Genomic DNA, 60,948 nt, shown 5'->3' with positions numbered 1-60,948 from the left:
TCCATGCCCGTCCCTGGATCCGCCGGAGCAGCCTCCGGATCCACGGCCCGTCCCCGGGCCCCGCGCCCGTGATGAGGTACGCCAGCCTCGGTGGCGGCTCGGGCGGCCTCCGGTGCTGCCGCCGCCGCTGCTGCCACCCCGGCGCCGAGGACGACACGGGCGACGGCGAGAGCGCGCTGCGCCGAGCGCCGCGTAGAGGATGGGGAGCGAGAGGAGCGGGAGCAGGGGGCGCGGCGGTTGCTCGGGGGCGCGGGGGTTGCTCGGGCGGCGCGGCAGAGGAGGGGGGAGGGCGGCGCGGCGGATCCGGCCAGGCGGAGAGGATGAGCAGGAGGAGGAGGCCGGCATTGGTGGCGGGGAGGAGAGAGAGGAGAGAGGAGGGGGGGGGCAACCAGGGAAAAGAGAGGGAGAGGGACTACTTTTAACATCTTTAGCACATTTTAACACCCCTCCATGTGTTTATGAAAAGAGAGGTGTTAAATTTTAACACTTCATCTTTAACACTTGTGTTTGGCAGCCAAGGTGTTAAAAATGTGTTAAAAGAGGGTGTTAAACTTTAACACCCCCTTCCCAAACAGGCCCGTATTATTATTAACTAACATTGATCATTTATTCTTAACATATGATCAAGACTACAATGATAATCTATTAATATTTATTGCTACAGCAGGTATATAGGCAGAACATTTATTTAGCATATGGTCAAGACTACAATGATAATTTATTAATATTTATTGCTACAGAGGTATATAGGCAGAAGAAACTTTGAAGGGTCATTTATGAGCCAAGTGCTGCTCCAAGGTTTTTCAGCTGAGACCCAACATGAAAAAAATGGCAGCCTCATCGATAATGTAGTTGTAGCGCTCCTACACAGCTACTGCACTATAGTTTCAGATGTTTTACGATGTAAAGGAGACATTGGCCCATAATACTGAAATCAGGAGAAGAACATTTGCAAAGAATATATAACCTTAGAGTTTATTCAGATAAGTAAAAAATAAAGAAAAAGAGGAGCACAATATTTTACTATATAGCGCATTCCACGCAACATTCAACTCTCCAAACTGAAATTAGGGTTTGGGAATCAGTTGGCACAACGAATAGAACAACTCCAGGGACAATGGTAAATTTACCAGCAAGTTTAGGACTGCTAGACAAAGACAATGCACTAGAAAAATATTGTTGAATGGAACTAAAAGTAGTATTGATCGAATCGTTGTACTATCATAAGGTCTTTTTTTTTTCTTGCGTACAAGCACTAGTGAGTTGATAGAGAACTGCTGATATTGACAGCAGGAAGGTGAGCTGAAACATTACAATTTTCTTGTGCCAACCACAAACAGGTACTAATAAGAATGTCCTCAAAATGAAACAGGTGGAGAATCACATTTGAAGATAAAGTGAAGCTAGAGATCCGGGGGGCAAGATTATTTCTGCGCTGAGGCCACAGTAGCATCTGCAACTCAGATAGGACTAATCCATATATGTTAACTATGAATCACAAAGCGGTATCTCTACTGGTGCTTGCTGCTTGGAAGTTGAAACCAAGCATGGAACTACAAACTGCCTTTCAAAACTGGAACTAAACAATGTGATTCTCAAACTGCAATTTTTGCATCTTCAGAAACCATGCAAATCCACAGGACAAATTCCTAAAAACAAGTTGAACCTGTCTCTCATTTCCTAAGTGCATTCATCCTGTCCCTCAGGTAATACAGCTTAGCTCTCCTGACTTTCTTCCTGTCCAAGACCTTGATTTCTTTGATGTTTGGTGAGTAGCTGAATGAAAAAGAGAAGTTGCATCAAGAAAATAGTTGAAACAAAACAGTTGATAGCTATTTAGGAGAAAGGCAGGTACAAAGTCAACAACAAAACATAATGAAGGCAGGTTGCCCTCCAAACTATGAAATGTAACAAAGCTGGGTTGCCCTTCAAACTATGAAAAATGTAATTTAGTACAAGCACAAGAGGTTCAGTATTATATATGCTTGCAAAAGCAGCATGGGAATGTAATATTTGACGTTTACCTTCAGCTTATGCTTATTCTGAATAAAATTGAAGCAAACAAATCCGGTGTATAAATGAAGAAAAGGCATAGAATCTACACCCTCCAGTCACAAATAGCAATCAATTTGGATTATGTGCGTCAACACATTTAAACTATGGATGTCAATATCTCTTTGAATGTTTTCAAATGATCTTTTGAAAATAGTATGGCTCAATTTGTCTTCAAAAAGTAATTTAAAAAGTTATGACGCTACTATATTTGCATACATTTAATACTATTCATCAATGGTCAAACTAGGGTCCTAGTGACCTAAATGCTAGCTATTTGTTACCAGTGGGAGTATTACTTGTATCATTCTTCCAATGTATTTATTTCTGCAGCAACCACAGAGCAAAGAAAGATGATGCTATGAAGTCAGAACGATTGAGATTTGAACATAACAGGATCATTTGTTTGTGAAACTACAGACTCCATTTGTAATAGGATGCTCATAGGGCACAAGCAGTTATGTCAACCATTCATCAAGATGGCCAAAGGAATTAATATGTGCCTACTGCTTGGTACCAGACAATCATTCACTTAAGAGTTATTAACTGGATATGTACCATAGCATGGTTCATGACATAGTAGGGAAGGACCAGAATGAAGCTAGTTCCATTATTCTCGTCAGTGAATGAGAAAATATGAGGAACAGTAGGAAGTCAGCAAAAACCAGCATGACACCGAAACTGACTACCTGAGTACAGTTTTCCTAGTTTTGCAAACACCCAAACTATCATTCTCATGCAGGACTTACGCATCTTTCACTAGCCTTAAGTTATCCTGGTATGTAACAACATTGTAAGGTTATGCACAAAAAGAATAAGAACATGCTGTCTGCCACCTAACAGACAGGGTGAAATGGCCTACTAAAAATATGGCATTTAGTGTTTGTTGAATGATTGTCTGATTTGAATGTTAATTCTGGTAGCACAACGATATTACAGAATTAGTAAATACATCAACCTCAGTACTCAGCATGATAAGTTCCAAACTGAAGCAGCATAATATAACAAATGGAGAAAATAAAGAGGAGCGCATATGTTTGGTTTCACTTACAGCGGAAAGACAGACTCAACTCCAACACCAGCTACTAATCTACGCAGTCTGAAAGTTGTATGGATCCCAGCATTACGCCTTCCTATCACAATCCCTTTCAATGTAGACTCACGCCGTTTGTTCTCAGGAACTTGCTGTTTAATTCACAGGATCAGTATCACAAACATGTAGAGATAGACTGAAGCAGGAATGCACATTGCTATACCAATCTCATTTGAATGATACATCCAGGTTGGACATCAGGAATCTCCCTCTCGGAGCGGACCTTTTCAACTGCCTCTTTGTTCAAGATCTGCAAAGTCAAACGACATAAGATGCTTCATGTTTTTGTGATAACATTACTGTCACTGGATGTTAGATAGTTCCTGAAAGTAGCACCAAGCTTACATTCATAATGTGCCTGGCAGTCTTGTCGGGCCTCTTAAACTTGATGCGCATGGGGTGCTCAACCGCAGGAGAGCTGGAATCATCCTCGCTGGAAGCAACCTCAGCATTTCCCACCGTTGAGAGGCCCCTCATCATGAGAGCTCTCGCGTAGAAACCAGAGGCGGCAGGAACACCATCACGGAGAATGATCTGACTCTGCACAGAGAAATTGATCCCGTAGAAAGGATACGGGCAAATTAGAATAACACTTCGAGAGGGGAATCCCCACAGCGTGTATCTCTAATAAGAATCCTACCACGGTAAGACGACTGAATCCGTAAGGCTTTTGGTATTGGATGGCCGGGGATGACTGGGCAACCGACGGCTGTGTGGCTACAGGAGCAGCAAATTCCCGGAGCCTCGCAGCAGCTCCACGGCTTCCGGCTCGGCAGACATTCCGGAGCAAAGATTGCATCCTGAGGCCCGTGCCCTGCATAGAAATTGCACATTAGACTGATATCAAATCACGCAGTTAGATTCCATTGCTGGAGGAAAGGCAGGAATGCACGAGTATTAATGTGCAATTTCTACAAAGGGTACGTGCCGCCTACAAGACAAGCAGACAAACACACATGCCCAGGCTCAACTGCTCATGGCCCCATTGCCTTACCTCTGGGAGTCAGGGATGCGGGGACGAGGACGACCGCCGCGGCGACGTGAAGGGCAACCGGCAAGACGACGATGAGGACCTCTGGGAGCGGCACGGGGATGGGGAGGACGACCGGCGCGACGGCGGCGAGGACCTCGAGGAGCAGCACGGGGGCGGGGAGGACGTCCGGCACGGCGACGGTGAATCTGTTCCCGACTCCCAGCGGCGGCGGCGGGGGGAGAGGAGAGGCCGGGAGGGGAAATGGCCGAATGGCGATGTGCTGGTTCAGGGTTGGCCGGTTGGGCCATCATGGGCTGCCTCTTTGGATGGGCCAAACTGCAGAACATACACGTTCGGGGTCAACATCACCGTCAGCGGCCTTTTCGCCTCCCTGCTCAGGCCATGGACAGGCCACCTTAAGGAACTAGGCCTTGTTAGTTGCCCAACTTTAGAGATGCAAAATTACTGTTGTAGCACTTTAGCACACTGTAGCGTTTTGTTTGTATTTATGAATTATTGTCCAAATATTGACTAATTAGGCTCAAAAGATTCGTCTCACAAAGTACAACAAAACTGTACAATTAGTTTTTGATTTCATCTACATTTAGTACTCCATGCATGTACCGTAAGTTTGATGTGATGGAAAATCTTCTTTTTGCATAGTATCAAAGTTGAAAGTTTGGGTAACTAAACTGGCCCTAAAGACTTGCATCGCGTGAACATTGAATTCCGACGGTGATGCGGAACCACTTGGTAAACTGACATGATTCAAGTGCAGGTTGCTGTAGACTCACAAGATTCTGAGCTCAGGCCACTAAAGGTTGCCTGAGGCCAGTCACCTCCAGCGAAACCAATTTGAGAATTCGGCAACCTATTGAACCGACATGACACATTCCGTGACCCACGGGGTACAATTCGTTCCGTTAGCTCCCCAAGGGGTACAAAATTCCAGCATGAAAAAATATTTTTGTTGTGCTGATTTTTGAACTATTGGCTATGGTCAAAGATTCAGGGAGAGAGAAAAATGCAGGGATCATTTCGTTAGTGCTGAGTTTAGAAGCATTTCCATCTTCGATACCTTCACATATAGCGAAAAAAGACTCCAGGTTCACACCCTTACGTTGGCTGCGGCTTCCTTGATTTGCTCGATCGTGAACACCCCAAAGAAGCTGTCATCTATGACTCCGTTGATCACGGCGTAGGCGACATCATCCACGCTCACGGGGGGTGCAAGGACTAGGTCAGAAGCAGGCAGCGAGCTCAACGGTTTGGTGAAATTTTCAACCGAGGAAAGTAGCTTCTCTAATGGTTGTCCGACAGTGTCGAGCGGTATCTCAAAGCCGTTTACTTTCCTTTTACCGTAAATGAAGCCTGGCCTCAACACAACACCTGTAAAAGAAAAGTAGGTTTGATAGATGACAAGAATATATAAAATTTGGGAGAAAATCTCAGGATAAATGGTGTGAACTGTTAAGTGTTTCTAACCTGAGGCTGGGTATTTGGAGAGGACTTCAGACTCGGCCTCTCTCTTACCAGTGAAGTAACCCGAGCTCAGAAGAAAGGATGGAAGATTGTAATCATGAACAGAGATTAAAATAAACTTTGGGACTCCTGTAAGAGAACACATGAAGATACTTACTATATGCTCTTTTATTTATACAATCCAAAAAGGAAAGGATAAGGTAAAAATAATAATCCACCTCATGTCATTCCTTGAGAAGATTAAATCAACTCTAACCAAATGCTACAACTTAAAACTTTGATCTTAGAAGTTATAGATTACCATATTCCTACAGTTTAGATTCTGATGAAATTAAAGGTAGATGTGTTGGTTGCACTAAATAGACATAACTTTCAAAAAAGCAAGAAGGTTCGTTACCATCTTCCTTTAGGCTCCTATACTTTTTTAAAACGAAAGTTGGGTTCCTATCATTTCAGTGCCACCAAGAGTATTACAAATAGTTGTCAGTTGCAGGATTTATTGGGCTATCTGGGGGAAAAATGAGTCAAAATCTTATCCTTTCCAAATGCTTAGCCCCATAAAATAAAAACAAAGTGTCTTTCTATGCAGCTGTTTGAATAATCTTAGTTAACTCACATCAATCTCCTGAAAAAAATTGTCAATATAGAACGTACTTGCATACAAATTGGCATATCACCATCATAGTGCATTACATAATACTTACCATATTCTTTTGCAGCATTTACTGCTATAACATTTGCCTCGCCATTTATCCTTTTCATTTGTTCTTCATTGCCAAATCCTCCAAGGGTAGACACAACAGCAGTAGCCCCAACCAATACTTCATCCCATCTTGCATAGAAAACATCTCCTACATCACATTAAGATGCCTTAACTGAATGATAGAGTGCCACACAACATGTAAATCACAATATCTTGAAAGTCAGATATCGCCATGTGGGTCTGCCACATATTTACAGGAACAAGGTTGTAAGGAAATGCAGTCTCTGTTGCACTTTGTTAAACCATTTTTTTCACAAATAAAGATACTTGTATAAGCCAGTGAGCAAGGCCAAAATAAACAGTCTTATATAACTAGGTTTACATTATTTTGCAATAGCTTATATATGTCTCAGAACTCAGAAGCAACCGGACATCATTAAAAGATTGTACAAACTAAAAAATTTCTCATATCCATTTTATTTGAATGTCCAAAACAAGCACGATAGACTGAAGTCAGTACATAATGTATTTCTCACAGAACTGCTATTAATATACTTCCTCTGTCCCAAAAAACAAGTCATTCTAGGTTTGTCTTAAGTCAAACTTTCTCAACTTTGACCAAAATTATAGAGAGAAGTTTATGGCATCAAATAGGTATATTATAAAAATATATCTCATGATAAATCTAATGACATTTATTTAATACCATAAATATATGTAGTTTTTTTCTATAATCTTGGTCAAACTTAAAAAAGTTTGACTTAGGACAATCCTAAAACGACTTGTTTTTTGGGACGGAGGGAGTATATGATAATTTCATTACTTAATTATTATGATTCTCCATTCAATTGTGTCCTCAATCACTTGATAAAGGTATAATTTGGGAGACAAACTATCAATCAATTAAAATCAACAGTAACACCACACTAGACATAACAAGTTAGGGGAGTCAAGTAACATTAGGGATCCAACACTAGTAAACTTGTAACGGCATCTTAAGCTTACCTGCTAGCCAATTTACTTGATCAACCCAGGAGTCTGAGTAAGATGGTCTTCCTGACCTGCCCATCAACACATAATGAAGAAGAATGTGTAAATGTCACCAGATGCAGGTTAGGCACCCAGAAGCACTGTAAGGATAACCTTTCATGTTTCATTAGCAGGCAGAGATTAATGACCCAATTTGGTAAAATAAAGGGACCGATGAAGAAATCAATAGATGGGGAATCTAAACTTAAGAGTTACTGAATAGTGGATTGATTTCCATGTTGCTTCTACAGGGTATACAGCACAGAAATGTTGATAACATGCAGAGGAAAAAAGGTACCTGCTCAAGCTCACAACCTCAATGCCTTTAGAAACAGCAGCTTTGCAAATCGCAGAACCAACGAATCCACTTCCGCCCAACACCACAATCTGCAACCGTCGAGAAACAGTTCAGAACGGTGGGGGGAAATCAGCTTAATAACCTAACGAAGACTGAATGGTATGGAACTTCAGCTGCTCAAATCCATGCCTTCTCGGTCTTCACATCAGCGACAATATCGATCGGGTTGGAGGAGAAGTCCTCCCTGACGTCCGACGCGGCGAACCTACACTTGGTACGGAGCCTGCGCGATCAAGAGAAATCAAACCATGTCACCGCCAAACTTTGCAGAAAACGAGGAGAGCACGCGCCGGGTGAGAGAGGGAGAAGGGATGGGGGACAAGATAACCTAGAGAATGGGGCCGCGGCGGTGGGGGTGGGAGCTGTGCGGACCGACGCCGCCGCGGGCGCGCACCGGCGTGGGGAAAGCGGCGGGCTCGCCAGCGCCGGTGGCCGGACGAGCAGCGGCGAGGGGGCCATGGTCTCCGCCGCTCGATGGACCGGGGCTGCTGGAGGTGTGAGCGCGAGGGCGCAACGCGAGCAGGCGACGCCGGGAACGGCCGGCCGGTAGGTGGTGGCGCAGGGCGCGGCCGCGTGGGGCGGCGGGGAGCAGTGGGCTGGCTCGCGTTTCCGGTGGCTGTGGGGCTTGCAGGAGTTGGAGGTGAGGCGTCCCGCTGCCACGTCGCTCGCTTGTTTTCCTGTGGATTTTGCTCGGAAACGACGAAACAAAACGGGAAAGGCGTGACGAACTGTCCTGGTCCGATTGGACGGCTGGGATGTTTCGATGCTGTTTTTTTCTTTTTTGCAACGGACTCAGGGCTCCGGGTATACCGACAGGAGACTGACAGGCTGAGAAATGAAGATCACTCATATCTGAAGTGTGAATCTTCAGTTTCAGTATTGCAACTATTCAGCAAATTATGTACAGCACAATTGTTTCTCATGAGGTGCATGAAAAATCGATATTGTTTTCAGTACAAGAAAGAATTACAGGATATCTGCACAACGTAAATCTAATCAAACAAATCAATAGAAAGGAATCAACTTTATCTGAAATCTGGTCGTCAGATTTTGCCTGCCCATCAAATGATACTTCAATACAACAACTTGCTCTCCTTCAGGAAGTTCAATTCGCTTGAGAAAAAATGCAGCGAACCCCAAGCTTCCAAGAACAGCTTTTTGAACATGCCTTCTGTCACATCAACCTTTGGTACTGACTACCACAAGTCCACAACGAACTGAATCTGCAAGACTGCATAAAGAACCGAACTCCAACTTCACTAATCCTTTTCTTGGCTCTGAGAAGAATCTACCTGCCCCCATAGCGTCTCCGCGTAAATCTTCTCCTCTTCCTTCTCTTGTTGAGAACAATCAGACAGCTCGACCTCCTGCTCATCGTCTTCATCTGGCACATCTTCGTCAGTATCATCTGACAAGTCTACAACATCGTTACTCTGCAGAACACAAGCTTCAGCCGCAGCCTCTCGCATGGCCAACCGAGTCGCTGGCCTATCACTCCCCTTATATCGCGGCGGAGGCACAACAAACGGTAGGGTGATGCCCTCAATCCTGTGCTTACTTTCACTTGCTTGCTTTGACTTGCCTGGTGGTGGAGAAATGAGTATGATGCCGAGCTCATAGTTACAAACGTGCAGCCTTGGACCAGGAGGTGCTGCTCTGACTTCATTAGGATTTGCTCTGGAGGGAGGAGAAAGGACTTGCCCCCATGCTGCTGGACTGAAATTGTGAGACCCACAGTAAGTCCAGCCAAATGAATGTCCCCCAGGACGAGCCTCAAAGCGTCTTTGAGCAACCTGACATAGAGTAGTGTCACTGCCATAGCCCAAGTTTATGTAAGAACATTTAATTTAACTTTTTCAGGCAGTATCTATATTATGCAACAATGACTCAAGGTAAACAGCAGCAAGTTAGTCACGTAGGATGCTTCTATCCAAGTTGATGGTAGATAGCTTATCCCAAAAAGGATGAAAATCAAGAGAATTAGCCGTCAGTTGAAGACTTAAAGAAAAGCCATAACTGCGCCATTTCTCACCAACATCTTCACCTGACAACACATATACAATAATCAGCTGTCTCTAACATACTGTCAATGTCTTCAATCATGATAGTCTGAAACAACTGTCGTTGTGTATATCATCTCTTTGCCATTTTTAACCATCCAATATTTTTACAATAACTAAAGAACACCAAGAATGTTTAGTTCTATGATATTCCCTAAACTTATCATACCTTAACATGCATAGGATGCCCTATCCTGGCATATGGTTGAGGGATTGCATCATGAAATATGCCAGTAGATCTCAGTCTTTGCCATGTTTTCTGCAAAAAGGAAGCATGTGAGATTGGCACAAGAAATAAAATCATATGCCTTAGAGTTTCTATACAAGGGTAATCTCTAATTTTACAGTATTTTTAGCACTTGCTTCTGTAACTAGAAAAATATGACCTGTCTATTTCAATGTGCAGGCTTTCCAGATTGAATATATTGCAAATAAATCATGAGTTTTTATTGGTAAATTGCTCAAAAGAGAATTCACCTCAGGTAGAGAAAGCAAATTCCGGCACAACTGGATTCCGCAAGCCCCTTTTTTCACCCTGTCAATTGTTGGAAACAACAGACTGATTGATGGCTTCTTCAGCTCATGCTTTGCTGTCCAGCAACCCCACTAGAAAAATTAAGGAACCCTTAAGTAATCATGTCCATCAAGAAAATATAAATATTCCAGTAATTAGCTAGAATACAGTAAGCTACAGGTAGTAAGTCCAGTAAGTTAAGAATTACCTCTGGATCAGACTCTTGAGAGTCAAAATCCTGATGGGGTCGTTTACCAGCAGCAGAAGCAAAGCTTGCAATGAACTGTGGATTGATTGAAGTCCCAATGGATGAAGCACCTATTAAATAATTTATCTGAAGTAAGAAACCCTTAATACAATAACTAATTACAGTAATAGAACACCAACTGTTTTCTTACTGTAGATAAAATCAGTCTCGAGTGTTTCAGGCCACTTAATGTTTGACAATACCTGCATAAAAACAATGTAATTACAATTAGAAAAACTTGGTTAATATCAGTAAAGAATAAACAGGACAGGTAGTATCAACAAGTAATAAAAGCAACTAAATGGTCATGAGGCGACTTAGAAAGTGTAAACCAAGAAACCAAACTGATCAATCAAAAGGAAATAACTGTAAAGCTGATCTGATTCCCATGAGTTTACAGTTCCTTTTCTGTTTTAGGCCCTATTGCAATAAATTGCATTGCATGTCCACACAGAGCAGTGAGAAAAAAAAGGACTAGAGACGTAATATTTGTTGCTTGACACCTTGCACAAAAGTTAAATGCAAAAGGCAGTGCAAAGGTCTCCGAAATTGAGAATTGGAAAACTTGCTCACAAATAGTGACAAAAAAACGTTGAGTTATATCAACCAGCTTCATACCACTGTTAGCCTTTGAGTAAGTATAACCACTAGTTTCAACAAAAATATTAAATCATCTTAACAAACCTCAGTTCAGAAAATATATGCTTTTGCCAAGTGAAGAACATAATTTCATTATATGAATTTCAAACCTCTTCTAGCCGCCAAAGTCCAAGGCACCGCTTCAACGATGCTATTAGTGAGCACAGTGGTGGAAAATGCTCGTCGCGGATCAGCTCTGAAATTTGAGAAAATTCTGGACCCTGAATTTCATTGAAAGAGTTTAGGATATGCTTGGAGAAGTTTCGCAGTAGTATCACAAACTTATGAAAAGGGTCTATTAAAAACTTCCTGATGTACCTTTGATACATACAGAAGCAACTGCACTTTTGTATTAGTTACTCCAAATGCAGCCTCCAAGGCTTCTCTGGGGTAGATAAATCCAGAGAAATTGAAGAATCCTGAGTCACTGAGGGGAGCTACCCACTTAGCAACCTCTCTAGGCAAGAAACCAAGTTGGACAGAACCTGCTTGAGGACACTGGTCATTGTTAATTACAAGATATAAAGGTAGCAAATTGTTGTTTTGCACATGAGCAATGAAACAAAACACGCTTTTGGAAGTGGATCCACATTCAGAAAAATACACATTTTTTGCTATGCATACCTTCCTCAGAAAAATTATGCAGATCAGCAACAAGGACACTCACGGCATTAGCATCTGCAGGTATATTGGTGTTCCTCTTCAAAATCACTTCTGTAGTTCCATGCATATTCTCACGGCATTTTCCAAGAAATGCAGATAAGGCTCTCAGTTGAGAACCAGCATTTGATGGCATATGAAACCGATGGGATAGACCAACTACAGATGTTTGCACAGAGCCAACAAATGTTCTATTTGCAGATTTCGTGTGTAAAATATGTTTCGCCTGCAAAAAAGATCAATGGATAGTGGCTAGTTACAGGATAGGGCATCACAAATAGGATATTACTATTCTAACTGGAGCAATAGCTAGTTTTGAGTTTAGGTTAAGTTCAATTAGGCCAAAGCGTATCATTACAAACAGTATGTTGTTTAGTACAATGCATTCATATGTTTGGTATTCTTACTGAAAGGCTAAACTAGAAAAGAATGCTATAATATATTAGTAAAATTAAACTTACTGAAAGGAAATAATTAGACTCCAAATAAGGAGGACTCCATGCATGTATCCCTGGTACTGAAGCAATGAGGTAGCCACCAGCTCCTTCAAAATCATACTTAGCGATCTCATTTATCCAATATGCCTGGCTAGGGACTTCATTGACCATGGATGCTATGAATGAAACTAACTGAGCAGCAAAATCAGAACTTTGTTCCTCGGTTGCACTAAAAAGTGCTGTATAGTCCAGGGATGTCCTACGGGGAAAGTCTTGCCACCACACTGTATTTGTTATAAGATGCCACTGCATAAATTATAGTTAACCTTCAGCAAGACTGTGGCAACAGAAACTAACAAGAGAAAACACGTTTTTCGGCAGAACAGAAGGATGCACAGGGTTCAAGCGTTTGAAAGCAGCAAAAAACTGACCTGCCTTGGTACTAAGTTAGCTGAAGTAACAACAACACGCATGCTGTCTTCCCTTTGTAACACTATGAGCTTTGGATGGTGGCATGCAACTCCTTGCTTCTTCCTATCCATTCCAAATGCTATCTCTTCAGGGAATTGGGGGTAACTTCAAAAGAAATAGACAGCATTAGTGTTCATTGTTCCTACCATAGAACTCAGCAAATGCAAAACTATGACACAGTGGCTGAATGGCCTCTGCCTTATGGGTTCGCAAATTGAAAGCACAAGACATTTTCTCATACAGCAACTAAACAGTACCCAAGATTGCTACTTACACTAGTAGCAGGTTAGGGTGGCTTTCAAAAGGGGCTCCCATTCTATTTTCACTGCTCGCACTCCAGCATCGTTCCTTGTTGTGGCATGCTACTGTCACGGGCAGGTGCTGTGGAATCTTGCAATAGTCAAGAAACCTGAGAACTATACAAACATTAGCATTCCAATGAAGAATTCGATCACATGTGCCAATTCTAGAAGTAAGGGGGAAAAGGACAGCAGAGAGCAGGCGCACCAGGAAATATCTGAGGTGAACGTTGCGATAAATACTCGCACCAAATTCTCCACGGGATGAAGAAGTTGAGGCAGTGTAACTCCACTGTGTGGTTCATGACCCACAAGGCGATTCAAGAAGAATGTGCTCCCATCTGAATAGCAACCCTCGTTGTGATGCTGCTCTCCATTGCCACTGCTCCATCCTGTTTTCTCTGCATTGTCATTGCCGCATCCTTTACTCCCTTGACACAGCTCAGCTTCAACATCACAACCTTTTGCAACATCAGGATGGTGTTCCAACTTGTCCTGGTCAAGCTTGCAATCATCTTGCAGCAAGTTCTCCCCGGGAACGGGATTGGTTGGATTATCCGAGCATAATTCACCAGCGCCATCCTGCCTCAATTCTTTCACTCCAGCATCTGCGCCACCATTTCCCGAACAACTTGAATCCCTCAAGATAGAAAGGGGATCTTCACTCTCGGATATCGCCCTGAGCCGCTTCCGCAGCGACTCGGCCCTAAACGCAAGCCCCGCCTCGCAGGACCGCGCCCCCGCAGACGCACTACCCCCGCCCCCTCTGCACGAGACGAAGCTCTCCACCACGAGCCCGTACCTGGCGCCGCGCCACAGCACCGAGACATCGTCGCCGACGGCCAGCTCGGCGGGGGTCCCCGCGCGGAGAGGCCGGCCGTTGACGCTCGGAGCGCCGGAGCCAGAGAAGCGGTGTGTAAGGCGAAGAGCGCAGCCGGAGGTGCTGAGCAGGAGGTCGCGGGCGCGCCGGCGATGAGGGCGGGCGAGGAGGAGGCGGAGGCGGTAGCCCCGGCGGTGGGAGGGGGAGAGGGAATAGAGGCGGTCGGAGCGCAGGAGGAGCAGGGCGGGGGCGGGCCCCACGAGGCGGAGGTGGAAGTACCCCAGGCCGCCGGAGGTGTAGGGGTGGTCGGGCTGCGGCGGCGCCGCCGCCGCCATCGGAGGTGAGGCGTCAATGGATTACGGGCGGGAAGGAGGGGCCCGACAGCCGGGGACTAGTTGTACCTGATCCCGCCATTTATTTTGAAGGAGTGGGTGATATTTACTTCTCTCCCCCATAAAAACTATCGTATTCTGCAGCAGGGACGTGCTCGAGAAGAGGAGAGGGGATTTGATGGTAAAGAAGAAAAATAATGGAGAAGATTAGCGGTAAGGGAGGTACTGGATTGGAATAGTGTCCTCCTTGCTGGGGAAGGAGGCAGCTTTTCGATTTCATACATTTTGATCCAATATTTCAATTCTTCCTTCCCTTGGAAGATTGTCAGGTTCCGTGAACATTATCAAGTTGTACAAGGAGATTATACAGGTGGTTTGATTATAGTCACAGCTCATCAGGATTAATCACGGTGTGTAAACAAATAGCCATCTGCAACTGCAAAGTGAAAACTCCAAGGCCCTGTATTCTCTGATGAAGAAGTGAGCCTAGCCCAATTGGTTACGTGAAAGGTGTGCTAGGTTCAAGTTCCCTCTAGCTCGAATTTGGAATCCTCAACCTCCTAGGTTGATCCGATTTTTTTTTATTCTCTGACGAACCATTCCAATTTCTAGTTCCAGAATCAAGACAACACGCACCCTACATATAGATACATCCTTATACAGGTAATCCCCTCTAGCTGCAATTCACTTATGATAGCAGCAGCATCTCAATTATTTTGTAATTCACATTGCAATTCACACGTGAGCCACTCTATTTCTGCCCAGGTTAATCTACAAGACTAAAAGACATGTTTTCCCGTGGTGTTCTTCACTTTAGCAGGGTAATTACTCCAATTTAGGAGAGCATATCGATGCCATTATAATGATTTACTTGTGCCACACAGCATATCTGTCTCCAGAGGCCGCCAGCCTCCACTCCGGATCGCTTGGGCACCATGACCCATCCCCGATCTTCATGCACAACTTCTCGTTGATGATTGCAGAGTACAGGTCTGACCTTGCCTCCAATATGTTGACTGAGGAACGGCTATGTATGTCTTGACATTTTCTGATTTGCATCTGGATAAAAAGCATTTGAAACTTAGGACTTGCAGGATATTTGAGGTTCATCATTAGTTGTGTGGTTCCCCTTCTTCCTTTAGTGTTACCATTTTCCATATTTGCCATTCTTTGTAAAATCTGTACTCCTAATGAAATAGCAGAGATCCTGCTGGTTTTCTTTAAAGAAAAGGAAAAGAAAAGGGCAGCTACGTAAAGGAAGGGATACAGAGGTACAAGCAGCATACCAGTTTGGCAATTTCGTCATGGAGAGACTGTCCCTGGTCGTAGAAGTGATCATAGAACACCGTGGGGATGCCAGGGTGGGTGAGTATATAGGCATATCCCTAAAGATCATCAGGTTATACATGTGTCAACCAACAATTAGACTTATAGAAAAAATAAGCTAGTCTAAAACATATGATTTGGTGAGTGAATATGTTGATAAAAAAATCATTCAGGAGTGTTAAAAGCTGCTAGAGCCATTACAGAGGAAATTAAACTCTCTAAGATCATAAAGGTGATACTTCCATATACAAAATGTGATCAATACATATTATTAGATTCTGGTGAAACTAAGGCTGTGAAAACATAAAACTAAGAGTCCATAGTATACCTCCATAATATGATCAGATGGGAAAGGCCAATGACCCTGAAATTATCAGCATTTCTATTAGTACATCTGAACACTTCCAGGCACATGTTAACACAGCCAAGCTGGCCTTGACCAAAGAAGGATGACAGAATGAGTATTTACCTGAGTTGACCCAGTGTCATGATTTTCAATAAACGTAACTGATCTTGAAGGCCACCATCCCATCACACCAGGTGGCTTTCCTTCCGGATCTCGCAACCGCCACAACTCTCCTTTGACAGCTTCCTGATTGAAACAACATTAAATACTCAAATAAATCACTTAAGACAAATGTTAGCTCATGCAACAGGATTTCATTCCTGACCTGAAGAATACCCTTTGTTGTGAAATCAAATGCAGCACAAAGTCCTCCAGTGCTATCTATCCAATTAATGATCCTCTGCCTGTGGTTATCTGCCAGGAAAAAGAAACTTTTGAATATACTAAACAGGCAAACGTACACTATCAAAATAAGGCTAGGAAACATGCTTCAAATTTGAGGAAGCAGTTTTGACACTTCATTTGGATTCGTCCGTATTCATGTTCTGAAAGGCAATCGTATTAATTTCCTTGAATTTGCAATTGTAAATTAACCCCAACATGTCAGGCACAGCTTCTAGAGTTGGCGACCAGGAGTAAAGCAGTTGAAGACACAGCCATGACAACAGATAATAATATTAAAAGGGAAACATCTTCAATTGAAGAAAATGTTTTAGATTGCAGCAACAGGCTTATATCAACGCGGTCACTATTCATGCCTGCATGCTTAGGCCAGAGCTACATCACTAACTAAAGTAATCAGTAAGAATGTTATTATAAATCTCTTACCCTGATTGTAGTTCAATCGGTAATCAGGTGGGCTATATTCACAGCTATCCCAGTATTCTCCAACTGCAAAAAGAGGTTTTGATTCCTCAATGTATTCTTTCACAAACTTTGCTGCGTAACTGCACTAAACAAAAAAGGTCGACAAATCAGCATGTTAGCAATGCCAAGTATCAGGTTGGCAGTTAGTTTATTTTTTTTTCATAGTGGATACTAATCTAGCCAATCAACTATTTACCCTTTCGTGAAATCAAAGCGGAAATCTTGAAAACCAACAGATTTCCGGAGCCAGATCAGCCATTCAATAATATCTTTCCGTACAAATGTCTGTGTATGATCTATGTTGGGAACCCCATTAAAGTTATCCCCAGTGCTCTTGTTCCCCTGATAGAGAAGTTGCATCGAAGTCATGTACAGCTTGAGAGTAGAAAATATACATAAAAAAACAGTGCTATGTAAAAGGTCAAAACAAGAACAGGTCAACTAAATTACCTTCCCACCAGAACAAGATGTAACAGCATGTTCATCCCACGATATTGGGATGCCATCGTAGCGATTGTACATGCCATTGGATCCTTGAGTAGTCCCAATTCGATGGTTGATAACAACATCTGCCATAGCCCTTATATGATGTTCATTCATTTTATGAAGCAATGATTTCAGCTCTGGCAGAGAACCATAAGAAGAGTCAAGGCAGTACAGGTTCTGCGGTAGATAGCCTGCGAAAGAACATGTCAGACCTCAGACCTAAGCTCTCTGAAATATGCATCGTGTAAGAGAGGGTGTTGCCTAGCTTACCCTCTTGAGATAATGACTGAGTTGGTGGAGGAAGCCATGCTGATGTAAACCCCGATTCTGCCATATCAGTAACTTTATCCTCTAACTTACTCCACCAGTTATGCTTATTTGATTCCCAGTTAAAAGCCTAGCACATAGCCGGTGAGAATTATGTAAGAGAACCTAAGCTTGTTTGTTCAATCTACATTTTAGCTGTAACAGAGGGCATAGTCATGTTGCCAGAGTCATGCAGTAAGCACTCACATCTACATTCAACTACAATCATGTTCAAGGGAAAAAATTATTCAACTATAATCCCAGTAGGTGACCCATAAAAAGATAACCATAGCTTATGACAAGGCATAAATGAGAAGTTATGTATAGTAGAGTCATCTTTCATTCCCTGGCCAATTAGCATCTAACTACATTCGAGTGGCTTCTTTATGGGCTTGCACAACTGAATATAAATTTAGCAACATGAAGAGCAATCCAGTAGCACTTTGATCCTTAGAACGATAGCAAGAGACAGGCTTGGGACATATATTCTCACCTGGAATAAGATTTCCCTTCCATTCTTAATGATCCCACCTGCCAATAAAATTCACGAGACAGCAACAAAATTTGTGAAAAGCCCCGATCAAACGGCGAAAAACCACACGAAATGTAAGAGAAGCAATATGCCGAGCGCCGCAAACATAACCACGGGAATACGAAAACAGACAAGGGAAGGTGCAAGGTTCGGGAATGTACCATGGCGAGCCGCCTGTTCTTCGAATTTATCGTCCGAAACCTGCACAGTTTTATCATTTCAGCGCATCGTCAGAACTAGCAGAGTGATCAGTGCGTCAAGCCGTCGAGAAACGGCATTATACGATATGATAGGACACGGCAGGTGCCCGTGAACTCACCATCTGGCCCATCCAAACTCAGACCAAACTGAAGCAGCTGGCGCGGCGCACTCAGCTAGAGCCTCTAATGACCACTGCCACCGACGACGGACGCTGCAGACGCCTTCAGCAACATATGTAGCCGCGCGGGAGGCGTGGCGCAGACCCGCGTGCGGGGCACGCGCAACGAGGCGCCGCTCGGCGCGAGGCGGCCACTTGCGCGCGGGTGCCCCCGGAATCCGCAGCACCAAACCCCGACGGCCGCCGCGCCCGCCCAATTGGTGGGCGGGGGACCGCCCGCGCCGATCGGATAGGCTCGGCGGCGGGCGGTGGGCGGCTGGCTAGGTCTGAAGGCCGGCGAGAATCCGAGAACTACTCACGACTGCGGCTGCGATCTTTGAATTTGTTCTTGCCGTTGCTGATCTGCTGGGGAAGGAAGGTCGATTAGCTTTGCTTGCACCGCTAGGCTTCAATTTGGTTCTGCCGGTGCCATGGATGAAAGAGTGGAGTGGGAATCTGTGATTGGGGTGGTGGCGATTGCGGGTGCGGACTGCGGAAGGGAATTTTGGGGATTTTTTTAGTTTCTTCGGGGACGATTAGTCAAAAAGGGAAAAGGAAAAAGTCAAGGGATTGAGGAAGAAAGGAAGTGGATCGCAAGATGATGCCCATCATCTGGCCCATAGAAAGATTGGAAATGATGGGCCAAATCAACCAACCCTGTTTAGCCCATACGGGCACTTCAACAGCATCAGCAAGGCCCCGAATGTATATAAACTAGAAAGCGCTGGGCGGGCCCAATTTAGCCCATACTGCACGTGATGATGGATTAGTCCCCCTCTCCACACGGTTGTGTGGTCGCGCGGGCTCGCAGAACACACACCCCCACGCCTCCACCCCCCTCCCCCCCCCCCCACACACACACAGCTCCCTGCGTTAGATCGTTTAGACTTTTCTGCAAGTATAATCTTTACTGTACATTAAAATATAGTGTACTTCTATATACATAAATAAATTTATAGATTAAAACAATCTACATCTTGAAACGGAGGAAGTATTAAAAAATGTTACTTGTGGGCTCTTACTAATTCGCACTTCGAGAACAAAGTTTCTTATCCTTGTTTCGACCAGCGTGCAGATTATAGCCATAATTTTCATAGCTTTTATGAATGGAAAGTGAAAAATGTTTTAGCTTTTCTACGTTCATAGCGAAAACGATGCACCTAGATATTTTTTTCTAGCGCTAGCCATCACAAACCTGCACCCAGAAGCAGTAGCAACGTATACACTCGCAAGGGAAAAAGATAAAAAGAAAAGGATATATAATGCCAGCAAGTAAGCAACAGTGCGTCAGGCATAAGGTGATGGTGATCCAGACCAACCATGGCAGCACGCGTGCACGCATGTACACTTTACTTTGCACCTGTCCCCGCCCGGGAGCTCGATCACGCTGTCTGCCTGGCAATGCATGATGGGCAACGCTATCTGCAACAGCAGAAGCGTGCAAGGAAGAAGAGACTGGAGCAGGCATCATCATCTCACTACCGATCGATGGCACCTCGTCATGGGCCGCTCGAGTGGTCTCGACCAGCAGCAACGCCATCCATCCATCCACACGGGCCCGCCCGGTGCACGCACCGGCAGGCTGTAGCATACGCTTTTGGACCCCTCGCTCCGCCACTTGGGCAGCTTAGGTAGCTTCACCATCACCCTCCGTGCGACTCCATCCACCACCCACAGCAAAAGAGATAAAGGAGCGAGCGAGCAAAGGAATTGAGTTCCCTCCCTCCTCTCCAAAGACCGTCCATCCAGTGATCCATGCATGCACCACCATTCCACCACCGATTGTGGCATGCCAGCCAAAGGCGATCTCCGACCAATCGGTCCGCCAGACATCATTGGCTATCTTCCCTAATGCCTAGCCCTATTCCGTGCGTGGCTAGATTGAGACTGCAGATGGATAAAAAGATTCCGAAATGTAACCACTGCACCGAAATCTATCTGAAGCGAGAGATCATGGGTGAGATCAGGCAAAGGTGTGTGCCTAGTTCGTGCGATGTGTGAGCTAGTGCGGTGGTGACTGGTCAGGCACCATCGATCGATCGATCCATCGACCGGTGCGTCTCTCTCATCTTTCGCCAGCATAAGTATAGGGGGGCCGGCTGGCCATGCTATACGCATTGCATTGCTGCTATCCTTTCTTTAAGTGGGTCATGCATCACGCACAATGCAAGAGCTTGGAAAAGGAGATGCAACGAACGCGAGTATGCAACTAACGCAAGTGAACGTGTAGAGAACTCGGACCCGTCACTCACACCTGCATATTCGCATGCATGTCACTTTTAGCAGCAACTTTTGGCCCGGGCAAGATTTGTTTGTTCGTTTCAGTCAGAGTCAGAGCTCGGAGGGAGAAAAGCCACCAGCCACGCATCATCCATGGACCGTGGGGTGCTCCACCAGGTGCGTGAGTGAGTGCTCTTTTTTCCACTTTGGCTAGCAGCCCGGCCCGGGTTCTCATTTCGTAGGCTGAAGATCGCCGAGACCTAAACAACGATCACATCGATTGGAAACGCCCTAGCTCTTGTTTTCTTCTCTCCTTTCTTTATCTTTTTTAAGAGATGGATCGATCGAGTCGAATATGCCACCTACACTACATGGGCACATAATCAGGGCCTCCACTCTCGCTGGGCGGCATCGAGTGTAGCTTAGGCTGATTCGTGCTCGCGCACTACTAGTGTCGTCGTCCTGTCTGGATTCACAATATTCCTTGCATTTTCCGCGGTTCAGACGGCATCAAAAGGGCACATGCTTCATGAGTTCTTCGGATAATGCTAGCTACTGACCGAAGTGGGTGCTTAGGATGGCGACGCCGCACCACCGCTGCTTTTCGCGACGTTTCTCAAGCAACTGAGGAGTACTGACCATTTGAAAGCTCTTAGAAATTTCCACGGAAATGCATGTACTGCTCCAAAAAAGATGCGGGTGCTCAAGTGCTTTTACTTGTCCATTATTTCAACAAGTTGCGTATCGACAAAAGACCGAATGCCTAATAACAACATAAAATGTGAAATCAATCTGCACCCAGGGAGTTTCTCATCACAGAGCTTCGTCTCGCCGCATCTCCCTTTCCACCGGCCGTCTCGGGTCATCTGTCTCGGCTCGATCTAGCTAGAACCCTCCCCGGCCCCCGGCCAGGATCTTTATTCGTTCCACGCATGATGTGTTCCACTTCGATATCATTTTTCCAGGCCGGGGAGCAATCATACATCAAAGCGCGGCAAGAATGCCACCGGCCGGCCGGCCGACGTCGTCGTCGTCGTCCCCCAGCCACAGCCGCGACACGTACGATTCCATTTGGATAACTATTCGGCCCCATCCACACCCAACGATCCATCAGTTTCGTCGATGGATTCGTCTTCTCCGCTTTGCTTTCCTTCGCGTACGTAGCCGAAGCAGCGCTTCGTCGTTGTTCTCTCCCGCGTTCCATCTCTTCTTTTTCGCCTCTCGAGTCTCCATCAGCACAAGACCGATGGATCGATTGATGCCGGTGTCCAGCTAGCATCTACAGTATACATCATGCATATCCAAGCAATAATCGAAGGAAGCTAGACGAGACGAATCTATGGAAGTACGGTCAGATAGTAGCCGCCGAAGCTGGATAGAATAATTCTCTCTCTCGCTTGATTGAGTTCACATATGCCTAAACGTACCGGGAGTAAGGTCCTATTTGGTTCAAGTGACTAAAAGAATTAAACTGTGATAAGATTATCATGCTACCCCTGTAACCTCTCCACACCAGTTGCCCTTGTAACCCTGTTCATTCCACACATTTTCACCTGGCACGAACCTCTTGCTCCTGATTTGCTGCCTTTCATCACGTGATCAACACAAGCTGCCGTGAGAGTTTCTCTTGATGATCCTCTATTATTTTGTGCACCTACCCATCCGGCCATTCCCCACCACATGCCCCTCCCATTCCTCGTCTCCTTCGCCTCGTCACGGCCAAGAGGAGCGGCGGGGTGCAGCTCGGTCCGGAGGGGCGGCGGCCAGTCCCCGTGGCGGCGCGCTGCCCGTCCCGGAGGAGGTGGCGGTCAGGTTGGGGGAGCGCAGGGGCCGGCGGGGGTGGGAGGACTTGGGGGCGGCGGATCCGGCAGGGAAGGGCGCAGCCGACGATGGTTGGGCACGGCCAAGAAGAGCGGCGGGGCGCAACTCAGTCCGGAGGAGCGGCGGTCGGTCCCCGTGGCGGCGCGCTGCCCGTCCTGGAGGAGGTGGCGGCTAGGTTGGGGGAGCGCAGGGGCGGACGGGGATGGGAGGACTTGGGGGCGGTGGATCCGGCGGGGAAGGCGCGATCGGCGATGGTTGGGCGCGGCTGCCGGCGTAGAGGATGGATCGAGCGACACCGGGTTGGGGGAGGACGGGGTCTGGCGGCGGGGGTGGGAACAGTCGGGGGAGGGTGGGGTAGGGGGCATCCAGAGTTCATTTTAGAAGTTTTTAGGAGGGGTGGGAGGACTAAATTCTAAAAAATTTTAGTTACATTTTATTCAGTTTGTTTGACTATTTAGTCACCTTTTAGTCCATTTCATTTTAGGAGGTGCCGAGGTGGGAATAAAAAGGCCCTAAGCACGGGGCAACCGCGCAAGGGCTCTAGCTACGGACGTTTCTGTTCCTCGAGGTTGGGTCAGAATCGGAATCAGATCGTTGCATTGCCAGTGCCAGGAAAGCATATCGATGCATGGTGCCCAAGCAAAGCATAATTCCATGAAGACAAGGAGAAAAAAACATGGAACAATTGCCTCGAGAATTTTGCATCGACTTTGCAAGAAGCGCGCATCGATCGACACACCGATAGGAGTTGACTCACTTTTGTGGAAAATCCAGGCCTGTATCGATCGGCAGAAACCTAATTCCATCCTACGTGCAGATAGCTTTACTTCTTTTACGAAAAGGTAGGCGCAATGGAACTATGGAACAACCAACCTTTGGCATGGGAGCGGGACCACCGGAGAGCTAGCAGCAGGAGCTATGAAAGCAAAGAAAAGCACCAAAGCGAGGCAGTCACGAGGTTTTTATTCTTTCTCTTCCTTCCTTCCTTTCTTTTCTTTTTTGAGATATCCTTTCTTTCCTTTTTTCTTTTTTTAGAAGAAGAGAAGGGAGAGAAGCAGTCACGGATGCCCTGCCGGATGGGCACCGACCGTTGAGCGTCGATGCTGATTTGGACTGCGCTCTCCTTCTCTTTCCACGGTGGAGGGCCCACGACGGCACGCATCACAGATTTTATTCAACGGGCGGCCCATTTAACGGGCTGATCCCCGCGCCGTGTCGTGCGTGAGGCCCACGCTCCAGCACCCGAGTAGGTCGCCTTTTTCTCCTTTGCGGGGAAAAGCGCGCACAGGCCCGCTTTTCCAGGCGCTGCGAGCACTGCACTGCATCGCGGGATTCGGTCCGGGCCAGATAGGAAGTGCTTGCCACTAGCTAGCGCTTCCTGCTATTGGCTGGGGGACCAGCAAAGCCAAATGTGAAGACAAAAGGTGACATATAATTGCGCAACGCGCACGTCTATTTTTGACACTTTGTTTACTCCATCTTTTTAGGTTCCCAAACCCTAATCTAACAAAGCACTACTAGCCCCTGATCTTATTATTAACGTCCTAGTGGGGTTCTACTAGGCTTTAGCCTTTTGTGTACTTCGTGGTTTTTTATGACCACGGACCCGGAGATAAAAATTGTGTTGCGGCACTCCAATGATGTGCAACTTCAAGAGGGCTAAACCCTTTAGAGTCCACTAGGGATTTTCTTTACTCATAATATAGAAATTCTAGGGCCTGTTCGCTTCAGCTTATAAGCCGGTTGAAAAGCTGAAACGACTGATTTGTTGTGAGAGGAAAATATTGTTTGGTGGCTGATAAGCCAGCTGAATAAGATGAAGCGAACAGGCTACTAGTTTCCAGTCTCAGTTATTTACCCTTGCTTGTGAAGCATAACACCATCTTTTGTCAAATCAACATATTCGATTGTAGTATTCGAACTACAAAGGTTGCTAATCTTGCAGGTTTATATGGGTGGCGCAACACATGGTAGGTACTAGGTAGTACAGCACTCCGTATGCCATTGCAAGGCTACCTTATTGTGAATTCCCTTTTTATTCAATTGTGTACTCGTTCCTGGTTGCCTCTGAACAGATCTGTTGTAGATTTGCTCCCACTCTTTTTCTTCGAAAGACAGATTTGCTACTACCGAAACAAACCTTTTAATAATTAAAAAAAACCACATTGATGCCTCTGGAAATGGAACGGCTCGCTGCGTACTCTGCGAGCGGAATCTCATCGTGAGACGGGAGGGAATCGACGGTCACGTGTCGATCCCGTGCAGCTAAGAAAAGTGGCAGCAGACAGAAAGCGGCCAAAGCGCGCATATACAACTCGACCGTACGAAGTGCATGCCTCGCAAATCGCAATGCAAAAGTACCGATGCTAATGCACGCATGGAGAGATCCCATTAGCCTGAGATTGGACTAGTAATTAAGAAGAGTATACGCCATTAGACTATCTTATCGAATCCGGGCAAGTTTTTATATAGGTAATCCGGGTAAGTTGAGCTGAAGGCCAAAAGGACAAAAGGTGCCCCCGGATGGTTTACTACTCACCACGCACAAGCACAGAGTGACAGAGAGAAAGAGCCGCCGCGGTGACAAGCAACAGTACACGCGCTCTGCGTTAAAAAAGGACACCGGCAGTGCAGTGGCGCCATCAGCAGCACAAGGATACAAAAGCAACGCTGCGAGATCTACCGATGACTGCTACTCCTCCTGCTCCCTAGTCTACTATCGCTCGTAGTGCACGGAAACCGACCTGCAGATAGAAAAAAAAGGAAAAAGGTCGCCGGCGAGAACCGAGGTGTCGACGAGAGCCGAGAGGTGGTAGCTCTGCAGGCTGGCAGCTACTGCTACACACTCGTAGACGAAAGGGAAAAAGCTAGGCTAGGCGGGGTAGGGCATCGACGATTCGACGGACCGGTCCGTGTTCCGTCCGTCGTGCCGCGCGACGTCGGTGTCGAGCTCCTTTGACATGTCACGCTTCACAAGGCGGGCTCCGAGGCAGGCGAGGGCGCAGCGCAGAGATGAGAGATGGCAAGCAACGCGAGAAAGCAAACTGCGAGCCAAGAAGCAAAGGGAGAGGCAGAGCCCGGTGATTGATGGGCGCCGGCCCGGCTGGAGATCCGCGTTCTCGAAGTGCTCGACTCGCTTTTCCTTTATCCCTTTGTTCTCTCCATTTCCACCGCTTTTTTTATCTGTCCGCTACGCTACCCCGCCCCTACCGCCTGCCTCCTGTCAGCGGTCAGCATGAGTGATCAGATCGAGTGCGAGTACAACGTCCTCCCAAAAGACCAATGCTGTCAAGACAAAAGGCTAGACCAAGTCGTCATCAAAGCGGAGGTAATCGCTGCGTAAAAGTACTCGAAAGAAGCCTATCCTGCCTGCCATCGCACGCTAACCCAATTGCCGGAGCACTACCCCGCTGCGACTGCGCTGCATCTGCACGCAGCACGCACGAAAGGAATCCGCACTGCCAGGCCCGCGCCAAGCCGCCGCCTGGGGAGGCGCGTGCGTGCGTGGGTTCGTCTCGCGCGTTGGCTTGTCTCCTCGCCGATGCGCTTGTTCCTTCCCGATAGCTTCCTCCCATCTTTCCTCCGCATCGGGTGCAGGGAGATGGAGGAGGGTGTGACTTTGACCGGACGTGGGCACGAGATCGCGGGCTTCCGCTTCACTTTTGCGGTCTGCTGTGCTACTGTTTGGGGGTGATGATCAGATAACGAGGAACTGTAGATAGGACCGAGGAATGGCGTGCCAATGCCGTAACAACACGGCAAGCACGCTCCGTGAATGTGATCCCAGGCTCGCTCAGCCGCAAGCACTCACCTAACGGGTTAACATTCCCAGGCTCACAATGAACCCATGCGCGGTAAAAAGTAAAAAAACGGCGCACCATTTACGGGCTTGATGGCGTGCGTGGCGCACCGGACAGGTCAAAATTTGTACCGACAAGGATCTGTCCCGGGCGTACCCTCACGCCATTTATGCGCGGCGTGGGCGACACAGGTGGCCGCACGCTGGATCAGCCAGACGATACGGCCGATGCGATCCGCCGAGGAGAGGGCCCCCTTCCGCTCCTTCCGTACGTGGGCACGGCGCCGTTCGGCGCGGCACGACAAGTCAAGATCGCCGCCCAGCAGATGACGACTCCGATGCCTCTACCATTTCCGTCCTTTTTATTTTACCCAACAGTAGACGAGTACATGTAAAATTTGAGCCATAGTGAAAAAAGTACCAAAGTACTTGGCCCAGCAGCATCATGCCGTATGCATTGAACGGGATCTTGAGAGCAGGCACATTCACAGAAATGAGAACAATGTCTACGAAACTTGGCCTGTTTCCTCATTAACACAATCCAAACCTACCAAAAAATACGTAGCACGAAAACCCATATGAACAGTACGAAAAGTTAGCACTGTTGAGAAAAATTAGCAGTAGCAAGGTCAGATTAGCCTAATCTGCAACTTCTCGAGAATTTTCTACAGGATGCACCACCCGCCAAAAGATTCCTGCATCACAGGGTCACGTGACTCACGTGCCACGACATGCTGGAGACACCGACGCAGGGAACAGCGAGGTGGAACCGTCGGGACCCGTCCGCCGCGGACGCCGGCGGCGCTCTTCTCAGGACAGCAGAACGTGGAGCGAGGCGTTCTTGGTGGCGGCGCAGACGGGGCACACATCGGCGGCGGCCTCGCACGCGCGGCACAGGCACAGGTGCCGGCACGGGAGCAGCAGCACGCACGCGTCGCCACCGCCGCAGGACTTGCACGACGGCGACGCGGCCCTGGACACCGCGTCGTCGGCGACGAGGACGGACGGGGAGGTCTCGAAGCAGCAGGATTGCGCGTCCTCCGCCTCGGCGCCGTCGTCGACGCCTGGGCCGGCCAGGGCGCCGCAAGCGGGCTGCTGCAGGAGCTGGTCGAGCGTGGCGCGGAGGCCCGCAGCGACGGCCTCGTGGCTCCTGGCGACGCCTAGCCAGGCCTGGCCCTCGGCGGACAGCTGACGGAGGCGCTCCTCCAGCTCGGCGTTGCGGCAGCGGGCGTGCTCCAGCTCGGCCTCCGCCGCGCGGAGACGCCCCGCCGCGGCGCGCTCCACGGCGGCCACGACCGCGCGCGCGTGCCGGCGCCTCGCGTCGTGGAGACCGACCCGCATCCTCTCGGTCTGCAGCACAAACACGGTAGCGAGAATCAGACACCATGTCCACGACGAATCAAATGGCTTGACTCCCAAATCCCAATCACCAAATCGATTATGAAGAACGAGTCCGTACCTCGAGGCGGACAAGCGCGTCGATCTCGGCGCCCTGGTGGTAGAGCTGCGACAGGACGCCATTGGCCGCAGCACGGCCGCTGGTTGACGCCGCGCCGCACCCGACCGCTCTGCTCTGCACATCTCCGGCGAACGTCAGGCTCTGCGGCGCCGCTGCCAGGGGCAGGACCAAGCTCCCCTGCTGGCCTCCGCACTCCAAGAGCCCCGTCGCCACGCGGGCCCGCTTCCTCGGCTGCAGCGCGTCGTACTCGCCGCCGTCGCCGCCGTTGCAGGTGAGCTCGCTGCGCGCGGCACCGCCGAACACGGCGTCGCCGATCCCTGCGGCCGCCGCCGGAGCGCAGCCGGCGATGCCGAGCTCGTCCAGGAACACGCCGCCGGCGCCGGCGCCGACGGCCGCGCCCTCCAGCGCCCTGAAGGCGTACTGGCCGAGGTCGTGGTGGGGGAGGAAGGAGGCGTGGGAGAGGAGTTGCTGCGCCTGGACGGCCATCGCCACCGCCTTGCGGTGCTGGCGAGGGGAGGCCGGGAAGGGAGGGAGAGAGGGACGGAGTCACAGGTGGGTGGAGGCGGCGTTGGGCAGTGGAAAGGGAACGGGCGGGGAGGGGGAAGTTATATATACGGCGAGGTCGCGGTGTAGTACTCCACTGGTGTGGGTGTGGGGCGCGCGCCTGCAAGGGGACAAAAGCTGCCGGTTTTTTGTTTATCTTGACGAGGAGGTGTGGGGAGGAGGCAGGGCAAAGCCAGGCAGGCAAGCAAAGGGCGCAGGCGAACGTATTGGATGCCGATGCGACCTCTCTTTTCCCCCGCCTTTAATAATGGCGATCGTTTACGCTGGAACCGATACTTTCTTTATCGAGCCTCGCCTTTGTCTGAGCTACGCTTCTTTTCTTTTTCTGCCATGAATCAATGGATGAGTGTTTTCTCTCTCTCTCTCTCTCTGATTTTGTTGATTCGCCGAGTGGCGTGACGGTGATGTGAGACGTGGAGTAGAGTGCGGGGGCCTGGGCGGTGGCGGTACGCGTGGGCCAGCGTGCAAAGGGTGGCCTACCTGCCTGGGAGTTTGACGTGCTTTGTCTCTTTCCCTGTTTTTTTTCTTTTTTTCCTTTCTGTATCCCCTTGTCTTCAATACTATCGTTCTGTCATTTCCGTGGAGGAAATTGGTGCAAATCTTCCGCGAGGATTTGGGATAGGGCTGGAATATATAGAAATCAAATGTTTATTCGAACTTTTATGGGATTTTTAAACATCGAGCACAATATCTACGGTCACTCTCTTTTTCTCAATTTACTACCTTCAACTGTTCTTTTTCGGATCTCTACAGTAACCTAGTATTAAAAGTAGTAAATTATTGCCTAAACATTCATCACAAAGATAGTGTACTGCTTTTAATAGACTACTCGGACGTATCCACGGCAACATGGGCGTTGGACAACATGTATTTTTAGATGCCGTGCCTGCCCGTTCAAGTTTAACGCCACCAATGCACGGAAGGGAGGTGTGCAAATTAGGGGGTGCTTGGTTCGCTGGCTTGCCTAGCCTTGTCAGGTGAGGCGAGCGAATCCTTGCCCAGCCAGGCGAGCGGGATCCACTCTCCTGCATCAGCAAGCTAAAATCCTTGCCAGCGCAGGTCCCGATGCAACCTTGCTCGCTATCCAAACCGGCGGCTCATCTCCTTATTCTCGCTAGGCAACGCTGTACAGTGCTAAGCAAAGGATCCAAGCATCCTCTATGGTGCCTAGGTAGCCGGCGCAGGCGCCCGGCGCCCCCGCAACCTACCGTCGTAGCGCGCCATTGAATGGGCCGCGCCATCCGTGCCGGCCGGGCGACGAGGCCGGTTTGAATACGCTTCCCGAAACGCCAAGTGCGTGACCATGATGCCCTGCAGACCCGGATCTGCTTGCCCCGCAGCCCGCATTGCTGCTGGTACAACACCATCTGCGTGCCCTGCTCCTCCATTCATTTTTATAAGGTGCGACATTATTTAGATTACATTTTAATTGTTTATTTATCTTATATTATATTATTTATAATCACGATTACGAATCTAACCATTTCAAATTTATATTATAAAAATAAAAAAATGTTGGCTAAATTATTGGTTAAAAATGGTAAAATTTGAATTATGACTTTTGCCCTATAAAATAGTTTGGAAAGAGCAATTAAACCTAATCTACCGGTACGGAGCCAAACGGCAGTTGCAGCGCGAATCGCGTAGCAAACTTTTTAGGCTAGTCCCAGTGCAAGGTTTCATTGCACTGTTTCCAAGGATGCCACATCATCCTATGAGGTGTATTCTCATGAATGAAACGGGAAGTCCCAGTGCATAGTTTCATTTCACGATTTCATAGGATGCCCATGACATTTAATTGTGAGGCATGTGATTGGCTATGGTTAGATGGAATGAAACTCTATAGCCCCCAATGCAAGTTTCAATAGGTTTCATAGTCTTGGAAACAGTGTATACACAGTTTCATCCTGATGAAACTCCTTCCCTCTCTCACTTCATAATTACCATGCCATGTCATCACATATGCTGATGTGTCACCGTATTTAATGTGCATGAAACCTCTATGAAACTCCCACTGGGATTAGCCTTACTACCACCACTACTGTTACTCCATTTATTACCACTACCACTCCGCTACCTAGGCGGCGAGGCGACCACCGCCATTTTTTTTCCTTCGCGGCCGTAGCGTCGTCCGTCGTGACCATATACTATTGGGTTTCTCACGCATGTACGTACGCGCACAAAACACCAAGACGAGCAGTGGCGCCATTTACCAGCACCCCGCCGCCCGGCTGGCCGCTGGCCGCGCCCGTCGCCCTTGTCCTCGCGCCCTTGAAGGCGCGCACCGGCCGCTCGTCAGTCGCCCGGTACGTATACGCCCGCGGTCCATGCACCCTGCCACCGCCGGGCGCGCCGTGCAGGCGGTGGTGGAGCCGTGCCGGATGCGCGCGCCCTTCAATAGTGAAGTGAGCCCGGGTCACACCAGCGCCAGACTGAATTTCCGATCTCGCAACGGGAAGGGCGTGACTATCCTGACTAACAGGCAGTAATGGCCGGCGCCTACCGCCTCCGGCCGCGGTGCCGCCACCTCCGGCCGCTGCTGCGTCGGTCCCCCGCTGCCGGCCCGGCCCTACGCCGCCGCGCGCGCTCCAGGCCAGGCCAGAGGCCATCAGGGGGTCAGAGGAAGAGAGGGCTCGGGACCATCGACAAACATGGGTAAAACTGCTACAACAGGCATCGCATCCCCGCGAGTTAAGGCGCGTACCCACGTACTACTGCACGTCCATATCCCTGCGCCCATCAGCTGCTGTTCCTGTTCCTGTTCCTGGTGGCGGCATCTCAATTACCACGCACGAGACCACCTTTGTCATGTGCTCGTACCCTGTCGAGCGAGAGAGGGTCCCCCGGCCGGCCGGTCGCGATCTCGCCCATAATGCGATGCAGGGCGCGATCACGGTCCTAATAAGGGCGCTGTGCGGTGGGTACACTGGCGGGGCAACAGCTACATTGCCGGCGTCACCCGCCATCGGCCCACTGTACCACCGCCCCAATCGGTACACCGCACACAGTAACGCGCGCGGCGACGGATCCGTGGCACAGTGCGCCAGCGCCACCGATCATATGCGTGCATGCATGCGCGCGCGGCAGTGGCAGTGCAAGTGCCCCGACAACGGGTGCCGTCCCGCACGAATCAGACGCCGCGCGCCATCATCAGTGGCACTGGCACGGGCTGTGCGTGGGCGCTTGCGCGCCCCCATCGGCCATCGGATGCCGTAGGATGTGGCCTGTACTGGCTGACCTCCCCCATCCCGTGCACAGTCCGCTTGGGTCACATGGGTGCGGGCATGCATGCGAATGTGCAACGCACGGCGCGCCGATCCGACGCCTAGAGTCGGCTAAGGAGGGAAGGTGTAAGCTCTAGATTAGCTGTTTGGGTACAGTACCTTTTTTTGAAACATTGGGTACAGTACCTTGACACGGAACCTATTGATGATGGCCGTGGCCCTGCATCGTCCGTTCCGGGGCGCGCACAGCGCACGAACTGACGTACGTACGAGCTAGCCCCCTTGGTGCGCGACAGTGGCCACGACATGGACCGCGCCGTGGGATCAGAACGGAGCAGCTAGCTAGCCGGAGGGAGGAGGCTCTGCGGAGTGCGGACGCGATGGCAACGCTACGGTCCTGCGGCAACGGGCGGTGGGTGTGGACCAGAGCCTACACATGGTTTCCATGCACGGAGTGAGGCGTGCGTGAGCAGGGTAGCAGCCAGTAGCCACTAGCGGCCGCTCCGCCGGCCGCGCTCGCGCAGAGGCATGGCTCTGACCGGGGCCCCAGCGGGTACCCCTCCCTGTTCCGGCGGCCCCGTGGTGGTGGTAGGACCATGCGGCACTGCACGGCCGCGCATCGCGCGTCGCCGGCCGGTGGCCCGGCGTGCTGCGTGCCCTCGCTTTCCTGCGGTCCTGGCTGGCTGCGGCGTCGTCGCGGCCCCGCTCCTCGTCGTCGTCCCTCCCAAACGCACGGCCCGCGCGAATAAAGGCGCGTGCAGTCCACAGAATACCATGCCGCGGTGCTGCTGCTGCCGCCTGCTGGCGCCCGGCCCGCAGCGAGGCAGTTGTGACTGCTGGCGTTGGGGCGGAGCATCTCGACATCTCGTCCGCATGAGGGCCAGGGGGCATTGAAAAGGCTTTGGCTCGTGCCGACATGGTACGAAATTACGAACACTTTAGAAATAGAGTTTTATTATCTTGTGCATCTCAGTTTGTAACATATCTCACCAAGAATATATAATTGGTTGACATAGAGTTTGTAATAGATAAGTAGGTAGTTTCTATGAAGAATCTTAAAGATGTCAAACCAAACCCTGTAATCTATCTCAAGACTATTGGCCTATATATTAGCACGCAACCGTGGCAAGTTAAGATAGGCAACCACATTCTCTCATTTTATATGGTAATCAGAGCCCTTTTTTCACCAAAACACATCTAAACCCGATAGCCTCCTCCTCCTCTTCCGCTCCTTTGTCGCCGCTTGGCTCTCCTGTCTCGGAGAAGTTGACGCGTGACAATTTCATTCTCTGGAAAGCCCAACTCATGCCGGCAATCAGGGGTACACAGCTCACCGGCATCCTGGATGGATCCGTGTGTGCGCCGGCCATGACTATGGAGGTTACCAAGGAAGACAAGACGAAGAGCATCATCTCCAACCCTGCATACGGGAGATGGCTGCAGCAAGATCAGCACTTGCTCTCCTACGTCGTCAACTCTCTCTCCAAGGATGTCCTTGGACATGTTGCCACACTTACCACATCGGCGGAGGTGTGGAAGGCATTGGAGATCATGTACTCGGCACAATCTCGTGCATGAGTTACTAATCTCCTCATGCAGCTAGTGAGCACGAAGAAGGGCGGCATGACAGCGGCTGCCTACTTCTCCAAGATGAAGGGAATTGGTGATGAGCTCGCGGCTGCAGGCAAGGCGAGTGAAGATGACTAGAGGGTGTCTCACATCCTCACGAGGCTCGACTATGACTACAACCCGCTGGTGTCTTCGGTGATGGGGCGCACAGATCCCATCTCGCTAAGTGAGTTATACTCTCAGATCCTTGCCTATGATACAAGATTGGAGATGTTCCAGGAAAACTACAACTTCGGCTACCGGTCATCGGCCAACTCAGCATCTCGTGGGCGTGGTGGCTTCCGCGGCCGTGGTTCAAACCGTGGTCTTGGCAACAATGACAGCAACAATAGCAACACCGAGAGCTCCTTCAAACCCAAGAGCGAGAAGACCACCTGTCAGATATGCAAGAAGGTGGGTCATGATGCATCCAGGTGCTGGTATAGGTATGACGACGATGAATCCCACCAGCAGAATTCCAAGACCGCAGGTGCTGCATCAACTGGCTATGGCGTGGACACCAACTGGTATGATGATAGTGGTGCATCTGACTACATAACCAGCGGCCTTGAGAATCTGACGGTGCGTGACAAGTACCATGGACAAGACCAAGTGCACACCGCGAGCGGGGCAGGTATGAAAATCAGTAACATTGGACACACTACTTTACATACCCCAAGCAGAAACTTGCATCTAAAAGATGTTCTTCATGTTCCAAGTGCTAGCAAAAATTTAGTTTCTATCCATCGTTTAACATCTGATAACAACACCTTTTTTGAATTTCACCCTAATTTCTTTTTTATTAAGGATCAGGTCATGAAGAAAATCAATCATCGTGGTAGATGCAAAGGCGCCCTATATCCTCTAGGATCGCCCTCTCCTGGAGCTCGTACTCTCAAGCAAGTTTATGGCATAAATAAGCCATCTCTTCAAGGTGGCATAATAGATTAGGTCATTCTGCTTTTCCAATAGATGAGCGTGTGTTTGGAAATAATGATCTTTCCTGTTCTAGTGATCAAAATATCAAGTTTGTGTGTGATTCATGTCAACAAGGTAAGACTCATCAGCATCATATCCAAACTCACACAGTGTGTCGCATATGTCCTTGGATTTGATCTTTTCTAATGTGTGGGGTCCAACAACTTCATCTGTAGGCCGACATACTTATTATGTGAGTTTTATCGACGATTTTAGCTATACATGGCTGTATCTTTTAAAGAAAAAATCCAACATTTTTCAAGTCTTCCGCAATTTCCAAAGCCTTGTTGAACGCCAATTTAATAGGAAGATCCTAACTATGCAAAGTGATTGGGGAGGAGAGTACGAGAAGCTAAACTCCTTCCAATAGATTGGTATTGCCCATCATGTATCCTGCCCACACGCTCACCAACAAAACAGCTCAGCTGAAGGGAAGCATCGCCACATCGTAGAAGTAGGTCTTGCTCTCTTAGCCAATGCCTCCATGCCCCTTAAATTCTGGGATGAGGCTTTCCTAACTGCCACCTATCTCATAAATTGCCTACCAAGCAAGGTCATTGACTACAATACGCCCATAGAGCGTCTCTTCAAGAAACAACCCGATTACACCTCCATGCGTATCTTTGGCTGCGCATGCTGGCCAAACCTTAGACCCATGAATCAAAGGCCAAACCTTAGACCCATCAATCAAAGAAAACTTTCTTTCAGATCCATTCGATGTGCCTTCCTCGGTTACAGCCCTATGCACAAAGTATTCAAGTGCTCGGATATCTCCAGTGGACATGTGTACATCTCAAGGGATGTTGTATTTGATGAATCTATGTTTCCCTTTGCTAATCTTCATCCAAATGTTGGATCTCGGTTGAGACAGGAAATTCTTATACTTCCTACCCATTTGCAAAATCATGGGGATGTAAATAGTGTTGTTCTAGATGTTACTGATAATTGCCCTTGGGCTAGTAGTGTTTGTGATGTGCAGGACACTAATCAACAAGTCCCAGTTGTGTTGGAGCCAAGCAGAATTTTCACCTTTACGTTGCACAATGAAGAAATTCATCCAACAGATCCAAACATCACAGAAGATCCTGGCGCAGCAACCGGTGTTGATTTCCTCGGAGGATCCGGCTCCGATCCCGGAGCAGATACGCCGGCTGCTAGCTGCCCTAACTCCGCCCCTTCTGGACCCAGTGGGCGCTCGCCGCGTGGCGGGCAAGGTTGTCACATCCTGTGTTGACAGAAGCGCCGGGAGCATCTCCTACCGCGCCCAGTCCAGACGGGCCACGTGCTAGCACCGCGCCCATCGCACTAATGCACCGCGCGGGAAATCCACCGACCGGCTCAAGCGGATCCTCTGCGCCGGGCGGATCGCCTCCTCCTCCAGCTGCTTCGCCGCCACTTCCAGTACCTGAAGCTGAAATTTTGCCTACTCCTTCATCCAGACCAAGAACTAGGTTGCAAAGTGGTATAGTAAAACTGAAAAAATTCACTGATGGTGCAGTCCGTTTTGGGAACTTGTGTGTCACAGGTAAGCCTCAAACATTGCAAGAAGCCTTGGATGACTCAAAGTGGAAAGGAGCTATGAAGGAGAAATTTGATGCATTGATCAAGAATCAGACATGGCATCTAGTTCTTGCTAAGAAAGGTGCAAATTTAATTGATTGCAAATGGGTTTACAAAATCAATAAAAAGGCAGATGGGTTGATAGATAGATATAAATCCAGATTAGTTGCTAAAGGTTTTAAAGAACATTTTGTTATAGACTATGAGGATACCTTCAGTCCTGTTGTGGAAATAGCCATAGTAAGATTGGTGTTGTCTTTGGCTGTGTCAAAGGGTTGGTGCTTAAGATAATTAGATGTGCAGAACGCGTTTTTGCATGGTGTTCTGGAAGAAGAAGTCTTTATGAGACAACATCCAGATTTTGAGAATAGTAAGTTGCCTTATCAGGTGTGCAAATTAGACAAAGCCATTTATGGTCTAAAGCAAGCTCCACGAGCTTAATACTCGAGATTGAGTTTGAAATTGGTTGATTTTGGGTTTCTTGCCTCCAAGTCAGATATGTCTTTCTTCATCTATAGGAAAGGCAAGGTTGAGATTTTGATGCTTATTTACGTTGATGATATAATTGTCACTAGATCTTCTCAAGAAGCAATTACAGCCTTGCTACAGGATCTAAAAGTGGACTTTGCACTAAAGGATCTTTGAGATTTGCATTACTTCTTAGGGATTCAGGTTGAGAAGGGAAGGGATGGTATTATGCTGTCCCAAGAAAAGTATGCGTTGGAAATTCTTGATAGAGTTCGAATGAAAAGTTGCAAGCCGGCTATAACACCACTTTCGTCTAGTGAGAATCTCTCAAGACATGAAGGAGTACCTTTAAGTTATGATGATAGTACACGGTACAGGAGTGTGGTGGGAGCTCTCCAATCTTACATTAATCCGACCTGATCTTGCCTTTGCAGTTAACAACGTATGTCAATTTTTACATACTCCTACAAGCCTTCACTAGATGGCTGTTAAGCGGATACTTAGATATGTTAAGTTTACTGCTGATGTTGGGTTGAAAGTTAGAGCTACTAACTCAATTTTACTAAGTGCATTCTCTGATGCGGATTGGACTGTAAGTGTTGATGACCGCAGAGCCACTGGTGGTTTTGCTGTGTTTTTTGGACCAAACTTGTTCTCTTGGAGTGCTAGGAAACAAAAGACAGTTTCACGGTCTAGTACTGAAGCTGAATACAAGTCGATGGCAAATGCTACTGAAGAGTTAATATGGATGGAGTGATAATTTAGGAGCTACTTATCTTTCAGCTAACCCTATTTTCCGTGCTCAAGATAGACACATTGAAATTGATTTCTATTTTGTCTGAGAACGAGTGGCAGCAAAACAACTACAGGTCAGGCTCATTCCTTCGCAAGATCAGGTAGCAAACGGTTTCACCAATGCATTGCCTACTTCCAAGTTTGAAGAATTCAAGCACAATCTAAACCTAGAGAAGAAGACAAGTTTAGATTAAGGGAGGGTGTTAGAAATAGAGTTTTACCTTGGTGTATCTTGGTTTGTAACATATCTCACCGAGAATCTATAATCAATTGAGATAGAGATTGCGATAGATAAGGTAGGTAGTTTACTTGATCTTTAATGTATTCAAACCAAACCTTGTAATCTATCTCTAGGCTATTGGCCTATATATTAACACGCAACCGTGGCAAGCCAAGATAGGAAACCATGTTCTCTCATTTTACACACTATGGGCTCGTCGTTTTTACTCTAGCACATTGATAAAGCTGCTATTGCCAAGAATCCTTACTGGATTACCTTCTGTTGATGGTCAAAATTGGGACCAAGCCGATCTAGCTCGGGCCGATAATGCGGTCTGATCGGCATAGCCGATTGAGAGTTTATCCAATCGATCAATCAATAGTATCTATACTTCTATTTCTAACCTAAATCTTTTTCAGTCCCTTTTTCTCCTCCTCCTTCATCTCTACGGCGGATGAGAAAATTCTGAATGGCCTGCCGATCTCACAGCAACACTAGATGCACCGTCCCTCCCGGGGTCCATCCTGGGTTGTGATTCTAGGTTTCGGTGGCGCCCCTGTGCCGATCGATCTGACCGGCCTATCAAAATGGTTCGACCGGCATCGAGGCAGGAGCCACGTGAGGTGATTTTCCACCACGTGCGAGCTAGCACAATTTGGTGTGTTGGTCAGGATTTGCGTCAACACATTTTTTGGTGACTCCGCTGGAAAGAAAGATATGTTAATCAAAAGTTGTTCTACCAAATCCTAGTTAGATGCAATCTAATTTAGAACTTGACAAGAACAACATTATCATGGCTTTTGAGGAAGGCCTCGGCGAAGAGGATAGTCAGCGACTTTTGGTGGCGCTAGCATACCTGAAGTCCAAGTTCTTGATGGGCTACAAGAAGGACTGTCAGGGCACGATTACAAGAGTACAAGATTTTGTGATGCTCGTGTTCAAGATGAATGATGATAAGGTTGAGATAATATCAAAGCAAATGACCCCCAACCCATCCTCACTTAATGCTAAAGTTACGGCCCCATCTAGATTGTAGGAATTCTAAAGGAATTTCAAAGGAATGCATTCCTTTGGAAAGTTCTCTTAGTTTTGCATTTGGAACGAAGGAATCACAGTTTTCATTCTAGAGGAATGGCTCCCTGTCAGTGTTTAGACCCAGCAACCTACCGAGGGGGTACTCGAGGTAGTGTTTTATTCGTGGGGCTCACCGAAGATCAGGAACTCGAAGGTGAACTCGAACACACGATTTAGACAGGTTCGGGTCGCTTGTGTTGCGAAATACCCTACGTCCTGTGTGTTGGTTGAATTGTATTGGTTGAACTTGTTTGGAAGAGATCCCTGCCTCGCCTTATATTGCTGAGGGCAGAGTTGTAGGTTGGTTGTTTACAAGAATACTAGTCAGATTCGACTAGAGAGTTCTACTCTAATTGCTACGAGTAGTTTTCTAATCCTCAACTAGTTCTTGTCCTCCACGTAGACCACGCTGTCCTGCATCGTAGTCTCCATGGCTGACACGTCTCGGTGTACAGCTATTATTGTTGGATTGTCCATACCTTCCGGTGGGCGACACTTCCCTTCCTGTACGAAACATAGGAATGGAAAAATCCACTCAAAGCTCTTAGGAATTTTTCATGTGAACTGAGAGCTACCATCCTTTGCATGCTGGAAGAAGCTAGCCTCCGACTTTCCCTCCCAAGCATCTATACGAAGCTCAGCCACCATGAAGCGTGCGTCCACCTGTCTCTTGAGCAGCGCTATGCAGCGTGCAAAAAATCACTAGCTATAGCTGGCCCTTAGGGGTTTAAAATCACTAGAAGCCTAGATAATCGTGATAAGGATTGTACAAACAGATGCTGCAAACATACTTAATCAACGTTCAACGGAGCTGGACAGGTGGGATAAAGAATTAAAGATAGAGCAAGACAAAGTACCTTATTTAATTTTTGTTTTTGTTTTTATGCACCAAATTAACAAAACTTCCTGATGTCAGGTACCGATGAAAATAAAACAAAATGGAGCTTAGTTAGGCTAAATCAAATAAATAGATGCTATTTGAATTCCTGCGTTCCAAGCACTCATTCCTATAGAATTCATGTGTTTTGCAATCCTCTGTTTTGCCATCTCAGTGCGGTTTTTAGCATTCCTGTGTTTTTTGTTCCTTTGTTCCAAACCAGGCCTAGTACTGCTATTAAGGGTATGGGTTAACTTGTTGCGTCTCTGATTGAACGTTTAGAAAAGTTAGATAATAGGAAATCTGTTCAATCTAATGTCAATCCTACTAACAACGACATTCCGCACATTAAGCAACATGAGGTCATACAACCTAGTTCGACGGCTGCAGCAGGGGCTATCCTAAAAATCAACTGTATGGTATGCCGTATAACTTTTTTTCCGGGTTAAACATCACCAGGTCAACTGCAAATGCCAAACACGGTAGGAACGGTTAGACTGGTCCAAGTGACCAGTTGGACCGGCTTGCTCGAGCACGGTCAAATGGTGACCGTGCTCGAGCAACTTGAGCCGCTTGCTGTTGTGCCTAGTTCTGCTACCCCTAGCCATACTAATGAGCTTGATAATTTTATACCTCCATACAACACACTAGCATACACTTCGCCTCCTATTTCTAATACTAATGTGTCATCTAATGGGATACCTAATGATGTGTATGAAGCTTATAGACATGCTCAGGCTAGTCATATGCCTCATGTGAATAAGATTAATATTGTTGCTACAATGCCATAACAGCCAAATAATTCTGTTTGGAATGAATTTGCTAAATTTAAAGAATATTTGGCTAATGTAATGAGGAACAAACTTGGTATTGATATTGGTAATTCTAAGCTCTATCAAAAACCATACAATGCTGAGTTTGATTATATTTCATATCCTACTGGTTGGCATGTTCCTGATTTTGTTAAGTTTAGGTGAAGATACTAGAACTAATTGGGAACATGTTAGTCAATATATTGCTCAAGGACATGTTTGGATCTGATTGCGATTATAGAAATCCATTAAAAATGACTATAACATCCTAACAAACTAAATAATTCAGGGTGGAATATAAAAATGTAACCACCAAAGTTATTGTAGTCCCACTATCTTCATTCTCATACTATTTGAAACTATAGACACAACTTTTTAACCATCTTATAATCTTAAGAATACGAAGACTAGATGTCATGCTATTTACAATCTACATTCTGCATTCTTAAAATCTTTATGAGTCATGGGCTTTGGTTATCAACGTTGGGCACGTAGTTCTTTTTTGTTAGAAGACATGGCATGACAATATCAGCTATCCTGTGCATACCTTTAGACTAGTGATTGCATATTATTAGCAGCGTGGCTAAGGGTAATTTTGATACAAGACACCATAGAAATGTGGTTTATGCTAGTGGACACTGTCCAAATTGATCTTTGCTAATGGAAATTCAAAGGTCATGAGCACCAAATCCACACGAGGAAGTTGGAAAATATTAAAGTTTGTGTCAACCTAGCGTCGTGTTGGATGAGCGAGGACATGTCCGCGCCACTTGGCTCGGTAAAGCGTGTTTTGTGTTCCCATCCTGCACGCACTGGAGGAGGTCGAGGGCCACAGCCCTGCAGCACCGTCATCGGAGCTTGTGCCCGCTGATGAGCCTCCGGATGTGACCCTCGCGGCGTCGCACTTGCCTCCATCTTCGTTCACCCGCATCCTTCACCTCGTCGACCAGGAGTCGCGCGTGGCGTGGGGTTCAGGGTGCGGTGTTCATGTCGGGCATCGCCGCTGATCCGGTGGTTGGGATGGGATGCGGGGCATGCTGCGTTGATCGTTAGGAATCAGGCTTGGCCAAACGTTGGTTTGGGCAAGGGTAGTATGATCCTTTTTAATTTCTCCCTCTCGTCCCCTACATAAAATTCCTCCTTATTATAATAGCCATTGTGTCTAATAGCAAATCTATTATCTTAATATAATAGTGTTAAAAGAAGCCACCACGTTCAACAAAAAGATCTAGAAATTCCCACGTTAATCTAAAAAAGAAAAGAATTCAGACCGCGATCATCCAACGGTCTTAATTGAATTAATGAGTCCATGACAAATATGGTGAAACAAGAGGAAAAAAAACCTATGCCTTAAATACTATATGTAGCTATAGCGGCTGGGATTCAACTCTCAATTTAGAAAGGCAAGTAAGAAAAAGAGTCCATGCTTGGCACGGACACAAGTCCTTATTCTAATCTGTTTTGAATACATTTCAACAGTAGGGTGGGGAAGATAGAGAATGGTCAATATCTATGTGACAGTGCAGCGTCATCAGAAATAAAGAAAGGTGAGCCCAACCGAAAATTTCAATCTGTAATCTTAATACAATAGTGTTAAAAGAAGCCACCATATTCGTCGAGAGGGCAAAAAAATACCACATTAATCTAAAAAAGAGAAGAATATATACCATTGTTGGATTTTATGAAGATCTAATGGCCTATGTTTAAACAAACAATCCATGTCAAATATAATTACTAAGCAGCTAGCTTTGAAATAAAAACTTGAGAAAATAAAGAAGTAAACAATCCTACCAGGACACTATGAGAACATATGGAAGGAGATGGATGCAATGGGTCTCACAATTGGATTTAGCATGTTAAAAAGAATGTTTAGTAGCCAAAACAAGTCTCATTCCTTACCACGTAAGAATAGAAAAGGAAAAATGAGTTACAAATGCAAATGTATAGCATTATTATCATTCTGTTCCAGCTGATGCGGATATGGGCAAGCATGTATAACTATGACAAGTGAATTCAGTGATGGTTTAGCTAGCTCGACCAACACGCACATCAGCAACAGTTTAGCCTTGCTTTGCCGCTGGCGTTGCCATTACATTGCATGCTTTATAAGTTGATATCTCTCCCTCTTTGTACTAGAGATGAGCACAACCCACAATGTATAAAAGGTCAGCTCTAACTTATTTATTGAATCAGCGGGGGTGTGATGAGGGAGAAAAGCTGAGGAGATCCACCATCCTAGCGATAGAGCGGGTGAAGCCACATTGGCAATCATAGATTTAACAGTTAGATTTTTTAAAAAAAGAATTGATAAAACGTAGAAAATGAGAAAAAATAAATTGGAGTAATATATGGATATTGCAACCCAAACTCCATATTGAAATTAAAATCCGTGTTGAATAGAATTGAAGCAACCTTGATTAGTATGTAAACAAAAAGAAAAATGTATTGACATAAATCAATGCCCTCTATCTATTAGTACAATCGCGTGGTTAGCCCAAGGAGAGGAGGAGCTCGCATAGAGAAGGCTTCAACTTTTATGACGATGAAATACAACTAAAGATAAAAATAATTTTATTATTTTCAATAAATACTGAAAACTAGGTTTCTACATAACTATATTCTTTTATCTTGAAAACGAATTCAGGTTCCACGCTATATAAGATGTTTTGCTCCGCGGCACTTTGATTTAAAAAAACAAGGATAACATAACAACAAAACAAAATTGTTTAAATAAATTTATTTGAACTAAATAAACATAAATGTTAGTATGGAAGGAAATTAGCTGCCCACGCTATTTGCACGGACAACCTCATAATCGAATGGAATCCAATAACAAACACTATAACTCAGAAGAAATCGAATTTCTACTATGTCCCATAGCTAAATTACACCGTCCCTAACCAACGGTGGAGGTGACGTGGGTTTATGATGGGAAAAATGTTTGTCTGACCGACTCGACGTGGCGTCCAGCGATGCAGTTGGGCCCAAGAGCCAAAGATTTGCCAAACGGCAACCATGAAAGCCCACAGATGGTGGGGACAAACGGCAGCTGCCATTTCTCTCGTAGGCCTGCCTTTTTGGTGTGATTATCCGTACCCCGCCACAGCACCTTTTGAGGTGCACTGGCACCCGCAGAGGCGCAGAGGCTGAGAGCGACCACGCCCACAGTACGCAGCAGGGGCAAAGCTACTGCAGATCTCTGGCTCTCTGCGCCCCGCGCACAGTCCCGTCCCACGGATCTTGTTGCCGCTGCCAACTGCTGCCATGCCATGCATCGATGCCCCGCCCCATCCATCCATCAATCCGCCCACTACACCACTTGCTTGGCCTGGTCCCTCGCTGTGCCTGCCTGCCGCTCGTTGTACTCCTCTTTTCACTTTTCCTGCGCCTGCAGCGCGTGCAGGTGCGTGCAGCAGGCCCCAGGATTGTGGGGAGCAGTCAGGTCTGGCTCTCTCTCTCTATCGCCCTAGGCTACCGCTGGCTAGCCTGGCGATGCGGCAGGGGTGTTGTTGCTTGCTTCTGGTGTCCCTCTGCCACTGTGCGCCATCATGCGGCCGGGTTGAGTAGCTGCAGCAGCAGCTGCTGCTGGGATTGATGGCTGCACGGACTGGCCCTACCGACTCCGGCACGGAAGGGGTGGGCTGTGGGCCCCCCCAGCCAGCGAACCAGCCAGACCCCGGCTGGTGCGCATGTACTGTGCGCGGAGCCGGCGACAGATCCGGCTGGCCAGTGGCCGCACGGCATGCAGTTGACGTGCGCAGCGGCCACGACGCACGCCGGCAGCAGATGCACCAAAAAGGAGATGGCTTCAGCCTTCAGTGACAGGCACGGGAGAGCGGGGAGAAAGAAAAACTTCCTGTGCATCGCTGCATCTGCATCTGTGATCCATCCACCGCTGTTGCGCTCTGCGGTGCCCAACGGCATCGTGGCCACTGGTGGCAACAGTGAAAGTCGTGGCGCATTGGCCAGGGCAGCAGCCGAGCCGAAAAAGCTACAGCTTCCAGTAGTTCAGTGCATGGCACGATGACGCCGGACGTACTACGGCATCAACATCTGCTGGGTACTGTATTCTATTTTCACTCATCGGGGAGAGGGATACAGTCAGACAGCAGACTATTTTCTTTTCACGTATCGGGCCGAGGGAGACAGCAGACGGATAAAGTAAAGCTCCGTGTGGTTACTTTAGTCCATAGGCTAAAGTTTATTCCCGGGATTAAGTGGACTAAAGTGGCTGTTCAGCTCTTAACTAAAGTGGACTAAACTCCATATATATTATTGAACAAAGATTATTTTACCCTTCTTCACTACCCCTGGTCCATCCGCGTGACCTACCCGACCGACCCATACCCACGGCGCGGCGGCGCCCCACCTCCAGTCCCCAATGACAGCACGATGCGGCGGCGGCCCTTCTCCTGGCACGACGGCTTCGTCGCCTCCCTCCAGTGGGTGGGTAATTCAAACGGACCTCCAAGCTGTTCTCACCTTCTCTTCTCTTCTTTAATCGCCACCGGCTCCGACGACGGCACGCCAACCCAACGTCATAACGATCGCGTCCCCGCTCCTCCTCCTCGACCCGGCACCGCCCAACATGCCCGCGAGCCGCGACAGCAGTGGCCCGGCGCTAGACTTCCTCACCGCCCACGCCGAACAGGACCAACGCATCCAACAGGACGACGACGACGGATGCAGAGGCCTTGGCGGAGAAGAAGGAGGAGAAGGGGACGGATGCTCAAGCCGCCGCCGCGCTGGCTGAGAAGAAGAAGGTGGAGGTGGCGCTGGCCGAGGAGAAGAAGGCGGCAGGAGGGAGGCCGGTTGCGGGAAGGAGGCCAGCGGCGGGGGCGGCGGAGGGGGCCGGGTGGGAGGGCGGCACCGACAGCGGTGGGGGCTGGGCGGGAGGCGGGTGGGAGGGAGGCGGGCGGGAGGAAGCGCATTAAATGAGAGGCAGGGGTGTCCCCAATACCTTTTAGTCCATTTTAGTTTTGTGGACTAAAGTAGGCCTTTAGTCCGTGTTTGGCTGTTTAGTCCAACTAAAGTGTAGATTTTAGTCCAAAATATTTTAGTCCATGGGAACCAAACACCCCCTAAAAATAAGCTGGCTGGTTGCCCGTCGAATAGAACCATTACCTCGGTCTGCTCATAAATTTCCGTGCGGGAAATCACCGTGTGGGAACGAGATCTCATTACATCTCTGGCAAGTTTATTGTCAAATTATCAATCCTAGATGACGACTTGGTATCCACAGTATAGATCCATCACCAGATTTTCTTGGCCCGCGTTAACTTTTCTCTCGATCGATCCGTCGGTTAGTTGCAGTGTAGTTAATCACCCAGAATGACTGAGACTTGTTCTCCTACGTCTGTAGCTACAGAGGGAACGAGTGACTGATTGTTTGGTTCCTTTAGTCCCTGACCTAAAGTTTAGTTCAGGGACTAAACTTTAGTCCCTACCCTATTTGCATCCAGGGACTAAGGTCCATTAAAATAGATCAACAAAGACGAATACCCCTAAACATGTTGTAGCATTCCCCAATTTCTCTAATTTGCAGAGTCTGTTTTGCTCACGACGCCCTGCCTAGCCGCCCTGCTTGCCTGTCCTGACGCCCTGCCTAGCCGCCGTGCTTGCTGGTCCTGGGCACCTGGCAGAGCATGACAATTGCTCATACATTCGAAAAATTGCTCATACATTCGAAAAATTATCCATACATTCGAAACCATCATAGCTATGACCTACTAAACAAAACATCAGCTATCCAGTCACGAATCTAATTCATGCTTTGATCTTCATCCCCATGACGTGCATTAGCTATATTTACTTGAGAAGACGATGCTTCAGAGAATAGAACATAGTTTTCATCATGATCAAACAAATCAAAATTCGCATTCGTCAAAAAACTCTCTTGAATGAAATTATGAAGTGTCGTGCATGCGATAATTATTTAGCTTTGCTTTGGCATCGGATAACTTAGTAGATCTAACAAAATCCTCCACTTCATCTTCGAAACTCCAAAAGACCGCTCGATAACATTTTGAAGTGAAGAATGTGCATAATTAAATTGCTCGTTTTTACCTCTTGGCATTGGGCCTTGTCAATACTACGGGAGATGATACTTTGTACCCTTGTATGATGCAAGATAACCCAGTCGGTTTGGGTACCCCGAGTTGACAAGATAGAACTTGCCTACACATTCAATTTTTTTTATGTAAGTCACATGGCAAGTATTGCAACTATGATACAAAAGAGATCATAGAACACGTCAATACCTTGAGTTGGATGTGGAAACTTGTCACCATACTTCTCAATTGCATCTTTGAACACCTCATATCATGAACTGGGTCAAGCTATCCCGCCACGACAAAAATAAATCTCATATCGAAGTCACATATGGCCATCACATTCTGACTGGTATATCCATGTCTTCCCGTATGTTGCACTACCTTGCTAGTTGGCACCACAACAGGTACATGTGTCCTATCTATTGCTCCAATACAATTGTTAAAGTATGGAGAAAAATGAGGAGATTACAATCTAGGATGCACACTCCTAAATTCAGGGTCTACTAGCCTAATGATATCAGCTGCAAACTTGTTCACACCATGCAGTACTTTATCAAATTTCCTACTATATGTCTCAAGTGATCTAGTAAAATAATCTTCAGCTTGTCTAACAGATTGAGGGGCACCACATATCCATAAAAACATCCCTAAAGCCTCCACAGATGACATCCTCTGTGTGGATTTCAATCCATATGACTCAACAAGCAAATTATGAAGCTTATCAAAAATACTCCTTCTCATCCTAAACATGTTGTAGCAAGAATTCTTATTTTCTAGTGTTTTCATGACCCATTCATAACCACTTTCTGTTGGTATTATGTACTCCGATTTGTTTATGTATGTGTCAAAATGGTACATATCGATCATGGTACTTGCAACAATAGCAATTCTTCTCCTCCTCTTCTGACACCTCAACACATAATCTGCTAGTGCGTCCTCATCATCAAGCTCCTGTTTAGAACAGCAAGAAATTATAATCAGCAGCAGCAACACATTATAATCAACATCAAGAAATTGTCATAAGCAGCAGCAAGTACTTCGACACGAAATAAAATTACATATTCAGAGGTTCATCACACAATTTGAAGTTCAACAAAGATTCAGAGGTTCATCACACAATAAAAAAGTTCAACAATTAAACATAAAGAAGTTCAACACACAAACATTCAGAGATTCCACATAGATTAAGCTAATACATCGAATAACTTTAAATCATCACCCACTCATGTACTTGCACCATCTCTTCAACCACATGAACCTATCTTCATTCAAATCGAACTGGCAAAAGATTTCCCTGTTGTATTCATCTCGAAACAACTTAGTAGCCATGAAGTATTCCTCTGTATCTTTAGTTGCCCCACCCTCCACAGCCATCTTCAGACATCTTGCTAATTCTTGTTTCATCTCTTTCTTCTGGCTTCGCTTGTTGTTTGTAATTTGAGCTAAGGTTTGTTGTTCCTTATTTCTAGCAGTTTGTAACTTTGTAATCAGCCCCTGAAACATCTTCAACATTGGACTTTTGCTTTTCTTGGGTGGACTTGTAGTTATATCTGTAGTGCTGCTTGCCCTCTTGCGGCTGCTACTACTTAGTGGACTGTTCAGAAAGCCTTCTCTATCTGCATCTTCAGCTTCCTCATCACCATATCCTCCTTCAGACTTATAAGGTGCTTGTCCAGGGATGCATGAGGTGGATCCATCTACTGTCACCCCAGGGAACATCTCAGCTAGTTGCTCCTGTACGTAGGTACGCCGTACTGGAACTTCTTACACTCTAGTTTTTTCTGAAATACACAAATGAACACACAGACATGAAGAAATAATCACATTCATGAAGATATGATGACACGGTTCAAAGATAAATTACCTCCGTGTGTTTTTTTCCAGAAGGCAGCCAGTGCTATGATTGTTCCATCAGGTGCTCGGCCTAATGCAGTTTGTTGATTAAGAAACACCCAGAAAGTGTAAAGAGTCTTACATTGAGTCCATCTGTTCCTCATTTGTTTGGTTGAATGTGTGAGGTCAGTCTTTGTGAGAAATTATTATCGCATCTCATTGTAACCTCTACTTGACATTGTCCCATTCAGGTAATTCCCTGCCCTTATTTGTTCAACAGTAAGATCACACAATATATGTGTGTTTTCATTGGTCCAATTGGCCTTGTCAAAATGATTCTATTACAGAAAACATAATTAGCTAAATCTACCCAATGGACAAAATCAACATATGTACTACCTAATGGAGCATCACGTCATAGCAAATCAACTCATGACAAAACAGCAAAGCTAGTAATAGAACATCTTATAAGAAGAAATCAGAGCAACAATCTGGATCTTGCCGACTGGGAACAACCTTCAAAGTCGTTGTCATCCGCCTTCTCGAGTGCCTCGACATGCCCCGGAGGAATGAAATTGTTCATGGCAAACGTGGATCTACGACCTCCGCGGTTAGCCAAGGATCCCCCACGGCCTCCCCCACGGCCTATGCCGGATCCCGCTCCATGGGTCAGTCGCCGTCGACCTAGCCCACAGCCTCCTCCACGGCCGGATCTGCCGCTAGGGCCAAGGGGAGGTAGCCCTTGATCGCCGGGAGCAACTTCTGCCTGCAGGTAGTCCTGGTACGAGCCAAGGTAGGGGAAGCTATCGGCTTGTTGAGATCCAGATGCTCCATGCGCATCCGGGGAGTGGAGAGGCTGGGGGCCACCGGACGATACGACGCCAACTGGGAGAAGAGGCCGAAGTCGTCTTCGTCGGGGTGTCCGGGGAAGCAGAGAAGCTACGAGTCGCTGATGAAGAACCTACCTGAGAGAATTAGTCGCGGTAGCCGTTCTCATGGCCATCCATGGTGGGTGTGGTGGTGGGGAGGAGCAGGTGCAGCGGCGTGGGGAGGAGAGGGGGCGGTGGTGGCGGTGTGGGCAGTGAGCGAGGATAGAGGAATAGTTTCAGGAAGGTTCGGGACGGGTGGGAATAAATAATAACGAGAAGCAGGGGTGTCCTCCCGGATCTTTAGTCCACTTTAGTCACCCTTCAAGTGACTAAAGGACTACTAGTCCTCTTTTAGTTCCTATGTTTGGAGGTTTAGTGATTAAAAGAGGTCAAAATGGATAGGCTTAACGTTAATCCTACGGAACCAAGCAGGCCCCGAGTGGCGCGTTGGACGACAGGTCAGCCCACTTCAGGTAACCTCCCCATCAGTCTATACTAACCTATCATCTTCATCTATAGCATCGCGGCATTAAGCGAGACAATGGCACGTCGCGGCCAGCCGGCGGCACGGCACGGAACAATAACGCAGCGCGGTAAGCCGGCCGGGCCACAGAAGGCAAGTTGCGCGTACCAGCTGAATCGCCGGCGAAAGCAACACAGATATCCAGCCTCGGTGTCGCGTGGTGCGCCGGCCCCGTGCGAGCTTGCTTGTGTTCTTCCAGCCATGCCACTGCGAAAGCGAGGAGGCGGCGACGGACGCATGGAGTGAAGGCTCATCATCCCGTCGGCGTCGCCTACCGGCCGGCGACGAAGACACGCGGGTTCCGGGCCGAGTCGCCCGGTGAAGTGTCCCGGCCTCCGGGGCTGCCGTGTCACGCTCGCCGCGCTGTCGCGACACGGACACGGCCGGCGTGTGTGCGTGATTTACTTATTAATCCCATCGCGTTTCAACTCAAGATAACGGCACGTCGGTCGGCGACCTCCGAGCTAATGATAGTACTGTTAGCGTTGTGACTCGTGACTGACCAGTACAGCTGCTGTTAGCCTGTTTCCTGTTACATTGACTCGTCACAGTTTGAGACGTGCGCCTGCAGATGCCACGCGCGGTTGCGATGGGGGCGAGATGCAATGCACGCAAAACACAACCGACACGGGAGCTGCACGGGGATGGGATCGGATGCTCTCCTTTCTTCCAGCCTTTTTCAGCGCCATGTGCGTGCGAGTGCGACGACGGGACCCCGGCTCCGACATGCCGGGCGTGGCTCCCGACGCCGTGCAGCAGCGACCTACGAACGGACAGCCACACCGGGCGGTGGTACGGAGGGGACTGTTCCTCGACCAGTCTCCTTCGACAAACGGAGCCGTGCGCCCGTGCCGAAGCAAGCAGGGCACATGGCGGGTCACATGCATGCGTTTCTGTTAGCAGTTGCGCTGAAAGGCACCGGGGCGTGTGACCCGTCAAGGATGAACTCGATGCTCGATAGAATAGTCGGCGTCGAGACGAACCAACTTATCAAGCAAGATGAGCAGGACGCTTGTTGGACCGGGGTATCTGCCTGCCTGCCTGGATGGTTGGATGTGATAATTGGCGATGCAGGGAAAGGGATTGGCGAACCAGGGGGGGTGATGGATCGTGGACGCGACCGAGAGAGCGCATCGTGTCGCCGTCGGTCGTCGCTATCGCAGAGAACAACCGGAGGTCTCCGTCACACGTGACCTGCGTGAGTTAATGTTTATTCATCCGGAGTCCTTTGTTTCGGTTCCCAATTGCTGGAATTTCCTAGCGTTACAACTGGGAAGTGGGAAAGCGAAATGTGCGTCGTCGATATGTTTGTATATAAACAAATAAATGAATAGTGACAGTGGTAAAGATTGGAGTAAAATCCACGAAGCGCCAGCCGTATACAAGCCACGTCAATCTCATCTCAGGATGTCTGGATGTGAGAGCCTAGTCTCTCGAAGGTACTCGGATTTACGTGTGTTCATATAAAGATTTTGATGTGCACCATTTACCATTCTTTCTTTTTTATGCTTGAGCTGCAAGGGTACGGCCTACTTTTTTTTTAGCCCGGCCCGCCACAGAAAAGACATACGCCTTGGGGCCCCACGGCGTTCCCGTCGGGCGGCAAATTCCCGAAAGCCAACCGCACAAGCGCGCACGCATCGCCGTCTCTCTCTTTCCGTCTCTCTCACTCGCTCTCATGCCTCACGGAGTCACGGGGAACGACGAACCAAATAAAGAAAGAAGAACGGCCAAGGCGGTGGAGGCCGATGCGGGACCGGCCGGCGGAACCGTAAAAAGATATCAGAGAGAAGGGACCCACGCCATCCACGCATCGCCATCGCGTGCTTGTCACCACGCGCACGCCGGCCCCGAGTTCCTTCCGGCAATCCGGCCTGGCCACCGGCCGGGGCGTGTGTGCGTGTGGACGCCCGTGGTGCCGTCCGGGCACATCGCCGCCGCCGGCGCTGTTGTTTTCGCGGCGATCGGCGAGATAGACTAATTTGTTCGCGATGATAGCGTGGGCTTGGGCACGTACCGTGAGGAATCGTGCAACACGCGAATGCAGCTGTCCGAGCTGCGGCCCGCGGTGGTGGCTCAACCTGGATGGTGCTGCTGGTTGTTTGGCGTGACGCGCGACCGGCAAAAGCGTGGACAGCGTCCTAAGGTGTGGCCGACCTGCATGTGGCTGGTCCTCGGACAATGCAATGCGTTCGCTTGGCGATCGCCTGCGGCCTGCAGGTAGACTGCTCGTCGGGGTGCGGGGATCAGAATCTACCGTCAAAGCTTAACGACTCCTTGGGACGAGGACGATAAGGTTGAGACCACACAGAGCTTTCGGCGACGACTTGCACACGCGTGCATGCCAGTCGCGCGGGCGCAGGAGCCTCTGGGTGCGCATCGCTTTGCGCTCAAGCCGGCCAAAACCCACGGCGGCATCGCCGATCGTCTCTCTTGGTAATAGTGGCACAAGTCAAGGGCGGCAGCAGCGCTGATGCCGCGCGACAAGATCAGAACGGCATGATCGCCACGGCGACGGAGGTGGACTAATGAAGTTACCCGAGTACCGACCGCATCATGCGGCGCCGCCGTGGCTCCCGTGTACGGTGTACTACGAGCGAATCGCGCGCAGTGCGGTGACCGGAACACTGTGTTTCGCTCTGTCACGTTCAGACGTCACACGTGACTGCTGTACATACTTCCACCATTGCCGCCGAAAGATGGTGTGGCTCACTCGTTATCGAGATCGAATAGCGTTCTTTACCAAGTCTTTACCAAGTCCAAACTGTGAACAGAGAGGGGGAACCTGCCTGGAAGCTGACTGTCGAAACGCTTCCGTCGGTTCTCTGCACTGTCGCCACAGCACCGCAACAGCTCCCCCAACCTCACTGCGCATCGTGCAGCGTGTGTTTATGCCCAGGCCACCATCGCGATTCAAAGCTCACGAGATCGATCGCACATGCACGCCACAGTCTGTTCGTCGTCTTGATCGAGCCTAGGGGATCGGTCGACGTGCCCTCTCTTCTTTTTTTTCTTTTGCAAAGTCTGCTATGGTCTGGTCTCATCAACAGCAGTTACCACTTCTTTTTTTCATTTTGTTTTTTCCCCTGGTGAGTCCATGCATATGTCGGCACAGGCTTCTTCAGACTTGCCTACAGCGGAAGCTGTTGAGACGTACTCTCTGACGATCAGATCGGATCTGCTCTAAACTATAAAAAAATTCGTCCGTCAAACATGTTCCTGATGATCTCATATGAACATGAGGCGGCGTACGGTTTTGAATTGGTACTACTGCCACGTACGTACTCCGTGATCTACTCATTTTTTCTAGAAATGGTCAAGGTCAATGTGCAGTTTTGTATTAGAAAGAAGTCAACTCACACATGATCTACACTTGTTCAATGATGGTGGATGAGCTACGGTAATAGCTAGTCCACTGTACCAATCAATTTTCTATTGTGGAGATGTGTGCCGATCGTATGGTGCGTGCCATAGGTGTAGTAGGCACTTATCTCTGCCCATAGTGCCAACTGCCAAGACACTCTGGTGAATGATCAGGCTGTAGGTTGGGGGTCATGCCTGGAGGAAGAGGCGTGCGGTGGAGGAAGAGGCACGGCAAGCCAGGGGCGGCGCACTGGATCAGGACGGAGGAAGGCGGCCTGCGGTAACGCCGGCTCCGTCGCTCGCATCGGCTGTAAGCGGGCCTTTTCTCTCGTTCTGCGTGATTTAGCCGGGCGAAGAACCAAGCGCCCGCTCGCTTCTCTTTCCTCTTCCCTCTCTCCTCCAGCTAGGATTGTTCTGAGGTGGACAAACTTACAGCCCACCTAGTAGAACTTATTCATACTTGATCTAAGACTCTTCAACCGCTTCAGAAAGGTTTTCTAGCGCCAGCAAGTTCACAGCTTGCATTGCTTGGACGTAACCACACATGATGACATGACTTGAAAGATCTTGCACGAAGTATTTAATTTGCACGCTCTAGAAGAATAGGGATGAGCTTAATTACTTGTTCTAGATTCGTGTATATTTTAGGGTTAATGGTTCGACCTCCATCAGCATATGGCCCCGCTGCTCTCGCCAGAAAAGCAACCGCGGCAAAAGGAGCCAAGGAGGGCGAAGCAATCAACGAGGCACTCAACCAACACGCCCTGCAAGACCCGGCCTATCTTTTCTACAATCGATCGAATCCAATCGTCCAAACCCATTCAATATTCTTGTCCCCCATGCGTGCATTGCATACGCTCGGCGCCAAAAGCGCAGCCCCTCCTCGGTCCCTGATTACCTTATTAGGTGCCCCATGTCCCCTAGTCTCCAGCGCCCTCGCTCTCACTCTACACTGTCAGTGCCGCATCAACTTGCATCATGCATCCGATGCCCAGGAACACACCCATGTGTCTTCTAGCCACTACAACTAGCCGCGCTACCTATAGCAAACAAGCTGGCGATCCGTGCAGCACTGGTAAGCCACATCAGACCATTATTTGTCGCACATGTGCCTGCCTGCCTGATTGCTTGCCATTCCCAAATCACAAACATACAAAGCTGATGCTAACTGTACTGACGGTGGACTAAACCATGAGGCTGCTGCATGCCTCGTGAACTATTCCTGCTTTTCTGGGTGTCCTCATGGGAGACGACCACTGCACAGCTCCATGAATCATGCTGGCGCCGGCATATAGTAATCGGAAAGAAAAAGGCCTTGCTGGTCATGTTATCGATGGCGACAGGGCTTGGTGGTGTCAGGTGTGCGCTTCACTCCAAAACACATGCCTGCACAACAGCCCAACTGCATTGCACGACGCAAGGGTTCGCCTTCCCCATGCGGCCATGCCTTTACGGGGCCGGCAACTACTACTAAATTCGCGTGACCGCATCGGCTATAGATTTGCGCCCTATTGCCTGTATTTTATCCGTCGTCCGATCCTGGCGTCTGGTCTTCGGCCACGTTCGCGGGGATCAACGAACGCCAGCTCGCTTGCTCCTTTTAAAACTGCAGCTTATGGGATGCATAAAAATAAGGCTAGAATGACATGGCCATGCCTTTTTTTTTTGTCAATGCAGCAGCAGCAGGAGGAGGAGCATATTGGATTGAACTGGCAGCTCACGGGGTTGCTGCGATAGAATAATTTTTTTTAAGTTTTAGGGCAAAGCTCCCACCTTAATAGAATATCCAATTTACAGTGCAATTCATTTCTTAGTTTCCAAATCCCCCAAAGAGCAGTAGAGCTAACTATATTAATAGCTACAAATCTTTTATTACTAAGCCAACAAGCACCGATGGTATCAAAGGACTTGCCCCGAGAAATTAACTCCCACATAAGTTTTGCTACAACACAGTCAAGATATTGGCTAGTTTCCATCTCATCACAGAATAAACAAGTTTTTACTTCCACCTCTTGCCTTTTAGCTAGATTGTCTCTAGTCAGGACTGTGTTTTTAAACAGTAACCAGAGGAAGAACTGAACCCTTGGGGGAATTTTCAAAGACCATATATTAGGCACATACACTGACACCCCTAAAATTAATGACCTTATAAAGGGACTGTGAAGTATAGAGCCCTTCAGAAGAAAACTTCCAAATCATGGCGTCATCATCATCACTAAACGTAATTGTAGACGCTAGCTGGACTACCTCTAGCCACATTCTGCCTAACCTAGCATCGACTGTCCTCCTAAAGGTACATTTCAAATTGTGGCCATCCTATAACCTTGAGACAGTACCCGCTTTCTCGTTAACAATAACATAAACATCCCAATATTGGATAGCTAAATTGGAAGTCCCTAACCAATTATCTTCCCAGAATTTCACTTTTCTCCCATTGCCAATTTTTCACCTAAACCCGCATGAACCCTTTACAAAACTGAGAACCATTAGTATCACTAGCATAGAAAATGTTTGGACTATTAGTGTTATACTTAAAATCTATGATCTCTTTCCAGAGCTTGCCCTCACCCATTTGATATCTTCTAATCCAAGATCCTAAAAGACACATATTCAGGTCTCTTAGGTTAGGTATCCCTAGACCACCAAACTCCTTTAATATGCTGACGCTCTCCCAATTAGCCAGGTGGTATTTGTGGTTGCCTTCTGTATCATTCCACAGACAATTGGCAAGATGTGAGTTCAGAGTTTTAATTGCCCATTTAGAGAACTTAATGAAAGAGAGTAGGTACACATGTATGCCAGCTAGACAAGTACGAATTAAAGTTACTCTAGCTGCATAGGATAGAAGCTTCCCTCTCCAGCTGGCTATCTTCCTAAGAATCTTATCTACCAAAGGTTGAATATCCTCCCTTCTAAGCTTGTCGAAATGTAAAGGAATGCCTAGATACTTTATTGGGAAAGAACCAATAGGACACCTAAAAATATGGGCTGCCACATGAATCTGCTCCTCACTAAGATTTAGTGGGATATTTTTGCTTTTATGGTAATTGATTCTCATACCAGAAATCCTCTCAAACCAAACTAAATGTAGTTCCTCAACTTCTGCTCCTCAAGATTAGAAAACAAAATGGTGTCATCCGCATACTGTAGCGAGACCACACCTCCCTCTTAAAATTTGTCAATAGGCCCTTGGCTAACCCTCCTCTAGTAGCTTTCATTAACATCCTAGTCAAAACATCCCCAACCAGGTTGAAAAGAAGAGGGGAGATAGGATCTCCTTGTCTTAAACCTTTTTCATGTTTGAAATCCTCCCCATTAAAATTAACACCTCCTGAACCGCCTTTCACTAAACATTTCATCCATTTCACCCACCTAGCACTGAAACCTCTGGAGTTCAACACATCAAAAAGGAAATCCTAACTCATCCTATCATAGGCTTTCTCATAGTCTAGTTTCAAAATCAAGCTTGGTTGTTTACTCCTATTCACACTGTGAACCAACTCATGGGCTATCACAATACTTTCTAGGATATATCTACCCTTAATGAAAGCACTTTGATTAGAGGCAATTAACCTTTGTGAGACTCTACCAAGCCTCCCAGTCAACACTTTAGAAAAAAAATTTGAAACTACAATTAATGAGACTGATAGGTCTAAACTGCTTCATTTCTCTAGCTTCTTCAATCTTAGGAATAAGAGTTAGCATAGCAAAGTTTAGCCTTTGAAGGTCTAATTCGCCTTTATAAAAATTCTCAAAGAGATTCACTAGATCATCTTTCAGGATATCCTAGAACTTTTGACAGAAAAGAAAGGGTAGGCCATCAAGCCCTGGAGCACCATTAGAATACAGCCTCCTTGATTTCCTCCTCGGAAAAAGGGGAATCTAACAAATCATTCTCTTCTTGAGTGACTAACTCATCATTATCCCAAAAATCATGCCTTCAGGTGATACCCTCATTCTTTTCTGCAACAAACAGATTTTTCTAGAAACTCATTGCTATCCTTAACATCCCTACTTGATCATCCACCAAGCCATTTGCCCCCATCAGACTGTTATAGTTTTCTTCCTACTTCTCTGGTTAGCAATGGCCTGAAAGTATGCTGTATTCCTATCCCCTTCCAAAATATTTCTATCTCTAGACCTTTGCCTAATCTTAATTTCCTCTAAAGCTCATATCTCTCCAAGTTCATCTGCTACTTGCTTGAGTCTACTTAGGTCTTGGGAAGACAACCCACCATTCTCCGCCTCCCCATCCAACCTATTATTACTCTGCTAATTCTAATTTTCTTTTATTTAACGTGGCCACCTCATTAGAGGCCCAGCCCTAACGATTCTCCTAAACGTCCTCACCTTGAACAACCACCTATCAATATGTTTATGTCATCACAAGGTTCATTCCAAGCTTTTAGAACCAAATCTCTAAAATTTTCTTTTTCTAACCACCATTTTCAAAACGGAACCTTTTTCCCCCCAAAATGAACATTGTCCCCAGAATTCAGAAGAATGAGATTATGATCACTGGGGGGGGGTTCTTTCTAAAGCTTTCACTCTGCTCAGAGGGAAAGAAGCCTCCCAATCAGTTGTTACAAAAACTCTATCTATCTTTGCGATAATCAGGTTATCTTGATTGTTTGTCTAGGTAAAAGCCTTGTTCGGAGGTTCTAAGAGACCATACTTACTAATCCACTCATTAAAAGTATCGCCCATCTATAGTTAATGACACTGTTGCTCTTATCTGTGGAGAATCTTACCAAATTGAAGTCTCCACCAATAAGGGTAGGTCCTTGCCAATTAGCCATAACGGAGTGCAATTCGTCTATGAAGGCTTGTTTCCCCTCCTCATAAGGGGATCCATACACTACTATAAGTTTCCAACTAAAATCAATTTTCTTATCTAGAAGCATAACACTAACTAAGAAATTAAGGATCTGACCAATAGTTTCCACAAACATGTCAAAATTAACTCCTAACAAACATGTCAAAATTAACTCCTAATAAGATACTACCTGCAGATCCTTTAGCAAGTTGGTGACACCACTCAAAAGGAGTATTGCCTGTAAGAGATCTAAGAAAGCCAGGTGGTAAATTTCCTTCTTAGTCTTCATGATACCTACAAAATCTACATGGTTATCTCTAATTCTACTAACTAGAGCAGGAACTCTTCCTATTTTTCCCAGGCCTCTAATATTCCAAAATAAGCCTATCATTTGGATTTTTTTTCCTATTTCTCTTTGCTTCCCTTACTCTGTCTATAATTATTTGTACTTTTAGTTCTAGTAAATCAGATCTACTATCCTCCCCTACACTGGCTCCTTTATCTACTGGGTTACATCCACCCTGATTACAACTGTCACTAAAACCTTTGTTTCTTTGCTCCTCAATTACTTGTAACCCCTAATTATATCACTACTAATAGAATTTCCATCCGTATTTACTATTCCTATAACAGAAGCAGTATTACTTAAATAAGGAAACATGCACAGGTTTCTGTTTTATGTTACCTGTAAGTACTTCTTCATTCCACTTCCTCTTGCTGTCTTGGGCCTTTTCCAGTATGGACCTGCCGTCATCAATATTTCTTTTGCTTTTCCTTTCCACAACTGCAGGACCCAATTTCTTCTTCTTTTTTAAGTCATCTTCAGCTTCTTACTGCCCCTTGGTGTTTTTGTCTTCTTGAATGCTAGCATCATCATCGCCGTTTTGGGCTTGAGAGATCTCTTGATCTTGACTTGCTCCCTCTATTTCAAACAAACTAACACCTAAGTATGTCCATTCCTCCGGTAGTGATATCATTTATTCGTCCTCATCTATCATATCATGGGTCTCCTTTTACTCATCGGACTTATTAAGTTCCATAGCTTGCAACATATTCACACACGTAGGAATATCCTTTTCCCCTTCCACTAGACCCTTTTCCAGATTTTCATCAAACAGCAGGAGAGCTCTTCTCACTAAACTTGTTTTTTGCGAGGTACCTTGGGTTTTACTTGGTGTCTGCTTTTTGTTAGTGTCTTCCTCTTCTTTGTCTTTTGCCTTGTCCTCCTTGCCTCGATCCTGATCTTCCTCCGCTCCATTTGACCCTCCTAGATCATCATCCAGTAGATTGTCATCCTCATCATCAGGGTCATCTCCTTTTCCCTCATCTCCTGTTAGTTTTTCAGGTTCCTGTTCAGCATCTTCCACCTTGAAGTGAAGCATAAACAACTGATTTTCCATTTCCACTACTCTCTTGCATGGGATCATCTTCGGGTCCTTGCACTTAATCTTTACTCTGATTATGCTGAAGAAGCTTGAGAAAAGACTCTGCCAGTTTATCTCACTCAACTTTCCCAGACTTGAAGCAATTTCCTTAATTGTGATCCAATCACACAATTTGGGGGGGGGGGGGGTACTCCTCTTATCTGAACGTAGGTTTTTGATAGTTGTCCCATTGGCTCGATATCCCCATTCAAAACTCTCAGCGACGCCATCACTGCATCGTTCTTCAAATAGAAGTATGTAGCTTTGCCCAATACTTTGCTTTCAACTTTTATGTGTGGGGGAAATTTGCTATGATAGAATAATAGCTAGGCAAAGGACGAGACTGATTTTCTGGTTCAGGTTTACACCACATGTGTGCATATTAACGGTAACAACAGAATAATCAGATATAGGGTCTCTTTGGGAGGGCCCTAGCTCCGGCTCCCTCAACATCTTCTAACGAAGCCCTACCGAACGGGTAGACTGCAAACGGCTTCGACAGAGGAGCTCCAGAAATCACACTGAGAGGAGCCGTTTGACGGAGAGGGAGCCAAAAAAAGGGGCTCCTCGTGGCTCCACCCCCATCCCCACATGCACAAAGACCAATTAGCCCTCAAATTCACGGATATTGCGGCTAAAATGCCACTCACCGGCGAGAGAGCGAGGCGGCGCGGCAGCGCCGCGCCAGGACCGGAGCAGAGGAGGCCGGTGAGGGAGCGATGCGCCAGGGCTGGAGTGAGGTACCAAGGGAGTGGCGTAGTCGAAGCAGGTCGGTGCGGGAGCAGGGCATGTGGCCTTGCGGTGGGGAACGGCACGCCAAGCTCGGAGCGTGGCACCACCGCGCCAGGTCAACGGGGACGCCTCCGATTGTTGAGCGGATAAGCATGCGAAGAAAGGAAACGGTAAAGGATAAGGCTGGTGGGCTGTGGTAGAAAAGATGTGGTGGGAATAAAAAGGCAAAAAAGATGCGGCGAGAAAAAAAAGAAAAAGATGCGCCGCAAAAAGGAAAAAACAAAAGATAAATAAAATAAAAATTGAAAACATGATTAATTTATAATTATATTCATTAATCTATTTAATAATATTTTCATTTTATATGAAATCGTGTGAAAAAAATTCAAGACTCATTTGTACAATCAAGTCAAATAGATAAGGGCACATTGGACATTTAACATGTTCTATCTATGAATGGAAAATAGGAGAAGTCATTTTACCAAACGATTTTCAAAACGGCTTCAGTTCTACCTGAGAAGCCGTTCCGTTAGTGAAGCCACAACTGGAGCCATTTTAGCCACAACCGAAGCCCTGCCAAATGAGCCCATAGTACTCCACTAGTGAAGTGAGGATTGATGATCAATGTGGGCAGGGGAAAGCACCAGGCAAAGTATACTGAATTTTTATCAGTTTTTTTTTATAAAGGAGCTTCTCAGTATTGAAAATTGCCAACTTCTACCCTTCCCAATTTAAATGCTAGGCTACCTTAAAGTCTATACCACACAATATTGTCGGATCGTGGCACTGGGCTTGTTGACCAAAAGGTTGGACTTCGCTATAGATGGGTTGCATCTTGAGCACACGAAGAATTTTCCAAGGTAGTTTTTTGTGCACCCCAAGTTAAGTTCAGAGTGATTTCTTTCCGGGCACACATCTCAACAGCGGTCATCGCTCCCATTGGATACTGCACAGTTTGCTTAACTTTGCTATACTTTCTATAGCCGCTGTTTGGTTCACACCATAGCTCTACGGTGAGTAAGGGCACCCGCAATAGGCTGATAGCAGCATGCTTTAGCTGATCCACGTAGGAGAGAAAAGATCGAGGGGAGAGAGAGAAAAATGTCGATACACCCAGCTACAAAATTGTCGGACGTGGCACCGAGCTAGTTGACCAAAAGGATGGACTTCACTACAGATGGGTTGCATCTCGAGCACATGAAATTTTTTCCAAGGATTCTATCTACGAAGGAAAAACAAAAGTTAGTTTTTTGTGCACCCGGCCAAGTTAGGTTTAGAGTGATTTTTTTCCGGCACACATCTCAAGCAGTGGCCATCGCTCCCGTTGGATACTGCACAGTTTGCTAAAACCTTCGCTATACTCTCAGTAGCCGCTGTTTGGTTCACACCATTGCTCAACGGTGAGCCATGGATTGGACAGCAGTGGGCTATGGGCTAAAGACAGCATCTAACACAGACATAGTGTC

The 60,948-nt window shown here is 47.4% G+C and overlaps 5 protein-coding genes and 1 long non-coding RNA gene across 8 annotated transcripts; 1 reads left to right on the top strand and 5 right to left on the bottom strand.

The window, feature by feature from the left end:
* Window positions 1-1,267: 1,267 nt before the first annotated feature.
* Window positions 1,268-4,405, bottom strand: LOC117864366 (large ribosomal subunit protein bL19cz). Its single transcript, XM_034748443.2, has 6 exons — window positions 4,140-4,405; window positions 3,786-3,959; window positions 3,491-3,685; window positions 3,309-3,395; window positions 3,104-3,237; window positions 1,268-1,776 (listed from the first exon to the last, which is right to left on the bottom strand). Exons 2-6 carry the CDS (start codon window positions 3,942-3,944, stop codon window positions 1,674-1,676), a joined length of 678 nt encoding a protein of 225 aa, XP_034604334.1. The 5' UTR covers window positions 3,945-3,959; window positions 4,140-4,405; the 3' UTR covers window positions 1,268-1,673.
* Window positions 4,406-4,972: 567 nt separating this feature from the next.
* On the bottom strand, window positions 4,973-8,318 carry LOC117864365 (uncharacterized protein At1g32220, chloroplastic). Its single transcript, XM_034748442.2, has 7 exons — window positions 8,019-8,318; window positions 7,820-7,913; window positions 7,631-7,719; window positions 7,309-7,364; window positions 6,305-6,451; window positions 5,604-5,729; window positions 4,973-5,507 (listed from the first exon to the last, which is right to left on the bottom strand). The coding sequence occupies exons 1-7, from the start codon at window positions 8,147-8,149 to the stop codon at window positions 5,227-5,229; spliced, it is 924 nt and encodes a 307-aa protein (XP_034604333.1). The 5' UTR covers window positions 8,150-8,318; the 3' UTR covers window positions 4,973-5,226.
* A 201-nt stretch (window positions 8,319-8,519) lies between these two features.
* LOC140223347 (uncharacterized) lies at window positions 8,520-14,546 on the bottom strand. 2 transcript variants are annotated; one of them, XM_072295035.1, is made up of 12 exons: window positions 13,226-14,546; window positions 12,993-13,127; window positions 12,679-12,823; window positions 12,272-12,553; window positions 11,775-12,036; window positions 11,469-11,635; window positions 11,261-11,371; window positions 10,663-10,714; window positions 10,473-10,582; window positions 10,228-10,356; window positions 9,920-10,009; window positions 8,520-9,483 (listed from the first exon to the last, which is right to left on the bottom strand). In XM_072295035.1, exons 1-12 carry the CDS (start codon window positions 14,170-14,172, stop codon window positions 8,950-8,952), a joined length of 2,964 nt encoding a protein of 987 aa, XP_072151136.1. In that variant the 5' UTR covers window positions 14,173-14,546; the 3' UTR covers window positions 8,520-8,949. The 2 variants fall into 2 exon arrangements, with proteins under 2 accessions (XP_072151136.1, XP_072151137.1); XM_072295036.1 differs by lacking the exon at window positions 8,520-9,483 and adding an exon at window positions 9,595-9,734.
* On the top strand, window positions 9,077-9,581 carry LOC117864368 (uncharacterized). Its single transcript, XR_004642391.2, has 2 exons — window positions 9,077-9,218; window positions 9,325-9,581. It is a non-coding gene; the product is annotated as an uncharacterized lncRNA (long non-coding RNA).
* A 156-nt stretch (window positions 14,547-14,702) lies between the features above and the next one.
* Window positions 14,703-18,932, bottom strand: LOC117864367 (probable alpha-amylase 2). Of its 2 annotated transcripts, XM_072295037.1 has the most exons (12): window positions 18,352-18,932; window positions 18,194-18,233; window positions 17,994-18,031; window positions 17,465-17,591; window positions 17,159-17,385; window positions 16,905-17,050; window positions 16,670-16,788; window positions 16,167-16,255; window positions 15,965-16,087; window positions 15,824-15,859; window positions 15,456-15,554; window positions 14,703-15,228 (listed from the first exon to the last, which is right to left on the bottom strand). In XM_072295037.1, exons 1-12 carry the CDS (start codon window positions 18,361-18,363, stop codon window positions 15,037-15,039), a joined length of 1,248 nt encoding a protein of 415 aa, XP_072151138.1. In that variant the 5' UTR covers window positions 18,364-18,932; the 3' UTR covers window positions 14,703-15,036. The 2 variants fall into 2 exon arrangements, with proteins under 2 accessions (XP_072151138.1, XP_072151139.1); XM_072295038.1 differs by lacking the exons at window positions 18,194-18,233; window positions 18,352-18,932 and having other exon boundaries at window positions 17,465-17,656; window positions 17,994-18,022.
* Window positions 18,933-26,639: 7,707 nt separating this feature from the next.
* Window positions 26,640-28,507, bottom strand: LOC117862636 (BOI-related E3 ubiquitin-protein ligase 1). Its single transcript, XM_034746138.2, has 2 exons — window positions 27,690-28,507; window positions 26,640-27,580 (listed from the first exon to the last, which is right to left on the bottom strand). The coding sequence occupies exons 1-2, from the start codon at window positions 28,173-28,175 to the stop codon at window positions 27,041-27,043; spliced, it is 1,026 nt and encodes a 341-aa protein (XP_034602029.1). The 5' UTR covers window positions 28,176-28,507; the 3' UTR covers window positions 26,640-27,040.
* Between the last annotated feature and the right edge of the window lie 32,441 nt (window positions 28,508-60,948).

The sequence above is a fragment of the Setaria viridis genome, chromosome 7, assembly GCF_005286985.2.
Source record: "Setaria viridis chromosome 7, Setaria_viridis_v4.0, whole genome shotgun sequence".
Lineage (NCBI taxonomy): Eukaryota > Viridiplantae > Streptophyta > Magnoliopsida > Poales > Poaceae > Setaria > Setaria viridis.
This window is presented reverse-complemented; position numbering and strand designations above follow the sequence as displayed.

Coding starts and splice junctions, on each gene's coding strand:
- LOC117864367 (XM_072295037.1), bottom strand. Junction 18,032..18,193: donor AGAACAGGCGGCTCGCCATG/GTACATTCCCGA, acceptor TTTTATTGGCAG/GTGGGATCATTAAGAATGGA. Junction 15,229..15,455: donor ATGACGAAATTGCCAAACTG/GTATGCTGCTTG, acceptor CTTTTTATCCAG/ATGCAAATCAGAAAATGTCA.
- LOC117864366 (XM_034748443.2), bottom strand. CDS start 3,944: ATGCAATCTTTGCTCCGGAATGTCTGCCGAGCCGGAAGCCGTGGAGCT. Junction 3,396..3,490: donor CTGCCAGGCACATTATGAAT/GTAAGCTTGGTG, acceptor TTGACTTTGCAG/ATCTTGAACAAAGAGGCAGT. Junction 3,238..3,308: donor GTATCATTCAAATGAGATTG/GTATAGCAATGT, acceptor TGAATTAAACAG/CAAGTTCCTGAGAACAAACG.
- LOC117864365 (XM_034748442.2), bottom strand. CDS start 8,149: ATGGCCCCCTCGCCGCTGCTCGTCCGGCCACCGGCGCTGGCGAGCCCG. Junction 7,720..7,819: donor CTGATGTGAAGACCGAGAAG/GCATGGATTTGA, acceptor CGACGGTTGCAG/ATTGTGGTGTTGGGCGGAAG. Junction 5,508..5,603: donor CTCCAAATACCCAGCCTCAG/GTTAGAAACACT, acceptor TTTCTTTTACAG/GTGTTGTGTTGAGGCCAGGC.
- LOC117862636 (XM_034746138.2), bottom strand. CDS start 28,175: ATGGCCGTCCAGGCGCAGCAACTCCTCTCCCACGCCTCCTTCCTCCCC. Junction 27,581..27,689: donor ACGCGCTTGTCCGCCTCGAG/GTACGGACTCGT, acceptor TTTGTGCTGCAG/ACCGAGAGGATGCGGGTCGG.
- LOC140223347 (XM_072295035.1), bottom strand. CDS start 14,172: ATGGCGGCGGCGGCGCCGCCGCAGCCCGACCACCCCTACACCTCCGGC. Junction 13,128..13,225: donor TTCACCTCAGATATTTCCTG/GTGCGCCTGCTC, acceptor TATAGTTCTCAG/GTTTCTTGACTATTGCAAGA. Junction 11,372..11,468: donor TGCTTCTGTATGTATCAAAG/GTACATCAGGAA, acceptor AATGAAATTCAG/GGTCCAGAATTTTCTCAAAT.